The sequence below is a fragment of the Neltuma alba genome, unplaced genomic scaffold (assembly GCF_004799145.2).
Source record: "Neltuma alba isolate B1F8T4 unplaced genomic scaffold, ASM479914v2 tig00012410_pilon, whole genome shotgun sequence".
NCBI classification, from domain to species: Eukaryota; Viridiplantae; Streptophyta; class Magnoliopsida; order Fabales; family Fabaceae; genus Neltuma; species Neltuma alba.
Genome location: NW_021636902.1, coordinates 2,788 through 74,662, shown reverse-complemented (window position 1 = coordinate 74,662; position 71,875 = coordinate 2,788). Strand labels below are relative to the sequence as shown.

Here is a 71,875-nt window from a genome sequence, read left to right as displayed (position 1 = left end):
AATGGCATCCATTGATGCGATAATCACCAATACTAAGAGTAAAAATGCTTACATTAATGATGTTGGTGGACCTCTGGTGACGCCAAGAGCGTGGTCAATCTAGCAAGAATACAAGAGTGCAATAATGAAAATTTTCAGAGCATTTTGGGGTCAGACTCGGAGATATTACCCTTTTGCTAATATAAATAAGTCTGAAAGAAAAATGAATTAAGTAAATAAATAATTAAATGAAAATAAGAAAAAAAAAAAAAGCAACGGTCAGTAGTTTGTCTAAGAAAAACACAATTATTTTTGCCAACCTAAGAAATTCACAATTACGTGAAACTCTTTAGGTTATTAAGTTCTACTTTTTGAAAAAAAAAAACAAATAAAATTTATTAGTTATGTATAACAGTTCCTATTAAACAAAATACTCGCAACCTGCATAGAAATAATATAAAAGTTAATATAATTTTAAATCCCTGAAATTTGAAAGTTGAAACAAGTATTTGTTGTTTTTAATATTTACTTTGTTTATAAAAGTTAATCTCTCTTAGTTAAATATGTTTTCAAATTTTAAGAACAAAAAATAATGGTCTCAAAGTTTAGGAACTAAAATCAAAATAAATTCAAAATTTCAAACTTGAAGTTTGTGACAAGAACCTATATTAATATTTTTTTTTTGATAGGTAGGAAATTGAAAAAGACAATCAGACAAGTCAAAAAGGCAGAAACTAAGAGATATCCAAAGCCGCAATATATTCCAGTGCAGTTTCTCTGCTTAGGATTTGGAAGTCGACACTCCCCTCCAGCGCCTTCTTTGCAAGTGCATCCGCCATGGCGTTAGATTCTCGGTTAATGTTTTGCAGTTCCACTCGCCACTCTCGTTTGAGTAAGTTCTGTATTTCGGCAACTACACTCCAGTCCTCATGGAGAGGATTTTCTGCGCCTGTGATCGTTTGGATAGCCTCAGCTGAATCGCTTCGTAGTATAATATCTTTTTCTCCCAGGTCCCAGGCTCTCTTAAGGCCCCACAAACAGCCCCACAGTTCTGCGGTTAAGTTATCACCCTGTTCCAGCCTGTGAATAAAGCCTTCAAGAATTACGTAGTCTGTGTTCTTAATAATGCCTCCGCATGCAGCCTTTCGGTGAGTGTAAGAGAACGCCCCATCGACTTCTACTATGATCTTGTTGCTGCAGTTTACATCGCTTACTCGAGAAACGTGCCGTAGAGGGGTGTTTATGTTTGCTCCTTGAAGGGTTGTCATGGCGCTCTACATGCAGTTTATGATCGCCTCGGCTCTAGCGTGCAGCGAAGAGAAGTCCGTCACAGTACTTGAGTGAACGTAATCGTTCCTTGCTTTCCAGAGGAGCCAGCAAATTACGGAGAAGATGCTGGCCCAGTGACCTTCAACGAAGCTCACGTTTTTCCTCCTGTTCAACCGGATCCAATTCTGTAGTTCATAAGAGAAGAAGCTATGTTGAAATTCTGGTTTAATTATCGCCGCCCAGAACTTCTTGACATCCAGACAGTTTCGAAGTGCATCCAGTTCATCTTCTGTTTCCTGCTTACACCTGTCACATAACCCCGTTTCGTGCAGTCCTCGTCTGAATTTCCTCTTGTTTGTTATGCAGCGCTCGTGCTGGAGGATCCAACTGAAAGTTTTACATCTCTCAGGAATTTTAAGTTTCCAGATGCCTCCCCAATGGTACCTAGGCACGTCTCTGTCAGTATTCAGTGCCATGTAGGTAGATTTAGTAGTAAAGGATCCACTTTTATTCCATTTCCATCGATATACGGTATTTCCCTGTCTATCTTGTGCTTCTTGAAGGCCTGTTCTCACATGTTCCCAGCTATTCTTAATGCCTCTCCAAGTGTTCGAACCTGCTTTCTTCAAATTGACGTGAGGTAGTATATCATTGCCGCAGCCGTATTTGTGGCGAATGACCTGGGCCCACAAGGAGTCTCGTTTGTGGATGAGCCCCCAACCGAGTTTCATCATGAAAGCACAGTTCTGCTGTTTTATATGTCGCATGCCAAGGCCTCCACGGTTTTTTTCCTTGCACACTCCCTTCCAAGCAATAAGGTGCATTCGTCTTTGCTCATATGATGACCCCCATAGGAAGTCACGGGCTCTTTTTTCTATAGCGGCACAAGTGTTGTCAAGTAGGCACGCTGTTTGCATCGCATACATATGCATGGCATTAATCACTGATTTGATTAAAGTGCCACGACCGGCAAGGGAGAGAGTATTAATTTTCCAGCTACTGAGACGGCTCTTGATTTTGTCAACAATATAGCTATACGTCTTTTTAGAAACTCTATCATGGTGGAGGGGAACTCCCAAGTACTTCCCAAGGTCTGTTGTTTGGGAGAAGCCAAGTTCAGTGCTTAGTTGGGCTGCTCTCAAGTGGTGGACATTTTTAGAGAATAAGACTTTGGTTTTGCTTTGATTGACTTTTTATCCTGAAGCCTCGCAGAAGCTAGTAAGGCACTTTTTGATCACTTCTACCTGTTCTAAATTGGCTTCTGCAAAAATGAGCAAATCATCAGCAAAAACAAATGAGATATGGGAGGGCCATGCTTACCGAGTTTAATGGGTTTCCATTGTCCCTTAGTCATTTCGTTTTGAATGATGTGTGCTAGTTTTTCCATGCAAAGGACAAAAAGGTAGGGCGAGAGCGGGTCGCCTTGCCGAAGTCCTCGAGTAGGATTGAAGTTATCAGCTTTATCTCCTTCCCACAGAATTTGCATAGACGGTGTGGAGATACAGGAATAAATGACTTTGCGCAAGGTCTCTGGCAGCTTTATGTCTTCGAGGCAGTTCATCACAAAATTCCATCAGATACGGTCGTAGGCTTTTTCCAAGTCGATCTTGATGGCCATGAATCCTCTTTTACCTGTCATGGTTCTCATTGAATGGATGACCTCTTGTGCAACAATAATATTATCAGAACTGGTTCGGCCAGGGACAAAGCTGCATTGATTTGGAGAAATGATGCTCGGTAGGAAGGGCTTCATCCTGTTGACAACCACTTTTGTAATAGTCTTATACACCATGTTGCAAAGGCTTATGGGGCGAAAGTCTCTAATAGTCTCCGGACAATCCTTTTTGGGGATAAGGACAATGTAGGTGTGGTTAATGGCCCCAATGGTTGTTGGGTTGATAAAAGCTTGCTTCACTAAATTTATCACCGAGGTGCCCACAGATTCCCATTGCTTTTTGGAAGAAGAGGGCGTTCAAACCATCAGGGCCCGGCAATTTGAGTGCCCCCATGCTGAAAATGGCTTCTTTAACTTCCTCTTCCCTAACTTCTTTCTGTAACCTCTCCATCTGTAGAGCATCAATCTCAGGAAAGGTAGTATGGTTGCTTCGAATATCTCCTTCCCCACCTTCCTCATGGAATAAGTTGACAAAGAAATCTGTCGCTATTCTTTTAATTAAAGTTGGATTATCATTCCATTCCCCGTTCTCTTGTTGGATTGCTTCAATCTTGTTACGGCGCCTTCGTCCATTAGCTCTTGAGTGGAAGTATTTTGTGTTTTTATCCCCAAGAGCATACCATTGACTTTTAGCTTTCTGAGCCCAGAGCAAGTCTTCTTGGAGAATAATTTCCTCTAGTTCAAGCCAGAGTTTACGCTGTAGTTGATCTAAGGCAGAGGATTCCCCGGACGAAAGTATGCTACGTGAGATGCCCTCTAGTCTTCCCATTAACAAGCTTTTTCTCCTGCCTAAGTGACCGTAAGTTGTTTTGCTCCATTCAAGGAGGTCTTTAGTAAACTTTTCAATGTTTAACTCCCAGTTCTCGTTGACGTCCCATTTCTCTTTAACTAGCCTGCTGAAATCATCATGAAGCACCCAAGGAGCGTTAAAGCGAAAAGGGCGATGGACAAAGTTTTTAGAGAGTGTACCTGGTCTTAGCTGAAGGAGGATGGGACGATGATCTGATTTATACCAAGGGAGGTTTTTAACGACAGCATCAATATACACGTCTTTTGCCTTGGAATTTGATAAAACTCTGTCAATTCTACTTTCACACCCATTTCCCCTCCAAGTGTAGAAAGGGCCTGAGCAACCCATGTCCAGTAACTGTAAGCTTTCGACCCAATTGCTAAAGTCTCTGTCAACAGAAGTAGTTCTTATAGCATTTGATCGGCGTTCGTTGGAGAACAGAGTAGCATTAAAGTCTCCTCCTATGAACCAAGGCCAGTTGTTTCCTGGGTTGAGTGCTTGAAGTTTATTCCAGAGAGAGCGTCGAATCGTGATGTTTGGAGAAGCATAGACGGCGGTGATGAAAATCTTGTCTCCATTGTTTTCAACCACCGTGTGAATGTATTGACTGTTCACTTCAAGAACCGAGAGAGACCAGCTATTGTTTGACCAAGATATCCAAATTCCACCTCGAAAACCAGCAGCATCCACAATTTCACAGTGTTGGAAACCCAGTTTCTTGCTGATCTGTTTTGCCTTATCACCACTTGATTTCGTCTCGAACAGTGCACAAAGCTCAATTTTATATTTTTTCTTAAGTTCTCTTATGAGTCCTGGGAGTACCTTGGGCCCTGTGCCCCTGCAATTCCAGAAAAGGAAGTTCATGGGTCACTCGAGTTTGGGGTGTTCATGCTTATAGACCCCATATCATTCAAACTGTGTGTCCTCTTCTCGCTGAGACCATCCGAACTCTGGTTCATTCTGACCTGCACCATGGACATATCTATGTCAGGAGGCTGGTTTACGTCTACCTTCGAGTGGTGTGCCGTGTTCATTAGAACTTCATTCTGCGGTGAATCCCGTCCGTTGGCTACGCTAGGCAGATTGGGATAGTCAGTGTTAGGTCCATTCTCACTGAGGTCCATTAATGCCTCAAACGGATTTTTAGCCTGCTAGAAGTCAAATCTGATAATTGGTGGCCTCGGTGACGTGTTTGTAGCTGTCTGCATGCCAGGTGGCATCTTTTCTTTTGCTTTTTCCAGGCCTCTCTTTTTGGATATATCTATATGCTCCACCGGGACCCATCTCATATTTCGTTGATTCTCTTTTCCCATCTTTTTGGATTTGCCGTGATTTTCTTGCTGGATTCTTGCGGTATCTTTAGTATTTCGGTCCTCCTGTCGAATAGCCTCACGAGAATCATGGTTCTGATCTGATCACGTATTATGATGCTTAAAATTCTCTTGAGCATTTACTCCGGGCCCTGTTTCATCGGGTTTTCTAAATCTTCTTCCTCTTGGCCGTTGCACCAAGTTCCAAGCTCCAAGGCCTTCCGCCGCCGGCAAGTTGTATCTGTCAGAATTCTCACCGGATTTCTGGTCGTCCTGAGGGCGTTTGGGGATGCCGCTTTCGAAGATATTGTGTTGGGTTATTGGAGGTGATATGTTCATCTCGTTCGGCTCTTTGTTTAGGTCAACGTTTGCTGCCCCTGTTTTTATACCAGTTGCTGCGTTCTCAGTCCCAGGATGATCTGTTGTTGCTTCAGGGGTGGTACTCCTATCCGGACATGCATTCCTGTGATGCCCATATTTCGCGCAGTGGAAGCAGACGAGCTGGAGACCTTCGTACGCGATAACTCGTCGTCGGCCAAAGACATTGATGGCTGACTTTAGTTTCTTCTTAAGGTCTATCTCAATGCAGATTCGTGCGAAGCGGCCTCTTTCACTTGTATGCGTGATCATATCCACCTTTAGAGTTCTCCCGATCAGCTTTCCAATCAGTCGCAAGCTTTCTACGTTGAAGAATTCCAAGGGGAGGAGAGGTATACGGATCCACACGGCGATTTTCTTCTGCACCTTTGCTTCCCAAGGGTCAAAATTTGGCCGCCACCGTTGTACAGCGAGGTAGTGATCGGCAAACATCCAGGGTCCTTCCTGATATATCATATTCATGTCATCCTCATCGTCAAATGAGACAACGAAGAACCCATTGTCGAGGTCTCGGGTCGTGAAGGGATGCTCTGTTTTCCATATTCGTGCAAGATTTGTTTTCATTAGCCATAAAGGTGGGTTCTTACCGAGGAGCTTGATAATGAGTGACTTTCTCCACGGTGCACACCACCGTTCATAGTCTTCTCAGGGAACCTTTAACGTCGGGCAGTCTTCATCATCATCGACAACCTGTCCCTGGTCCTGGTCGGCATCAGCGTTTATGAAGTAGCTCTTGATGTTGTCGAGATATTCGTTCCATGCATCGTCGAAGACCCTACTTCCTTTCCTGTCGCTCGACACAGCCACGTTCTCCGTTCCCATCAGTTTATCTTTAAACGATTCAAGCTTTTCGTGACTCTCGGTTGCGTCAGTCCCTTCTTTTTCCTCGTTGTTCACTTTCTTGTACTTTTTCCGGCGTCGAGTGGCTGAGTCGCCTTCCTCCGGCATTCCTCCACCCCCACCGCTCTCAGAGAGATTTCCCGTTCCCATTAAAAATAAAGATGTTTCAAGTCGGATATAGAACCTATATTACAATTACGCAAATTAAATATGAGATGTTTAAGTTTACTCTGAATCATTTTAATATATGAATATTCAATTCAGTAAAATTGACCGGAAAATATGTGTTTTATAAAATCAAAAATATTTATTAAACTAAATACATATTTTTTTCGGTCGAAATTGAAAAGAATCCATTAAAACTGAATCATCATCAAACATGACATTTCAGTTTTCACTTTGTTTAACCAAAAACAAACTGCAATTTTGTTTCTTCTGGAATCTTTTCGATAGAGAGATTTTTTTTTTTTTGCTTGAAATTAAATGAAGCTAGCATAACAACAGAATAATTAAATCTAGGTTTTGTATTAGCTGAAAAAAAAGATTCTGTTGGGAGGAAAAAGAATCTCCTATACATACATACATATGTGTGTGTGATAAAATTGTATCATACATTCAAAAAAAAAAAAATGACATGGTGCCACTATATGAGAACAAACCCCTTTCATCCTCCTCCGCCTCGAAGCACCAAGGTGGAGGATGATCAAAGATGTTATGACAAATATGTAATGGGCGTAATTTTGCAAAAGCACGTATCTGCACATCTAACAACTCCTATGCGTGGAATTGAAGGTAACAATTTCTACCCATAAGCATCCTGGCTTCCTCCATGATTTGTGCATTTTGAACCAACTTGGAAAAGCCCAAAGGATAAATTATTCAACATTGGCTGTTTCAGGTTACCTTAGTCACCCGTAAATCTTGAGAATGGCAATGAATTGTTCCAGAGAAGTTATTCACTCACTCATTCTAACCTAGCTTGTCTGCACTGGCATGGCTTCAAATTTTGGCTACATTTAGGTGTTATGGGATTCATGATTTCAAGCTGTCTCTGAACTCTGAGGTCTCGTACTTGTTTGGCAGTGCAACCCTTTGTCCTTCTCTTTTCATGGAAAAGCTTCATATATAATTTGTCAAAGGTAATCAATCACTGTATTTTCCGGCTCTTCAGTTTCTAGAACTGATTTTTCTTTCTCATTACTCAAAAACTGTCAGCGTACAGCATCAGCACCTGTAAAATTACAGAATGTCAAGACCAAGTATAAAATCTGGGGCTCTCTGAGCTGTCGTTATTTGCTGATTTTTTTCCCCCCCTTGCTGGCGAAGCATTCATGGTGTGATTGTAAGAATGAGGACAGTTTATCATGTTGCCCCACTGTAAAAATATATTTGCTGTATTTTGTCTATTTTTCACTTTTTTACTGAGAGAAGATTCACAGTTATGTATACATCTCAAAATTGGAATTACCTGAATGGCTGCCGAGGCAATTCTATATAACCTGACATCAGTACTATCATCCTGAAGGATGGCTCCGTAAAACCATGTTAAAAGTGATTGAAAAAAATTATGCATAATGGTCAAATGAATAGATAAGGGGGCTAGAATTTTTTTTCTTTTTTGGACGGAAGGGTAGCAAGAATTACCCTTGTAGCTTGAATTCTTGCAACGTATGCATTCATAAAAGGATCCATGGCGCCACTTGCTGAACAAGTTTGAGCCAGAGACTCAACAACACCTAGCCCAATCGGAGAATCTTGACATTCAACGACCCAACTAGTCACCTATTTGATAACCAATAAATTAGGAAGTTATGACACCTAAAATTACACTGAAACTGAAGAAGCAAAGATCAATGAATTGACAAGAAAAGGAAAAATGTCATACAATAACTATTTGTTACTTCAATGAAATAATGTGGTAGAGAAACGATGAGTCAATTTTATCTAAATTCAAATATCTAAAAGCCAGAAAATTTTGCAACCTCATAATATTTGAAACTAACAACAGCTGAACAGCAAGGAAACCATAACTTCCACTAAGACATGAAGGGTTCAACATCAACAAGATAACCCCCAAGGTATAAGCCTTTGCCTTTTTTTTTTTTTTTAATCCTTTTTCCCTTTATTAGCACTGCTAAAAAGTTCATGAAGAAATCTGTATGAAGAGCATCATGAAAGTAATTTGTGTAATTAACAACCTTATTCTCCATGATATATATATATATATGTATATGTATATATGCAACAGCCATACTTAATTGGAAATGGAAGTTTTACAACTTTCCAAACAAAACTACCTTTACAATGCTTTGGTCAAAAGGTGACCATAGAGCTTCCAAATTCTTGAATACTCGGCGAGTGCATTACGTACCTCATCAATGAAGTTCCTCTTGGGACTCCGAATGATCAATTTTCACAGAGCGCTCATGGTTTCATAACAACAACTCTCCATTTTTGAGCAATCCTTAATAGTTATTTCCCTGTAAGACGGCATCTCAAGCTGGTAATTACTCGAGCAGAAACATTTAAGGTTGGGAAGACTTAAAAGGGTCAGCCACTTCAGTTCTGGGAATACAATCTTCTTGGCCTTGCTGGACTCTCCTTCCTTCTCTGTTGTGACTATCTCCTCTATCATCTCACATTCATAAACTGATAGTTCTTGCAGTTGCAGAAGGGTCCTGGCTGTGGAAGGAGGGAACACACTTCTTAAACCATCACAACACCCGATGTTTAGCTTTCTAAGATTATGAAAACCTAAGACTACTTCACCATGGTTTTTCCACATGTGCATTAGTTTGGGTAGAGAGCACAAATGCATTTCTTGCAGATTATATTCATACAATGTCATAGCATTAGCATGCTCTTTATCTTCATTTGCTTCTACTCCTTCTGATTCAAATATCTCCACCAGTGAACAACATTCTCGGACCTTGAGCTGTTTCAAATGCTGCAGTCTATGCAGCATGTTGGATGGAACACAGTTCAACAGCTTCTCGCAACCTTCAACGACCAGCTCTGTTACTCTTGTTATGTAGCCAAGTAGGATTTTATCTTGCTCAATCCAATTGATTGTCTTTGATCTTTGAAATGCTGCCTGAAATGGAAAGATCTTGTCATGTTGATGAGAAAACCTAAGATTCTTCAATTTAAAGAGCATTCTCTAATGTTTTTCCTCACTTACAGATTGCTAAGGTTACTTTTGCCCTGTAAAAGTTTATAAACAGAATAGCTGTATCTTGATTATAAAAATAGTGTAACTTGTACAGATTTCCTGTGAATCTCATTGAAACTAGTATTATTCCCTTTGCAAATGCACAAGGAGTAAAAAGCGTCACATTTTATTGAACAATAAAACAAAAATAATCGTTATACTTCATAAAGTAGAATATGCTGCATTGTAAAATTACTTTTTCCCCGCAGAAGTTTATAAGCAGGATAGTTATATGTTGTTTATAAAAATGTGTAAATTGTTCAGACTTACCTTCAATTTTACTAAAATTATGCTCCACTATTGTCAAAACTAATGTAAACACCACATAAATTTTACTAGAAATAGGCCTACTTATATATTTTTCCCTTGGAATAAAGAGCAATTCATGTGAACTTTCCCTAAATTTTGTTGAAATTGCACAATTTCATTCATTTTCAAAGTATATACAGATAAATATTTAAAAAAATAATAAAAAGAATTGAGGTCTGTATAATGTCCATACAATTCATAGGCTTGTATGATTTTTTTTAAAACTTTCTGGAGGGGTTTGTATCTGGTTTGAAAACAGAACAAATATCCTTGTAATTTTATCAAAATTCAAGGATGCTCATGAAATTTACATTTTATTTTCAAGTAAAAGCGGTGGATATTTTTAAAATAGGTCTCCAAGAAATTTCAACAAAATTTAGGAGATGTCCATGCAAATCAAGTATCAAAGAGAAATAAGACATTCCATGGAAGCTGGAACTTGGAATTTGGAATTAAAGAGTTGGAGAAATCATACACATGGTTACCTTCAAATCTCCTGAATGAGCTTGGTAGATTGTCATATTAAGGTCTCCCATGATGTCTACATACTCATAGGAACCTTTGTATATATTAGAAAGCTTTGGTATACTTACAGCTCCATAGGAAAAGGTCGTCATCTTTGGGCATTTTTCAATTACCATTTCTTCGCAGAAGGGAAGTTCAAAGTCTACACTTTCTGAGGAAAAACATTTGAGACTGGGGAGATGACGAAGCTCCAACTTGTTCAGCAACGGAAACAATATCTCAGCTTTATTTGCTCCTTCAGATTCTTCTTCAGCTTCCTTCATTACTATCTCCTCCATCATTTGACAACTGTATGCACGAAGGTGTTGTAGCTGGACAAGACTTTTGGCCATAGAAGGTGACAGTATACCCTTCAAATTGCCACAGTATTCAACCTTCAATATTCTCAGATTCTGGAAGTCCAAAATCTCTTCATGATTTTTCCATATGCGAATCAACTTAGGAAGAAAAAGCAAGTTCATGACTTCTAGCTCATAGTGTATCATGCTATGCCTCTTCTTTTTGTTTATTCCTTCTGATTCAAACACTTCAATCAGTGAACCACAGCCCTTTACTATGAGGTTCTTCAGATTCTGAAACAAGTGCATCACATTGGATGGGACTAGAGTCAGTAAACTTTGAAAGCTTTCAACAGTCATCTCTGTTTCTTTCATAAAGTAGCTAAGCATGCCTTGTTCCTGCTTGAGCCAGCCAAGATTCTCTGATGTTTGAAAAGCTAACTGCAAAACCCACATCCACGTGTTAACAAAAATTGTTTTTTTTTTTAATCTCAATAAAAATGATAATTGAAGAAAACTGAAGAGTTCTGAAGAAATTCTTGCGGGGACATGAGCTACTACGAAGTAACCAATACAAGAATAAAATTTAAGCAATTAAAGCGCTTGAATCTGGCAATGTTATGCTTAAGGATATGTAGCTTTCAAGTGCTTAAGTTATCGCTTTTGGCTGGAACAAACCTGTGAGTAGCCATAACCCCATAAGAATTGCTCTCCCGTTGCTTCCTTTAGAATTTTAATTAGATGATGGAAAAAAAAACATAACAAATACAAATTTTATAGATGAGAAAGGACGAAAAGAACTGGGCTTACAATTCCTTTGGAAAGTTGAGCAGTGGTGTTCAGATCTCCCATCCATATGACTTTGGTAAGGTTTCCAACTTTCATGGTAATACCTTTTAGCTTTGGAGTGTTTGGAAATCCATATGAGAATACCTCCATCCTATGGCAATTTCCAAAACACACTTCTTGCAGTAACGGGAAATCCAAGTCATAGGAACCATGGCAGAAGGCTTCAAGTTTGGACAGGCATTCAAGTTTCAGACGCTTCAATCTAGGGAACACAATCTTGAAAAAGTTTGCATGAATTTCTTCCTTTGATACTATTTCCTTTATGTTCTCACAATCACATATCTCTAGCTCTTGCAGATGCACAAGACTTGCTGAAGATGATGTAGAGAACAAACAGCTAATTTTTTTGCATTCTTTTACCCCTAGGTATGTTAGATGTGAAAACCAAAAGCGGTTTATAGAAGGAGCATTCCTTATCATTCTCTGTTCATCATAAGCAACCTACAAAACGAAGATTTTGTTGCAATATTTCATCTTTCATTCAACTACGACAAAAATCAACTATCATATTTACTTAACGTTAAAATAACTTTTGGATTATTTGTTAAATGTAATAATTAACTATCTAAACTTTCCTACTATCACGGCGTCTCACGGCAAAATAGCTTTGATTTTAATATAGTCGAGGATTGATAAATAATATAAGACATATATCGGTGCAATTGCTAAGTGCATATTTTATAGTTAAACTGGAATATATTTTGAATTATATTTGATTAAATGTATAAATATTTTATACCTATCTAATTAATTTTATATACATTTCCCCTGTACACACTCAATTATAGGATAAAAAGTATTCGTGCTGCAAAATCTACTTATGTCCAATTTTTATTTTGCAGCCAAAATTATCAAATAAAGAAAAGATGGAAAGAAGAAAATCAGAAGAGGAAAAGAAGGAATGGAAGAAACAAAACAAAATCAGTCCCCATTTAAAAATTTTCTTAGCAAGATTAGGACATTTTAAGAGCAACAATCACTGCTATTGCGAAGACACAGAGTGAAGTTTAGACATCCCATGTTGATCAAAAAGAAAATAAAAGTTTTGTCATCCCATCAGGTGAATTCAATCCCCATCGATTGGATCAACGTTTATTCCTTCTCTTGTTTAGTTTCTATAAATTTTGATTTTCACTTAATTACTATCTTGTGTTATAACTAAATTTAATTGGATTGGTAAAACTCAACCTCCCTGTGGGTTCAACATCTAAATACTCCAGCTAATGTACTACTACAATCCCACATGCTTATGGGACCGATCACCTATTTATAGATAAATGTATATTTAACCATTCAAAGTAAAATCATACAGTGAAATAAACAAGAAATAAATGAACATTTAGCTATTCTACCTGATCTTCTTGATGATGGCCGTTGCCTCTGTATTTCTTTAAATATGGCTGCTCAGGAATACAAGGTTGGCAGCAGAAGCTCACAAGATTTGGCAGACGGCTTAAAGTAAGAGACTGTACTTGATCAAATGAAGTCAGGTCTGTTGTCCACTCTCCATTCTTGATGATAACTTCTAACACGCTGCAGTTAATAATGGTGATTCTCTTCAGGGATGGAAACTCCAAGACAAATGAATCTTTGGAGATGGATGTTGCATGATTTGGTAATGCATTCTCAAAAACTTCAGGAGAGTTTGCAGAAGAAGATACAACTGAGCCATCTTCGCTTTTGACCAGTTGCTCCACCATCCTACAGTTTGATACCTTCACATCTTGCAATTTCACAAGAAGCCTTGCTATGGAATGAGAGAACAGATATCTTAAATTGTGACAAGCTTCTAAACTTAGCAGCGTGAGGTTGTTGAAGCCTGTGATTTCCACTGGACTTGTCAACGTGGGCATCAGTTTTACTATACAGTTTGCACTAGCCTTGGAACGCTGGTTTTGTTCAAGCTGGAATATAGCATCTAATGAATCCCAGCCTTTGACTTGAAGCTGTTCCAGATTTGGCATGTAGGACCTCATTTCTTCTCTAGTATATATTTCCTTGACATGAGAAGATATATGGTCTCTCGTCAAATTAGCCTGAAGAGAAATTTAGTAACGTCAAACGGGAGACTAATCTAAGAAAATGGTAAAAAGAAGAGTGTGTCTATAGATATATATTTCATGTCTCAGCCCCCCCGTCCCAATCAATATAGGGTATTTGTTAGGGAGATAAATATGGAAAATAAACTGTCAGACTTGTTTAGTAGGTTACGAGATAACAATTCCTTGAGCTTTGAATGAATAGCCGCAGACTTTATTGATAAGAACAGAAACAGAAAGACAAGTATACACATTTGATTAATCAAATGATACCTGGTTGCTGATCTTTCCTGCTCGGAAATTTGATTTGGCCATTGAGTTGGAAATCTCAATGCTTGATTGGGTGCATCCAAGGCAACAAGGGAGAAACCTAGGAGTGCTGAAACCAATATCCTGGAGGGTAGAATCTGAAAAGGAGTTGCTGAGATTCTCTTCCTTTGCTAGGTCTTGAATTGGCAATGAAGATGTCTTCAGCTGGGGACATCCTTCAATGCATAAATATCTCAGAGATGGCCAGGCTAGCTCATAGCAATCTGGACAAATACTCACAAGGTTTGGGAGATGCTTAAGTGTCAAAGAATCTAACTTGGCAAACAGAAGAGTTTCCACTTCCTCTTGTTCTCCTCCATCATCATCCCCAACAACTTTCTCCATCAACTGGCAGCTGTGTATCACCAACTTCTGAAGCTTTGTGAGTGTTCTGGCAACGGTGGGAATGAAGATGCTTCTTAAAGCATCACATTTCTTGACTTTGAGTGATCTCAAGTTCTGAAAGCCTTGAATATAACTTGGAACATTACTCCAAATATTTCTTAGCTTGCTAAGCCAAGATATCTCTATTTCTTTGAGCTGAGAAAATAGCATAGGACCTGGCTGGCCTTCGATTTCCGACTGTTTCAAGTCAAAGACAGTATCTAACAAAGAGCACTCAAGTAATAAGATTTTCTCCAATTTTGGGAACTGGGGCATCCATTTGGATTCAAATAGTGTACCGCCAATGTGAACGGATGCGTCAGCTCCTAATACTGAGTTGGACCCTAGCAGATGTTGACCATCTTCAAGCTTCTGTTCTTGAACCTGTGCAAATCCATTGCATGGCTCATTTACATCACCAATTTTATGAGATATGACTTCACTTAGAAACTTAATGTGATAAGATCAAACAAATCAACTTAACTCGCTAACTCATAAGCTAGGTGGGTTAGCTTATTTGAACATTGTTTCTTCTTTTTTTTTTGTACAAAAATTTCATGCAGGGGTTCGAGCTCAACCAAGCCAAGGGCAATATATTTGAACAGCTCCTTTTAGGTGATATCAATGTTGAGTAAGGCAAACCTATATTATACTTTCAAACATAAACCCAAGCACCCTCGTTCTAGGATGTTTTCCCAAACGCCGCAACGGGAATCAGACACCCTCCCCTGTGGGTGAGGGTGTGTGGTTCTTACCGCTAAACCCATGAACAACGGGTGAATATTTTTTTTTGTTTTTTTTAAGAACCTCAAGTATAAATAATATCTCCCAAGTTAATGCACCAAATATTGGAAACATAATCCTAAATTAAATTTAAAAAATATCTTAAATTCCGTGATTTTTTATTTCGAATTCTTGATTTTTTTTATGATAAAACTATTTCTACGTGACAATATTTATAACTTCTTGAAGTTTAAAACAGTAAAATGATATAAGACATTTGAATGCTTCCTTTTTGTTATGACAATATATTAGAAAATTAAATGTTTGAATCATTTTTGTTAATCTTTAATTTTTCTGATAAGTTAAACCAATTAATGTACTTAATCTATCAGATAAGTCAAGTTTGGATTTTACAACTCATCAGATTAAAGTAAGTTAAATGAGTCATCCCATTTTAACCCGTAATCCATGATAGGTTCACTTATTTAACTCATCTAACTTGTTTTAATGGCTTTAGGCTCAGCACATTGTACTTTATATTATTTAACTCACCTATATACATATGCTTCCTAATCATGCAACCAAAGAAAACTAAGTTATTACACAAAAGAATTTGTCATTACTGTTAATGTCATCCAATTAGAATGTGTGGATTTAAAAAAAGGAAGCAATTTATTGATATAGTAATTAATGTGAATCATAAATTTAATATATGAGAATCATAATCTTATATCTATATTAATTAGTATTTGTAATCATTTAGGAAGGATAAAAGTAATCAACATGACATATTTCTGCAAAACCAATGACGAAGTCTTTTCATGAACCATACAAACTGGCGTGCATATACAAGATGTGAAATATCATACGTGGAAGATAGGCAACAAAGTGGTAATTACTAGGAAGAAGCAAACCTGGGATTCTAAGAGATGAAGCTCGTTGTTATGATCCGGTATAGCGAACCCAACAAGGCTTGGGAGTTCTTGTAGCTTCAGTTCCACTAGATTTGTGAACTTGATCACTGAATTCCCATCATGGATTTGTTTGGAGAACATACATTCAATCCCATAGCATTCAGTCACCTGCAAGCGTTCGAGCATCCCAACACTTGACTTCTGAGATGGTGAAAAGATATACTTCAACTTGTTGCAGAATTCTACTTTGAGATCACTCAAACTGCCAAAGCATTGGCAACTAGAGGTGAAAGTCTTGGCATGGCATATCTCCCTTAAATTGTCCAAATTGTGCATAGACAATGATTGAACCAGTGGGAAGACACAACTTGAAGCATAGACAGTTTCATCTGTTAAATACTTCAGTTCGTTGCAGAATTCAATGCTGAGATTTTTTAAGTGCGGAAAACCTTCTTCATCCAACTCACAGATCAAGTTTTCTAATTGTTTTACATTCACAAGGTTGAGAATTTCAGATTTCTTAAGCAATTGTTGAATTGCCACATTCTCTTTAATGTCCTTATGGTACACACTGTTTAGTTTAAGGATGTTAGGATGTAGATATCCTCGACGACCAAAGCCATGAGAAAGAGTAGTTGGGTCTCTCACATAGATCCAGAACTTAACCAAGCTTTTTAACTCGAAATCTTTAGGAAAATTATGAATTCCTGTTATTGAAATCTCAAGAACTTTTAGCTGATGACAAAGAGATTTGAGGTCTGCAAGAATGGAATTCTTTTCCTCCCAATGGAAATTCCTGACTCTAAGATAAAGTTCTTCTAAGTTAGATAAGCTAGCTAGGACCCCGGAAGACATCTAATCAAGATCATTGCAATCTGTCAAATCCAACAGTCTTAGAAGGCTTAGTTTGCCTATTTCTGCTGGCAATTCTTTGATATTTGAGCGGGCAAAGCTTAACACTTCCAGTTTCCTTAGCTCCTTACAGATTACCGATATGTCTCCAACCTGACAATCTTCCAACCGTAAGGTGCAGAGGCTGTTGAGTGATCGGAATGGAGATGACATTGATGGAACGCACAGATTGCTTATGCCTAAAACCGTTAGCTTGCCCATGTTATGGAAGAAATTTTCGGAAATGGGTTCTCTTCTCTTTAAATAAAGTTGCAAAAGTCTAAGGTTTGGACACTGCAAACGCTTAGGATGCATCTTAATCTCATCAAACACAAGTGAGATTGCACTATGATGCCATATAAACTCCTTTGACCCCGTCTGTCCGGCATCATATTTCACTGCAAATCCATGCTCTTCTTTGGATCCAATTGTTATGACAGTATCACGAACGACATCATGCATTTTCACACACTCTTCCTCATTGCTGTCCAGCAACAAAAACCGCTTCTTTAGAGTATCAACCAAGGTATGCACTCGATTCCTTGCTTTACACAAAGCACCCAGATCCTTGAACAAACCCAAGCCCACTCCATATCTTAGAAGAACTTCAATAGGAATGTCAAAGTCTTCTGGGAATAAGCAACAAAGCAAAAGGAGAAATTTAGCTTCTTCGTTGCCTAGAAAGTCATAGCTTAATTCAATACATGAATATATAGAATATTCTTGCATCTCTGAGAAGGAAGTTAGTGAAGACTTTCTCAGCTGATCAAGTGCATCCTCCCATGCATGCTTCTCCCTGTTCCCTAGTGCTTTTGCTATTGTGACAATAGCAATTGGCAAACCCCTACATTCATTTGCAACCTCTTTTGCTATGTCATGAATCTCAGCTTTGTCCACAACATGACCGCCTACTGTATCCCTGAAGAGATCCCATGCTTCTTCTTTAGAGAGAACGGGCATAGTGAAGTTCCTCTGACTTATCATCCTGTGGCACACATCTTCATTTCTTGATGTGAATAAAATTTTGCACCCCCTGTGACACTGCCCATTTGAAGGAAGCCCTATCAACTCGAAATCCAGCTCTGTCCATACATCATCCAGCACTACGAGGACCTTATTGATCTTGTTAAGCCTCTCAAGCAGTTGGCCTGCCCTTCCTTGTAGAGTTTCCTTATCAAATTTCAAGCCTAAGGTGTCACCAATTTGACCTTGAATCTTTCTATAGTCAGGAACTTGGGACACGATAGCCATTGAAATTTCATCAAACACCTTATCTGCTTCTAAAATTTTGATGAGCTCTTTCACTAATGTGGTTTTCCCCACACCACCCATCCCACAAACGCTTATCCTGTTGAACTCATCACCCTTCAATTTATCTACAACCTCGGTAATAATTGATTCTCTTGAGGCAAAGCTCTTAATTCCTTCTGTGAAAGTGGATCCTAGTGATGGTAAAGGTGCAGGGTAGGATATGAAGTCAAATTTTTGCTCCTTCAGGGAAACAAGATCTTGCGCCATTTTTCTTGCTTTCTTGCTCAGTAAATAACGAAACACCAAATTTGGACACAACCCTTTGACGCATTTCTTGCTCTTGTTGACCAACTCACGATCGTCCACTTCATTTAATTTGTTTTCTACCATGTTGTCCACTTGGTAGAGCCAGTGTTCAACATTTGGAGCAATGCGACGTCCATTCCTCCTGTCTACGTCCACCATTCCTTCAATAGCACGCTTCCTTTCTTCCAAGTTGTTGAGTTCATTCTTCATTTTATTGATATTTTTGTCATAGTGAATCAGATGTTTGAATTGCGACGTGATTGGATCCATTAACATCTCCCCCAGTTTTGACACAATTCCTGTCCCGATTGCCACAAGAAACTCCATTTTGGTTTAGCTTGAGCTTACGTATGCTTGTCACTCTATTCTATGAAGCCAAGCCCAACCCCCCACCCCAAAAAAAAAAAAAAGTTAGCAAAATCAATTCGAGGGTCGTTGCTCCCTCCATTCCTTTTTATAAGTAATATTGAACTCAATTACATGATCAAAAAGTTAGTTAAAATTGGTTAAACACAATAAATATATAAAAATTGAAAGTTCTTTCTCCAAAATATCCTTATTTATAAAAGAAGAAAGTATGAGAAAGAAATTAAGAAGATTATTATAAAAAAAAATTATAAAAGAAAAAGAATGTGTGATAAAAATAGATATAATATGAAAAATGAGATAATTAATATATTGAGTATTAAAATAAATAATTAATAAAAAATAAAGAATTTGCAATTTAAAATAACTTGTGAATGTTGTTGAGAAATTCTTACGTACAGTGAGAGTAACACGTCGTCTGTGATCTTCCTAATTAAACGAAACCAATTGAGATAAATTCAGACTCACATCACACATGGCCTTACTGGTCAGAGAAATAAAAAGTTATGGATCCCACAAAAGTTTATATATAACAGTTTCTCTCTCCGTCAATTTGACGTCTGCCTCTTCCTCCCATTTTCACTTCCAACGGCAACAATGCTCCTCTTTTCTCTTCCATCAAAAGCCTTACGCGCTGTTTGGTTAGAGGTTTTTCAAGAGAAAGGGAGAGGACGAAAGGTAAGAGGATGGATTAAACATGTTTGGTTCAAAAAATGAAAGGGAGGGGAGAGAAAATTTGTTTTTTTTTTTATTGCTACCCTCCCCTCCAAATTTGGAGTTCTTTGAGGGGAGAAAAATTTTATATGTCATCCTGATTAAATTATTCTTACCCATTATTTAATATTACAAGTTTGCCCTTTTTCCCTAAAACCACTTTTTTCATCTCCTCCTCTCTCTCAGATCCGCTCTATTCTCAATCTTTTGATGGAAAGTATTCTTTTATACTTGGAAGAAGAACAAACCATGACGAAGGGATATAAAAATAATATTTTGAGAAGTAGCTTGTGCGTCCGATGCTAACAATGAATATGTACAAATATTTTGCATACAGCGACAACAATCCATTTTATTTTTTTTATTTTTATCGTACTTTTTAGAAGTATAAAATTTTAACAAGCATATTGAAATTAATGAAACGATATGTTATAATTAATAAAAATTACTATTTAAAATGGATATAATTTTGAGAAAATCGCAAAAAAAAAATCATGAAATTTGAAAAATTATAAATAGGGACCCGTAACAATATTATTATAGGTTTTGATAATAATTTTTATCAATAAGTCCTTGTCTACAATTTTTCAAATTCCACAATCTTTGTTTGTGATTTTTCCTATAATTTTTTGTGTCACGTGTAGGTATGGTGATTAATTTTTTGAAATTCATAAATTAGAAAATAATAATTCTGATTTAAATATTATAATAGCATAAGAAAAAATTTTAAATAAAAAGATAAGAGTATATTTGTCACTTTATAATTAATTCTCATTCCTCTCTGTTTTTGAACCAAACAAAAAATTCCTTTTCCATCCCTTTCTTTTGAACCAAACAAAATCATAACCCTTTTTTTTCCCTCTAATTAACCTCCCCTCTCCTTCTTTCTGTTGAACCAAACAAAACCTTAAAGCCGCCAAATCCCTCGGCTATTTGAAAACCGCCCAACGTGCATCCCCACAATATGTTAGTTATTATTAAAAATATTTATTTATAACATTTATGTTAACTAAGTTAATGTTACAAAATACATTAGTTGTCATAGGAAAAATTACAAAAAAAAGACTTTGGAATTGTACAAACACAGATAGGGATTTTTGACAACTTCACTATAGTTTTTGACAATAATAATATGCCATGAAGTTGTCAAAACCCAAAGTGAAGTTGTCAATGGTCCCTATATGCGTTTTTGTAATTCCAAAGTCTTTTTTTGTAATTTCCCCTTAGTTATATATTAAAATATTTATTTATATCTAATATACGTTTAAATAAAATTCAGCGGTATTCTAGAATTTTAGGGGTTTCTTAATATATTTGTACGTCAATTAGATTTGTTTACCTTAAACATATAAGTAATATATATACACACACATATGTATATGTAAATAAATTGAAAAAATGGACCCAATGGATATATGCATATTGTATAAAAAAAATCACATATAACAAAATCTGATCAAATAAACCTAATTCATATAAGTGAATTGATGTAAGTTTTGTTTTAAAAAAAATACTACTTTAGCTTTAAATATAGGAGATAGATAAGATATTCATTTTAATCTTAAGTATAAGACTTAGTTTATTTTACCTCTCAAATTTATAATTTTTTTTAAAGTGTCTTCATTAATTATGCATAGTAAGGAGATTTTCATGACTGGTGGTATGGTTATAATGCATATGATTTTTAAAAATATTTAAATTTTTAATATTTATAAATTAATTATCTATATTTTATATCAAATATTAGTGTAAAAATAGTTGTGTGTGACAATTCAATTAAATGTGACTTAAAATTTAAAAGAATTTGCAAAATTGTAATAACAATCAAAGTTTAACAAGTACTCATTCCCTTCCGTTTTATAAGAAATTATTACTCAAATTACGTTGTTTAAAATGTTAATTAAAATTAGTTGAGGACAATAAATAAGTAAAAAGTGTAACTTTTTTGTTAAAAATACTCTCATTTATTAATTTATATCAAAGAAAGATAATGTGTGAGAGAAAGAATGTGTGAAAATTAAATATAATGATATAAGTCATATAAGTAATTAAATAGGAGTAAAATGAAAAATCAAGACACAAAATTTGAGAGAACCTCTGAATGTTTTTTTATAAAGAGAAACATTACATACTTCACGATTATAGGGAATGGAGGAAGTAATAAAATAGTTTTTCCACTAAAAAAAAATTAATATATATATAACTATGTATGTGTCATTTTATAACATTAACTCAGTTAGTATAAATGTTATAAATAAGTATTTTTAATATATTATGGGGAAGGACATGTTGGTGGAGTGGGATTAAACTGATCAACGTTTTTTGGGGTGGTTTTCAAATTTCAACAGCTGACGGATTTAGTGGTTTGATGGGAGAGGGAAAAGGGACATCGTTGGAAGTGAAAATAGGAGGAAGAAAGAGACATTAAATGGACGTGCCCCCGGTACATGCAAGAATTTCTCAATATTACTTATATTTAGAAATAAAAAGGAGATTTAGTTGTTGCTTATAAAAAAAAAAAATAGAGGGAATATAAGGTTTCAAGCCATTTATTAGGATTTGGCTTACTATGGATTAAGGTTATTGTAGACTAACGGTTACAATATTTCTCTCTAGCTCTACGGAAGGATTGATGCTCTAATTGTATGCATAACTTTTTTGAAAAAAAATCAAAGGTCATCATGGAAAAATTCATGGACAAAACTTCTCTCATGAATCATTTAGGGTTTATTTGGTTTCCTATTTTCAAAATAACTTTTGGTTTTGAGCAAAAATTAAAAAAATACTTGAAAATATGTTTCAATTATATGTTAGGAAAAACAAAAAAGTTAAAATTTATTTTGAAAACAAAAATAAAATAAAATATTTGTATGTTTTGTTATTGTTTTTCTACAAAATCGGATAAAAGATAGATAACAATATGATTAAGATACATCCAACATCTTGAAATACTTTTTTAGGTGCATCCCAACACCCTAAAATATTTTGTGGTGTATCCAGCACTCTAAAATATTTTTTGAGAGGAGGTTGATATTTTCTAATCTCACTCACATAAGTTTGTCCAATCTCAAGTAAGTAACAAACAATTCCTCATACTAAATACTCTTTTAATGAGTTTTCTTAATCTCAATCTCAATCTCAATCCTTACCTTTTCATAGCAAACGGGACCATAAAGTAAACTCTTTTTGGTAAGGGGAAACTTGAATGATATGCTTTTTCAACCTCATCATTCATAAAGAACCTGGCCTTAGCTTCATGCCTTTATGCTCATCAGCCTTGTGTTTCATAGATTTATTTCCTCAATATCCACCAAGTCTCCAGTAAATTTTCCCGTATCATTCATCAAAGCAATGTCATATGGCATGTCGCATGATATCCAACAATAATTTTAAAAAAAAAAAAACTACATACATCTTTATTACTTCAAGGAAGGATTCAGTAAAACAGGTTTATTAAAATGGCCTAACTTTAAGTGAAAAGTTTATTGGCTCCAACTAAATTTAATCAAATGAACTTGCATGCCGGACCCTAAACCGAAAGATCACACGCCTATATATAATATAATAGATATAGCAATCTTGAATTAACAGAAGCGTTCATATATAAAAGCTTACCACTGTATGTACTGGAACTGAAGATCTGGGACAGACGCAGCAAAAAGAAACGCCTTAAACTGATTCCAACAACAACCTAGGAGAACCGAAAAAGGCTGGTTAGAAATTATTTGATGATGTTCTTTTAAACTTCAGACAAAGTTGGAAGCTTAGTTAACATATTTTTAATGGGGTCTTAATTAAATAGCCATATCTTCTTCCTTCCTCGTTGCTGCTCATAGTCAATCTTTTTGTCGTATTAGCTACACGTGGCAAAAAAAAACTCTCAGAAATGAATATATATGTACATACACATTGTATCACCTGCTTTGCTTCGAAGAAAGTCTGTTTGTGGGGTTCCTTTCAATTTGGCTGAGCTTTCAACTGACTTTCCATATCGACTATAATAATTCTGAGGATTATTTTGGTATTATGCGAGTAGTTATTGACCTAGCTATAGCTTTCTTCTCTCCTACAGATCCCGTATGCATCAATTGTAAGATTCAGGAAGGCTATTAAATCAACAGCAACATGGTAAAAGAAAAGAAATAGTTGATAGATTCCTGCATATGTACATTTAGTACGTAGACATGTCATGCATCCTCACCCACAGATCTCTGTGAAGAAACATGCACGCCCCCCATTAATCACGCAGATATTGCTTTCAGATCCAAAGAAGATAAGCTCAAATCAATCTCAGTGCAAAGATGGCCACAGACAGATGTTATGTATAAATTTTCCGCGTAATCCTTCTTCTCTTTCTGTCCTTATAATTTATTGGCTAGAAAAGATAGTCAAACTTCGTGAGAAACAAGCTGGAAGAATACAAGGTTGCTTGCTTACTTGGTCTAGGAAATATATATAAATAGATATATATGTTGCAATATAGTATACGGCAAAGAAGGAATAATTAGTCAAAGCAATCACACATTTGAAGGGGCCCCATTGATGTTGAAAGCTTGATCACCTCTCCTGGGTGGAATTTCTTAAATAAAAGCGACCTGAAGTGCTATGCCACGAACTGACGAGGAAAGTAACAGAATCAGTTTCAGTGGTCATCGCAGTAGTGAAATCTAAAATTATTCAGATACATTTTTAAATTTAAAAGTTTCAACTAATGATTTTTAAATGACATGTTTAAGAGATTATATTTATTTTGGATTATGTACTTATTAAATAAAAAATATTTTTTAAAAAACAAAGAGATTAAATATTAAATCTCGTTTATCCATATTAAATTTGAATGGTTAAGATTTGATGAGCATTATAGTGCTCATCACTATGATGAGTATTGAAACTAGTTTTAAAATTAAGACAGATGGAGGAGAGAGTTTTTGACGTATTAAATATGATAACCTTGTAAATTGGAAGCCGCAGGGTCCTTAATTAATTGATGTCCTTAAGTATTTTTAGGAAACAAACATATTAGGTATAAGAGCTAATTAACTAATTTGAGTAAATTAAAAAAACTAGTTAAATTAGTTATTTGTAATAAATAGGTGTTGTCTTTTTCAAAATATCTTTGCTTATCAAGTGTATTAGCTAATACTACCATTATTATAAAGATTACCTTAGAAAAAATAAATATGATAGACAAAATTGAGTAAGCTTTTATATTTAGAATCAAAATAAAAGTCAAATAAACTTTTATATTAAGGACTGGATATAGTATTAAACAAATAAGGAAACAATGTCCGTTGTCGTATAATTCTGGAATAACTTTACCATTAGACAAAACAAGGGACATTCATTCAAAAAAAACTAGAGCACGGGGGATGGAGTTATAGAAAGACAGAAAGAAAGAGAGGTCGAAATAGAGATAGGGTTTAATCATCAAGAGGGGAAACCTAAGGGTTTGTTTGGTTCAAAATTTTAATAAACGAAACGGAAAAGGAGATCAGGGATGCGAAAATACAATTCGAAAATCCTTCTTTTAAATGAACCATGTTATAAAAATGAGAGAGTTAGAGAGTAGAAAGAGGATAGCAAGAGAAGAATTGAGAGAGAAAACAACGAGTATTTCTCATATACATATATAGGTACAAATGCCTTGTATGTGGCTTCTATTTATAAGCCCCCAACCATAAAAGTCTAATTCAAGAGTTACAAAAAAATGAATAAGGGAATAATGACAATAAACATGAAAAACTCCTCTAAAGTCATTCATTGGGAGGTTATAGGTTTAAGACATTCAAAGATCAAGAATCCTATGAAGAATCCTAAGAGTTGAGGGTTATAGACATCCACATATATACAATATTTATAACACTCCCCCTTGGATGTCCATAGCAAATATTGTGCCTCATTAAAACCTTACTAGGAAAAACCCAGTGGGACAAAAACCTAGTGAAGGAAAAAGAGTACACAATATATATATTAAGGCTGCCTCATTAAAAATCTCAACCAGGAAAACCCTGTGGGACAAAACCTTGGTTAAGGAAAAGAGTACAACATGATCTTTGCTCCCCCTGTCAACAGCATAACTATATCATTTTATCATAATAAAATATACTAGTTTCTCAAGTCGTCCAATGCTTTTTCAAGCATATCTTCTTTTTAGTCGAACTATGCATAGTATATCATCATCAGCTTATATTGAAATGTATTCCTCTAACATATCTTCTAGATATGTGGAATTATCAATATATTTTCACTTGCACTAAGAAAACTGCAAAGAAAGGTTATTCTAAAAAAGCACCATAATATATCTTGCATCAGCATGATTAATTTAATTTGAACAAAATGATACCATATAATAGTTTTATAGAACTATATATCCAATCTTAATTTCGTTATTTACATGCATACCTGCAGAAACTTATTTTTACCAATAAAATCATAACACGTAATATTGACAATATATGTAAATATTATTATAGAATAAATATATGGGGCTTCTAGTCTATTTAGTTGAATATATTTTGCAGACAAAATTATCATAACAAAATCAATCATTTTGCAATAATTGATGCATTCAATAACTTGATTTATGGGTCAAGTAAGATACAAAATTATTTATTTTCTAATACATTTTTTTTAAGCCAGATATGTATACTCAGATTATCTTATTCAACATAATATTTTAAATATTGGATGATTTTCTTCTATATAAATGCTTCTGGCATTTTAAATTCCTCAAGAATTCTCATGTAAACCTCATTATTTAGTGAACCACATGCATAGGCTATAACGATATCTAACAGACGCATATTTTGTTTTTGATATACTGCTAGACTAGTAATATATGCAAAATTATTGCATCCACCATAAAATACTATGCCTAATCATAATCACTAGACCTTTATGAAATTCTTTATTTTCACAAAAATATTCATATGTCACATAATAACTTTGTATTTGATGTGTTTGGACTGCAGGTCCATAATTTTCACATATTAAAATAATAATTATATTTCCATTGCATCTTTTCTCTTTTCCTTTTGCTTTTGGCCAAATTTCTATTTTCATATAAGATCCTCTTTAAAATCACGTGATATTGTTATAAAAAACGTTGTCGACAATTTTATCTTTTTGGTTCCATTTTTCCCCTTGTGACATAACTTATTGAGATCTCTTCATTACTTTTCAGGTACCTGAACCTCTTCTGGGGCTTTTTTTTCAACTAGTTATGTCTCAGTACTCTTCTAGAGCACATGCCTCCTTAATATAACTTTTAAATTTCATGCTCCTTTTTGTTCAATATAATTATATTGGAACCAATTCATCTCTCATGCTTCAGGCATGTCTCACTTTTATTTATACTAATTGGAGCATTTTCAGCTGGAATATGAGATTTAGTAATACTCACTTAGGTCAGTAATAGCATCTGGCACATATTTTGTAATATCTTATGGATGCATTCTTTGATGAACTTCTGGTTCATACTATCATATATCTGAGGATCTATACTTGATAATAATAATGCATTCTATATGTTATCTTTTCCAGCTACTCAATTTCTCCCCCTCATGTTGGAAAAAATTTGTCAAATGACAATCAATTAATCATGCAGTATGAGTCTCCTCAATTCATTTGCTTCTTTTAGAAACATCCCTTTTGTTTCTTTTAGATACAAACAAGAAGAAGGAGGTTCTTACCCAACATTCATTCCAATTTTTTATATCCATCTATATGTATATTGTGGTGGATCAATAGACATAAGCATTGCATATTCAAACTTTTGAGATGGAAAGTATTTGGCTCTTGACCAAAAGCCAATTTCATTGGGAGAATTTTATTGGCTTGATTTGCATAAATGTTGCAACATATCAAACTAAACAAGCCAACTCTGAGATGAAGATCTTGTTCTCAAAAGTGTTGATCTAGCCATTCATGGAGGCTAATAATTCTACCAGATCGTTCTGTTAAGTAGACTTTTCAATTATTTTTCTAACAAATGCATGTTGATCACTGAAATTCTGGGATATAAATTCACAATCTTTTTCAATAGAAATTTTCTGGATCTCATAGTCTGGAACTTGTGCACTCAACGTAATGATTACTCATATAATTTTGCAAATTTCAGGTTGCAAATTAATAATAATACATGTAACCATCTTATAGATGCATCTATCAAATTTATTAAATACTTGTATGGTTTACATGCTATTGGTATGGGCCCATATATCTGAATTTGATATATTTCCAGAAATGTAGAGATCCATTTTACATCATAACTAGTGATATCAATGCAATCAATTTCTCATTGAGAATAAGCAACATATGAATTCTTGGATCATATAATATGTTGGCTATTCATGAAGAATCTTCTGGTTCTTCAATGAATGTCGATACATAATCATCAATAATTTGTTACATCATATATATTACTTATGATAATCAAACAAGCCACCCCAACTATACATTAATTGGGTGAGTAAACTTCTGGTTTACTGTAACAAGTTTCAAGTAGAACTCTATCTAACATCAACTCACACTTGTATTTCAACAGTCTCCCCCTCAAGTGTGAGTCATAAAAACATGTTTTCCTTATTCATGTATTTCAAAAACAGTGACTAGCATATAATAGGCTAATAACCTCTATCACTTGGAAGTCCAAGTACTTTCTAATTCATATATAATTATGGATTTTAATTCGATTAGGCTATTACTTTTCCGACTCTTTCGAAACCGAAGTTCTAATGTAGATAAATGGATCATTTTTTTTACCATTAATTCTTTATCTGCCCATAAAGGAAAATATGTATTAGTTCTTCAGGAACTATATTCATATTTTTACACATAATTCTTCAGGAACTAAGTAATTTAAGAAGAATAAGGAGACAAATTCATCTTAATAATATCGTAATACATAATAATAAATAGTTATAAGTATCATAAGTTTAACTTGTAATATATATAGAATTTACACATACTGCAAAGATGATTTTGTCTAACCAATCGAAATTAATATCAACTATAAATTTTCTCATAAAGTTAAATAAATTTCCATTTTCTCAATTCAAATGTGACATAAATATATGATTTTTTCTCTCAAATGTCACAGTAAAAACTAATTTAATTGTAGATATACAATTTTCTTTTATACTTTTTCAAAATGTATGAACTTAAAGAATTAAATAATGTTTGAATTAATCCAATAATCATAATTTTTTTAAACTATAATTATCATTTGCACATGCTTAATTTATTCTCATAAACAAACTCATATAATTAAAAAGAACACAAATATAGAATATCTTTTAAAATAAACTTTCTGAGAATAAAGTGTAAAATTGAACTTATTGTCAAAACTTCTTAACATTAATATATATTATTTATTTAATTTGTAATACTCAAAATATATCTTTTGAAAAATTACTTACACATTGTATGAATACTTAGCTTTTCTTTCTCAACTGATTTCTTGTTTAGTTAAATTCAAAACAATTTCAAATGCTCACAATAAAATTTATTGTCAATAAATCACAATAAATCATTCAAACTAAGATCATACAAATAGCATATAAATAAACAAAATATGAACAATATATCATCTCTTTAATTTGCGCACAAATAGCACAATAAAGTACCAATATCATAATATGGCCATTTTTTTTTTGGCTATTCTGTTGATATGAAAAATAAATTATATTCACAATTCATATTCATAAATATGCAAGTAAATTGGCACAATAAATTAACATTTCAAAGTGACCAATAACTACTCTTAATGTTTATCAATATCTTAATATCAAATACTTATAATAATATATTTCTACCAATCAATCACAAGAAATTTAAAATAATATTATATAACCTTTTGGATATAGCCTCCTGGGCTAATGATTATATTTTTCAACTTTGAACATATTTCTCTATAAGACATTACCTTGGGTATTATAACTACATTTTCATACTTTTCATAATATCTCTTGATCTTTTGATTTCATAACCAATTTTAACATTTACTTTCAATAAATTGGTACATATATTTGTCTATATGACTTCTGGTCATATTATGATATTTACTCATAATTGTTTTTGACTATAGAGGTATCAATATCTCCTCAATTATGGTTTAATAGCTAAAACCAAATATTATTGCCCTTTAATTATTAATTCCAACGGTACAATGTGGGCATGCTCTTTATCACTCTCATAGACATGTTCCTTACTTTCAGTAGCACATAATCAATTTATTCGAATATTAGTCTTCAGGACTATAGTAAAAATCTTTCAAATAAAGCTCTTTTATGCCATTTGATGTTTGAACTATTAGCCTTCAGGGCTTTGATACTTGTCACAATGTAGCCTTCAGGGCTTCAATACTTGTCACCATGTAGCTTTCAGGGCTTTGATATTTGTCACTATCAAATCGTCAAAGTGCTATAGATTTTTCTTGTCATTCCATTTAAAAGCATCCATATTGTTGTTTCACAAAAGAACAATTGCAAAAGTGATATGACTTCTGGTCATCTAATCACATATGGCTTCTAGCCATTTAATAAAATGAAATTAAATAATATTGTAATGAAATAAATTAAATAAATTAAAATTCATAATCAAATATAAATAACATTATATAATCACATATATATATATAATACTGCGATAGATATAAAATGACATAATATAAACCAAACAGATATACGTAAACAAACAATAGAACAAGAAGTATGGAAAAATAAATAAAATAAATAACACAATATCACAATGGGGAGATAATAAAATTAAAATGTATAAAAAGAATAAATTAATAAATAACATAAAAGAACAACATAATATATAGCAAATATATAGAAAATTAAAATTAGACGTGATAATAAGATAAAAAGAATAATTGGGTAAGGAGAAGTTAGTAGAAAATATTATCATATACTATAAGAATATATTAATTTACAAAAGGCTCATACCTCAAATCTTCAGAGCAAACTCGTGCTGATAACGTGTTATAAAAATGAGAGAGTTAGAGAGTAGAAAGAGGATAGCAAGAGAAGAATTGAGAGAGAAAACAAGGAGTATTTCTCATATACATATATAGGTACAAATGCCTTGTATGTGGCTTCTATTTATAGGCCCCCAACCATAAAAGTCTAATTCAAGAGTTACAAAAAATGAATAAGGGAATAATGACAATAAACATGAAAAACTCCTCTAAAGTCATTCATTGGGGGTTATAGGTTTAAGACATTCAAAGATCAAGAATCCTATGAAGAATCCTAAGAGTTGAGGGTTATAGACATCCACATATATACAATATTTATAACAAACCATAAGCAGTTCGGATTTTTAAAAAAATTATTTTTTGTAAAAATAATAGTTAAAATATTATCTTAGATTCTACATTTATTAGAATAACTGTTTTTAAAAATAAAAATAAAAAAGAAATTGGCATTGTTTGGTTTCTTATTTTGAAAACAGTTTTTTATTTTGAAAAATAAAAAACAAAAAAAACTTGTTTGGTAATTTTTTTTAATTAAGTCTTTTTAAAAATAAAAGAACAGAAATTTGTTTTTAAAAACTAAAAGACCAAAGCAATGTTTTGTTGTTTTTTGTTTTTGTTTTTGTATTTCTAATTTATTTTGGTTTGAAAAAATTGGGAACCTTTTCTTCTCTCTTGAATAGTTACTCCTCCGGTCTTTAATATAAGACCCAATTGTTGAGTTAGTTTTAGTCCTAAATATAAGACTCATTTCTCATATTTATCAATGTTCTCTAAATCACCCCTATAGACATTCTCTCAATCATAATCAAGTAGAAGAGGAAGAGGAGTATTAAGAAAGATGATTATGGTATTTTAGGAAAAACATGTCACATTTCTTATAATTAACTAATTTACCTAACTTCCTTAATCTAATCAAATTAGTTAAATAGGTCTTATATTAAGGAGCGGATGAGTATTTATTATGAGGCTTCACTCTCCGATCTTAGTATATTTATTTTTAAATGTAATTTTTTAGCAAAACTATCCAAACAGATTTTTTTTCTTTTTTTTTCCAAATTTTATTTTAAAAAATAATTAGAAAAACTAATCTGACAATCCTTATACTTTCATACAATTTTGAATTAGGTCCTTTTAGTTTTTTTATTTTTATTAAATCCTTATTATTTACTCTGTTAATTATATCAGTCCTTCCGTTCCCAAATCCGTTAGTTTGGCATCTGAGCAGACTTTCTTCTTGAGTCAGTTACCACCACCTCCCTCAGCTTTTATCTCCGTCTCTCCTCCTCTCAGTCTCCTTCGAAGTAAACGCCATTGTCTAAGAAACAGAGGGAAATGCAAAGGGGAAGAAACTTGTAAGAGTTTAATTTTTCATCCACAGAAAGTGGCGAAAAAAATTTGATCCACAGAAAAAATCCTTTAGGATAAAGCAATTATAATTGTCTAAGAACTTTTTGGGGGGAAAAAATAAATAACTTCACCATCAGATTGTCATATCGGAGCACACCTATATGAATCAGTAGTAGCTTGTCAAAGGATGGCAACAGAACGGGTCAAGGTACATTAATGTCAGTGTAAGCCAAAAAGCTATCATTTCAAAATTCAATAGTAGATGGCAAAGAATACCAATTAGAATCTCCTACTCCTCCCTCTCTCAAGGTTCCAGTTCCAGATATGCCTCATGCTGATGTTCCAGATGACACCTTGCCCATCGCACCTCTATTTCTTGCCCCTCTGCTTCCTTTTCTTCTTCTTCTTCTAATTCTTATGTGATGTTGCAGAAGAAGAGGCGGAAAACTAATGGCGAAAAGTAGAACATGATCGGTGAGAGAAGACGATCGCGTTTACTTCGAAGGAGACTGAGAGGAGGGGAGAGTGAAATAGAAGCTGAGGGAGGCAGCAACAACTGACGGCCTGCTCAGATGCCAAACTAACGGATTTGGATTTGGGAACAGAAGGACTGATATAATTAACAGAATAAATAATAAGGATTTAATTAAAAAAAAACTATAAAGACCTAATTTAAAATTAGATAAAACTATAATGAATATCACGTTAGTTTTTCCAAAATAATTTTATAAAATTGCTATTAGAAAAAAAAATAAAAAACAGAAACAAACAAACCCATTATACCTGGACCGACAGTCCACAGGAAACTGGATGAGCACCCAAATCGGTTTCAATCTACAGGATGTGTTTGACTATATATTTAATAGTTCTAAATGTCCCTAATCAGCATATATATATATATATATATATATTTTGTGGAAATGAGTTCCATCATTTTTCGTGGAAGTGACTTCCATTGAAGCCCATTTCTTCAGAGATAGCAAACAGAGCCGCAGTCCAAACTGATCCCAACACGCAACAGCAACCAAAATGTTACACATGTAGAAATTCATTTCCCATGTTCTTCGTGGAAAATCAAGAGAAACACAGCACCAGAGAGAGAGAGAAATATTGTGAAGGGAGCTGATAATTACTACCTTCATGCCTTAATATAAGATTTTATTTAATTTTTATTTTAATCCTAAATATAAAATCTCATTCCACTTTGTCTTTTATACTTATCTGTTTTTTTCAAAATAGTACTTGTAATAATAATAGTTCAAGCCAGTAAACTTTATCAGTAAAGATATTTTTAAAAAACAATACCTATTTATTACAAATAACTAACTTAATTTATTTTTTTAATCTACTCAAATTAGTCACCTAACTTTTATATTTAGGAGTGGAGGAAGTATAATCTAGATTTTCTGCTCTTCTTTTTCTTAAGTTCTCATGCCTTTGAATAAACTGTGCTTGTGGGGTTCCCTCAAATGATCCATGCGGAAAAATTCTTTGGAAAAAGGAAAAAGGTGAGAGGGAGAAAGTTAAGTTATTCTACTGTCTATTGGTGAATTACAAAATGACATTATTGAAAAGAGATATCTTTGTTTACTCTTATTTTTAATATAAAAGTTACTTCTCCGATTCTTAATATAAGACCTATTTAACTAATTTGATTAGATTAAGAAAGTTAGGTAAGTTAGTTAATTATAAGAAATATAATATGTTTTTTCTAAAACACTATAATTATCTTTTTAATATCCTTCCTCCCTCTTCTACTTGATTATAGTTGAGAGAGTATCCATAGAGGTAATTTAGAAAAAAATTAATAAATACGAGAGATACGTCTTATGTTTAGGGCCAAAATCAACTCAACAATTAAGTCCTATATTAAGGACCGGAGGAGTACTTAATTAATTTAGATAGATTAAGAAAGTTAGTTAGATTAGTTATTTGTAACAAATATGAGTTTATTTTTTTAAAAGTATCCTTTTAATCATAACTAATCTTGGATAGAAACCCACTTGATATATGCAATCAATAAGGATATTTTAAAAAATAAATTATAAATTTGAGAGATAAAGTTGATTAAAATTTTATATTTAAGACTAAATCTAGTTCTTATATTAAGGATGTTATATTAAACATCTATTGAAAATGGCAATAGAACTAACGAAAAAAGGAGAGAAAAATGAGAGGATCCGGATCCAAAAGAGGATTTGGATCCTTTCTCTTTTTCTTCTCCTTATTTCATCAGTCATCTCTATAGTTAGATTAAAAAACATAAATGGTTGAAATGTGAATGAAGGAAAGTAACATGGGGAGACTATTCAATTTTAGCCATTCATGCCCAAGTCTTCTGGTTGACGTATCCCATAAATTGGTGCCTAAACTAAATGTGTTTTTTGTGCTGTGAAGGAAATATGTAATTATTTAAAAATCTCATAGTTTTATTCAAAAATTACAAGGATATTTTAAAAAAATTATTTTGTAGAACAAAAGTACAAATATGAAACAGGAAATGGACTGTTTTTGCTCTTGAGGGTGCTAAATGTCCTCTAAATGAGCCTAATCTTTTACTTTGTCCAATCTTTAATATAAGATATAATTAATTAATTTAAAAAGATTAAAAATTTTATTAAATTATTTAATTATAGCATATGTTACATTATCTCTCTAAATGGATCATTTGATTATATATTAATTTATAAATGAGGTAAATTAATTTAAAAAATAATAAATATAAATAGTTAAAGTAATTTGGTAGCTTCTTTTTAAAAAAAAATTAGTAAATTAGGTTTTATATTAAAAATTAAATATAGTATAAATTGCCCAAACATATACACTCACACAAATTGAAATATATAATCAATCACATATTGATAAACAAAGAACTAATACTCCTTCCAATTCTAAATATAAAAGTTAGATAATTAATTTATAAATATTAAAAAAAATTAGTTAAATTAGTTATTTATAAAGTATATATGTTATCCCTAAAGTACTCTTTTAATAATTTGTATTGGAAACTACTCCCATGAAAGGGAAAAAAAAACTTCATTAATATACGCAATCAATAGAGAGGGCTTAGAGGAAAAAAAGTTATAAATTCTGACTTCCCAAACTCAACAAAAATGGCAGACAGTTTTGCTGAGTTAGATCAAACAAGAGGATACCGTAAGGATGTATAAGTAATTCTGACAAATTAAAAAAGAAGAGGCATTTACATGTGTGTGTGTACGTATTTCTTTCTTACCCGATGGAGCCAAAGTTGTGATCTTTGAAGCTGCGTTGAAAGTTTATCCTCTTTTCGATCTCCTTCTCTGCGTCGCTCTGAAATCAATTCCAGTATGGCTTTAGATCAGATCTCAGAAGGGGAACAAACTCAAATCATATATGTTTATCTATAAATCTACCCACTAATCCTCTCTGTCCCCTATTAAAAAAAGAAGGGTAAGTCAAACAAGGTGGGAACTATATGAACGCTGCCTCACTCTTCGTAGGAAATAAGATAGAAAGTATGGTTGCTTATTGGGTTGGTAAATGAAATACTACCTCCGGTCTTTAATATAATAACCTTATTTGATTTTTATTTTGGTCCTAAATATAAAACCCAAATATATTTTATCTCTCATATTTATACATTTTTTTCCAAGATAATCTTTTTAACAATGGTAGTTTTAGTCAAGACACTTGTTTAGCAAGGATATTTTAGAAAAAACAACTTCTATTTATAACAAATAACTATTACCTCCGATCCTTAATATAAGATCCTATTTGACTTTTATTTTGGTCCTAAATATAAGATCCCAATCCACTTTGTCTCTCATATTTATATATTTTTTTCAAAGTATCCCTTCTAATAATGATAGTTCTAGTCAATACACTTGATTAGCAAGGATATTTTAGGAAAAATAACACCTATTTAGGATAAATAATTAACTCAACTTACTTTCTTAATTTCCTCAAATTAGTCAACTGGCTCTTATAATTAAGACCAGAGGTAGTAACTTAATTTATTTTCTTAATCTCCTCAAATTAGTCAACTAGCTTTTATAATTAAGACCGGAAGTAGTATTAACTAAAGTCTTTAATATAACAGTTAAGTAACTAATTTGAAAAGATTCAAAAAATTAATTAAATTGATTATTTATAATAAATGTGCGTTACTTTTCTTAAACTAATGCATGCTTTAATTATGTGCATTATTATTACATTTTGACAGAAATCCCTACAGGAATATTTTTAAAAAATAATTATAAATTTAAAAAATAAATTAGAGTCGGTAATCATTTTTCTTTATTAAGATGATCTCATACATCTTAATGACTTAATCTATATTGCTATGGTCAATACGTGCCATAGTGTTTAGAGCTGTCTATGTTCATTTCAAAAACTGAGGAGATTTTGCCTATTTTTCTGTGTCTATATTTTGGTTTTGCAATCTTTTTTCCCCTTGTTATTGCTGCATTGAATGTGCCATTTCTGGGTTTAACTTTGATTTTAAAGGCAATTGTTTTTTTTAAAATCATCTTTTGGAATAAATGAGTATATATTATTTAAAATATGGTAGCTTCCTACAATGTAAAATTAACTGGGTTGATGTTTTGGAATTTATCTGCACGTAGTATACATTCCAAGAAAAAAGTGGCCTGTAGAGATTTGAGGTTTTGGTTTGTAGACGGAGAGAATTAATGTCCAAACAGAGGATTTGACTTATCTGGATTCCAGAATAACCCCTCATAATCATTAATTTCTATCAATGCAAAGGATTTCAACCCTTTTCAAAATAGTATCTCACAAGACAGTTCATACAAAACATAATATATGTATATGAAACTTAGTTATAAAATCACCCACCAACCTCATACCAATGTATGTAACAGATAGAAATTTAGTTATCTAGTCTCCTAGTTGACAGTCAAATACAACCAAAGTTCAATCTCGAAAACGTCACAATAGGGTTTATATCTACAAAAGAAATTAAAATGTTATCTCTATAGTATTAGAGTAAGCTACTCACAAAATCCTAACCTTTAACTCTTCCTTTAAAAATTAAATTTTTTTACTTAGGATTCTAGCCTAAAAGACCTTTTTCTAAGGTTTGGAATGAGAATACACACACACACACACATATATATGATTTAGACTCGATTCCTAAATTTTTCTTGCTTAAATATATCCTTTAATTATTAGATTATGTTATTAGAATTATCAAATTCATAACATAAATAGAAAAACCCCAATTTATAACTTATGTTTACAAGTTAGGTTATTCTCACTACAGAAGTTAAACCTTTAATCTGACTGTTGAATTTAATTTCCTATCTATCATGATACTATCCTCCAAATTATGGCTCAATCTAACGGTGGACGAACTTAAAAATACTAATTTATTCAGGACTCTATGTACTAAATCTAAAAAAACAAGTTGAAAACATACCTAATAACTTGTAACTCGGAGATCAAAATGACGAGCCAACCGTTCAAATTGACGATTTGGATGAATAGACTGACCAAATATTAATCCGATCCAACGGTTAATGAACTTAAAACTAGCACTTTTCTGAAGCTATGTCAGATATGTGTGAAAATTATTTACTCACTCCAAGCTTCACCCACTGCCTTCTATATATAGGCTCCTCAAGCTCCTTCACTCTAGTGACTAGTTGACGTGAGACTTCTATACCATTGCTATTTTATTCATCTTTCTATCATTTAGTTAATGTGAGACTTTTTAATATTGTTATTTTACTCATTTTCTCATACACACACATGCATAAAAATCAGAATTATTTTAATTGCATATATATATTTAACCTCTATCTATTCTATAAAAATTTGTTTAAATATTAGATATATGAAAATTAGGATGTTACCCCAACCATCCAGACATAAACAAGGGAGATTCAAAACATATTTCACAAAACAAGAAGATACAAAGAAGGTAGATATTAATATCTCCTATTAAAAAATATAATATTTATTTAACTAATTTAGATAGATTAACAAAATAAGACAAATTGGTTATTTGTGAACAGAAATGTATGTATTGATTTTTCTAAAATATCTTTTTAAATCATTTATATTGAAATTACCTATTGAATCTTGATATAAACCTATTTAATATGTGCAATTAACAAAAATGGTTTGAAAAAAAAATGATGAATATGAAAGACAAAATAAATTAAAATCTTATATTTAAGATCAAACTCAACTCAAAATAAATTTTATACTCCTCCGGTTCTTAATATAAGACTTATTTAACTAATTTGATTGAATTCAGAAAGTTAGATAAGTTAGTTAATTATAAGAAATATGACATGTTTTTCCTAAAATACCATAATCATCTGTCTTAATATCTTTCTTCCCTCATTTATTTGATTATGGTTAAGGGAGTATCCACAGAGATAATTTTGAAAAATTGATAAATATGAGAAATAAATCTTATATTTAGAATCAAAATTAACTTAATAATTAGATTCTATATTAAAAACCAGAGAAGTATTAAACACCAGAGGTAGTAGAATATAAGAAAAACTTAATTAGGATTTTGCAGAGACAAGGTAGGAAGACGTCATCATTATAAAAGGAATTGCTTTATTAAGTTGAAGTAAACACCATTTTTGGAGGAAATAAACACCAGTATATTCTGGAATGAGATCTCTTCCCCCCCCCCCTCATTTTCTCGTTTTCTTCTTCTAATCACATCTAGCTAAGTGTAAATTAAAAATCGAATAGTTGAGATTTAATATCTTATAAAATTATTATAAACTACCTGAAAAATAAACAATAACTTTTTTTCATAAAATATTGAATCTAAATCATTTATTTCTAATTTAAAATGATAGGGACGAAATTTTAAAAAAAAAAATGAAGAGAAGATTCAAATGTTCTTGGTTATTCTATTCTGTATCATCTGCTTTGATTCCATCAGTGATCGGGAAGCTCTTCTTTTATTTGTGGTTGACTTCAATTATTATTGGTTTTTTATTTTCTTTTCATAAATAATTAAGGATAAAATTAAAAAAATGCACTAATATTAACATAAGTCTAAATTAAAACTTATAAAATAGGCCACACTCTTTTTCAAATTTAAAGCTTATATATAAATCAGACACTTTTATGAAAGATAGGCAGTTTTTTGTGGGTAAATTATAACTAAAATCTTTTTTTTCTTCCTGAAAATTATAACTAATATTCTCTATCAGTAGTAGAGGTTAATTTTCTTGAAAGTATTAAAACCAAAGCAAGGTAAAGTGTAAATTTGATAAGATTCTATTTGAAATTATCCAAATATTAAATGCATTTTTACTAGTTTTATCCCTAATTAATTGTATTATTTTTTTCCTATACAGTTCTTTCATTTTCTTACATATTTATCATTTTAGTTAATATTAATAGATTTATTAAATCACACCATTCAATTAATTACTCCATTTAATTATTGGAAGATAATCCATTAGCAAAAGTTGGAGCCATGTGGACCCTTAATCATGGGAAACAATTTTATTGGGCCCATAATTATTTGAAGTAATTAATTAATTAATGAAACCCCTTGCGAAGTTTACAGCTGGCCTTTCCATGAGGTAATTAATTTAATTACAAGTAGCATTTGAATAATCATACCTTATCCAATTAAGGAATCTTTCCTGTTTTTTCTTTTTCTTTTCCCCACCTAATTCAACTCATTTAAATAAATTTATCACGTGAGATGCATATATAATGCAGCCTGATCTTCTTTGTATATTTATTATTAAGAAAATGTAATTAATATAAAAAAAATATTGACTGTATTGCCAACTATGTCCCTATAGCTTAATGATTTTTTTTTTGTTAAGAAAAACAACTACCAAAATTATGGGTTCAAAATGTTAGTTAAAATTTAGTTAAAAATAATAAATATATAAGGTATATACATATTTTTCCAACCATACCCTTATTTGTAAAGAAAACACTGGTATGTGAGAGATAATGAATGGAAATTTATCGGAGACAGATAATGAGTAATATATATTCAATGAATGTAAGAGTAAAAAGATTAGTTTAAAATATTAGTTAGAGAAAATCTATTTCTTATATTTAGGGAGACCACTTTGAGAAAAATCATTTCTTATAAAAAAAAAAGATACTCCTCCGGTCCTTAATATAAGACCTATTTAACTAATTTGATTAGATTAAGGAAGTTAGATAAGTTAGTTAATTATAAGAAAAGTGACATTTTTCCTAAAATACCATAATCATCTTTCTTAATACCCTCTCTCCCTCTTCTACTTGATTATGGTTGAGGGAGTATCCATAGGGATAATTTAGAGAAAAATGATAAATATGAGAAATAGGTATTATATTTAGGACCAAAACCAACTCAATAATTGGGTCCTATATTAAGGACGAGAGGAGTATTATAAAAAGAACCATTACATCTGCCGTAAATATTGAATAGAGAAATTACTAAACTCATGGGTTACAAACATGAACAAAAACAGAAGAAAAAATATCTAATATATCCCGCCCTACAAAATCCCGCTTAAGTAAGCCTGTATGTGAAAAATTGAAGAACTTTTTTTTTCAGTACAGCAGATATTTAGAACCCTTTGTCTTTGTACGCAAATCCCTCATGTTTGAATTTCTATTAAAAGAAGTATTTAAATTTAGTGCCTGACAGTACTTTGAACATGATTGTCTTCTATTTAGTACCTAATAGTTTATCAAATATGATTACTTCCTATTTAATATCTAACAGTATTTTAAATAAAATTGTTTTTAATAAAAAAATTTTATATCTGGAAAAAAAATGCTATAATTAAAAAAACTTCTAAAGGGCCATTATTGGAAACCCCGGGATACGTCGGAGTAGAGGATAGTGACTTTACTTGATGAGTGAAGGTTAGGTTCGTGTTCGTGAGGGAAAGGGAACCAGTAATGTTACTCCCTCTGTTTCTTATTATAAGAGACATTTGATGCTTATGGCATGTTCCTATATATAAGAGACACTTACAAGTTGTCTCTACTTTTTTGTGTTGATTTACTATTTTACCCATATTTATTATCTCCAACTGACACTCTCTCCCTCTCACTTCTCTTTCTTTTAATAATTTAATTGTTCTCTTTCATGCTCTCTCTCCTTATTAATGAGGGCATTTTTGGAAAAAAATTATACTTTTTACACATTAATTATTCTTAACTAATTTTAACTGTTTTTTTGATCAACGTACTTTGGTTATTTGTCTCTTATAATAAGAAACGGAGGGAGTACATTTCAGTCAAATCATATCAATAATTGCTTCTAAAAGGCCTTATTTTCCATCCCTATAGAGGTGACAAAAGAGTAAGTTTAAGCCAGAAATATCCAGGTGAAAAAAGAAAGGGTAATAAATTGAATCTGTGAGCTGAAACCAGGCAGCTTAATTGAAAAACACCCAAACTAGAGGATAAAAATATGCCCCAATTTTTCCTCCTTACCATAACCAAATGTGCAAAGACCAGAAAAACTTAGAGTATTTGTATAGAATCAAAATCATGATTTTAAAAATACTTTTACGGTGTACGAAATAAATATATGGAGGAATTTATCTCGTTTTGCGAAAAAATACTTATAAGAAGTACTTTTGAATGCTTCCAAACACTCTTTTAAATGATTACATGTTTCTTCCTACATAATATCATTAGATGGATAAGCTTGGTGCAATTGATTTCGCGAGCACATGCCATACTCATTCAAAAACTGAGCATGAAATAATTATCTTAATTTAGACATTCTAGATTGATTTTGAATAATCCAAATTTAATTTAAATAATTTTTAATAGAATATAATTTAAAATAAAAATAATTTTATAATCGATACTTCTAAAAGAGTAAATTTATTATTAAAAAATTTTAAATCTAAATCATTCCAATCGTATTTTGAATATGAGTTTTACTATAGTAATAAAAAGCTTTGAATGGTGCTGTGATGAGCACCAAAAGAGAGGGCTGCACCAATTTTCATATTGAGAGTAAAAATTCTAATATTAATGATGTTGTTGGACCTTTGGTGACGCCAAAAGCTTGGTCAGTACGGCGAGGATACAAGAGTGCAACAATGAAAACTTTCAGAGCATTTGGGGTCAAAGCGGACATATAACCCTTTTACTAATACAAATAAGTTTGAAAGAAAAATGAATAAAATAAATAAATAATTTAATGAAAATAAGAAAAATATAAAAAAATAAAAGCAACAGTCGGCAGTTTGCCTAAGAAAAAACACAATTATTTTTGCCAACCTAAGAAATTCAAAATTACGTGAAACTCTTTAGGTTATTAATTTCTTTTTTTTTAAAAAACAAAATTTATTACTTATATATAACAGTTCCTGTTAAACAAAATACTCAACCTGCATATAAATAATAATACAAAGATTAATATAATTTTTAGTCCTCAAATTTAAAACAAGTATTTTTTGTTTTTAAAATTTACTTTGTCTATAAAGGTTAATCTCTCTTAGTTAAATATATTTTTAAATTTTAAGAACCAAAAAATAATGGTTTTAAATTTTAGGAGCTAAAATCAAAATAAATTCAAATTTCAAAAATTGAAACTTATAACAAGAACCTATATTATAATTATGCAAATTAAATGTGAAATGTTTAAGTTTACTCTGAATCATTTTAATATATGAATATTCAATTCAGTAAAATTGACCGGAAAATAGGAGTGTTTTGTAAAATCAAAATATTTAATTAAACTAAATACATACTTTTTTCGGTCGAAATGGAAAAGAATCATCATCAAACACGACATTTCAGTTTTCACTCTGTTTAACCAAAAACAAACTGCAATTTTGTTTCTTCTGAAATCTTTTCGATAGAAAGATTTTTTTCCCCCCTTGAAATTAAATGAAACTAGCATAATAACAGAATAATTAAATTTAGGCTTTGTATTAGCTGAAAGAAAAGATTCTGTTGGGAGGAAAATGAATCTCCGTGAGAAGGAATCATTGGAATAGCGTGAGTTTTTTGCCGGCCATCCGCGGCGTCCCTCTCTTCCATTGAAGGCTTTGTTAAGGTCGTGGAATATTAGCAGAATCAACATCTTCTGTTTGAAATTTTTCTGAAAACGGCATCCACCGAATCAGTGATTCCTCCAATGTTAATCAGGTAAACCCTGCCTCTACATTTACTTCATGGACTTCGTATTCCTGCTGTCGTTAGGTTTTATGTCTTAGTTGTTGATTTCGGCGGTCAATTTCACTACTGCAGCGGTGGGTGGTAAATTATAAATGAAACTGATCCAGGCTTCATTTATGGGCAGTCCCATTTCCATCATAAAAAGTTTAAAGCTGTTATATTTATGCTCAAGCAAGGCGAGTTTATTGAGAAGGGTAGAAAATTTAGTTGCCAGTTTTTTAACTTCCCCTTTTTTGGAATATGAGAAATTTCATATGGGAACAAAATGCTTGAGTTGGTCACATTGCCCAGAAATGGTTATTTAGGTCAAGGAACTGGCATTTGATTGCTGCTGATTAAAGGTATTGTTACTGGCTTTCTGGGCTTATGGAAGGCAAAAGAGAGGCTTTTTTAACCCTGTAAAGAAAAATCTCAAGCTATAAATGTAATAGCCAGCAAATATTTTTGGCTTTGGAATTCCCTGATTCCTGGTAATTAGTTTGTTTCGTTGGTATTCTTGCCTTTTTAGTTTGCTTCTTTTAAAATACTGGCAAGTAGTCAAATTCAATTGGAGATCCTTAGAAAGTCATGCTGGTTGATTGAGGAAAGTCAAACTTAGTTGCTTGGTCCTGATAATTGAAAAAAATTAACTAGTCTTCTCCTTGCATGTATTTTTCTTTCAGCATAAATGAAACTGCTCCATCCCTTGTTCAATAGCTACATGAAGGTTGTTACTGAATCATCATCAATGTATATTTTGCATGTCAAATTTTTATTTGGTCTCTCAATAATTATTGTAAAAGTATGACTATAGACGATCTCATTTTCTTTACATCTTGTCAGGTTTTCCTCATCATAAGGTTTAATTAAGCATGATATGTCAGTTTTCTTGCGATTTTCAAGAGCTAGTTTTTGATGCTTAAATGGAAAAGAAAAGATTAGACGATCATGAACCAGGTTCAATTCCTTCACCAAGAGCAGTGGACAGATTTGGGTTTGTAAAACAGGATGCTAATACCTCTTCTGATGGTTTAGTCAAGAGTAGGTCAGCAAATGAGTATGAGAGGTATTTTGTTCCCACAAGCTTTTTCCATTTTCAGACAATGAATAAAATTCATAGTGTATACAAAGTCCTTACCTTTACTATTATCTATATTTATCAGAGTTAGGGAGGAAAGAAGGGTAAGAAAATGGAGGAAGATGATTGGGGTCGGTGGGAGTGACTGGAAGCATTATGTAAGAAAAAAACCTCATGTTGTCAAAAGGCGTATAAGGAAAGGAATTCCTGATTGTTTAAGGGGCCTTGTTTGGCAGTTGATATCAGGAAGTCGAGACCTATTACTGATGAATCCTGGAGTGTACGAGGTAATCATTTTTCTTTATTAAGATGATCTCAGACATCTTAATGACTTAATCTATATTGCTATGGTCAATACGTGCCATAGTGTTGAGCTGTCTATGTTCATTTCAAAAAGTGAGGAGATTTTGCCTATTTTTCTGTGTCTATATTTTGGTTTTGCAATCTTTTTCCCCTTGTTATTGCTGCATTGAATGTGCCATTTCTGGGGTTTAACTTTGATTTTAAAGGCAATTTTTTTTTTTAAATCATCGTTTGGAATAAGTGAGTATATATTAAAATATAGTAGCTTCCTACAATGTAAAATTAACTGGGTTGATGTTTTGGAATTTTATCTGCACGTAATATGCATATCAAGAAAAAGTGGCCTGTAGAGATTTGAGGTTTTGGTTTGTAGACGGAGAGAATTAATGTCGAAACAGAGTATTTGACTTATCTAGGCTACTCGAGATGGAATATCTACCTAATGGTAGAAACCGAATCAGGACTTGCGTTCAGAAAGTTAAGAGGAGATCTAGAAAGAAGCATGTGCTAGCAGGGAGGACTATAGTTCATTTGTCATTCCTTCATATTTAGAAGGAAATGGATGTTCCTGGAGATGTTAGAACTCTTAGCAGCTGTTGTGTAAAATTTAAGATGGATGAGTTATGTAAAGAAGAAACACTAAGCTAGGACATGTGATTATTGTTGGTCATGCTCAGCATCTGCTGTGCAAACCTTTATATCTGCAAGGTTATCCAGGGGGGAAAAAATCAAAAGAATGTGGTTATACTTTTGCTCTTACTTCTATAAAGCAAGAACTCTCTCACTCACAAGCACTTTCGTGCACAAGCTTGTGTAATGCGCATGAACAAGGTTATTTATTGACGTTATGTGGATATTATTTCTATCCCTGTCTTTTTACTCGTTCATTGAAGAAATTGAAGCGTTTAGCTCTCCTATGTGACTAAAATCTTTAACTTGTTTCTGAGCCTGCAATCTGCAAGTCTCTGTTTAATCCCATTTTTGTGCTATCTTGAAATTAACATTACAAATAAAAATTTTAAACCTTCCTCTGGATAGAATGAGCTTGTGCAGTTTCTTGACAATCATAACCACTGAAGTCAATTGTTTTAAAATTCGCATTCTCATATGCCATATGAAGAGAATTAATTATTGTGTAAATGACTATTTAGTTCTGCAAGTATAATTGGTTAATGATTATAAGTGATCAATGCGTGCAAAGCATTTATCCTTTTTTTATACAGTCATGCAAACACTTGAGCTTGCATTTACAAGATATTATGTCCTTTACAGCAACTAGTGATATATGAAACATCGGCCTCTGAGCTAGATATAATTAGAGATATTTCTCGCACCTTCCCCTCACATGTGTTCTTCCAACAAAGGCATGGACCTGGGCAGCGGTCACTCTACAATGTTTTAAAGGCTTACTCAGTCTTTGACAGAGACGTCGGATATGTTCAGGTTCAACTCATGATCTCATCACTTTTTTTGGTTGCTCGTAGCATAACAATATATTACTAACCTTTTGAAAAATCCAGGGAATGGGGTTCTTAGCTGGTCTATTACTTTTGTATATGAGTGAGGAGGATGCATTTTGGCTGTTGGTGGCATTGCTGAAAGGAGCTGTTCATGCTCCAATGGAGGGCTTGTATCTGGTAACTATGTCTTTGTATGAACTCATTCACCAATCACGTAATACCTGCAGAATTGTCTTATCATTTCAAAACAAAATGTGTAGTGCATCAAACTCTACTTCCATGTTGACCACAGTCTCTCTCCCTCTCTTGTTTCATGTGTGCGTCTACTTTCTACTTAATTCCTTTTTCCCTTAGTTTATCACTTGATCTATTTAATTCCGTGGTCCAAATTGTAGAACATCTCCATCTTGCATTACTTAAAAGCTTAATATTAATCCCAGATAGCATATTTCACATAGTTTAAAGTGTTCTCCTCGCCATGAATGTGGCACAATATAAGCTAATCTCCTCTTATGTTCATATCCAAAACATTCTCTCTTTTTCTAGTCAGTTCATAGTATCGGATTCAGGGGTAGAGAAAATTTAGGTCTTCCCTGTTCATTGTACCAAAGGAACTTTTCTGGAGGTTGTGTGGTTTGCTGACCCAAAGCGCAGTAGTTCCCAGATAGCATATTTCACATAGTTAATGTAGCACAATATAAGCTAATCTCCTCTTATGTTCGAATTCAAAACATTCTCTCTTTTTCTAGTCAGTTCATAGTATCGGATTCAGGGGAAGACAAAATTTGGGTCTTCCCTGTTCATTGTACCAAAGGAACTTTTCTGGAGGTTGTGTGGTTTTCTGACCCAAAGAGCAGTAGCTTTTTTAACTTCGTGCTAGACCTAGTATCCTGACCTTGGGGTAAGCGAGCTCTGAACAGTCAATCTCTGGCAATGACAAAAGGAAAATGCTTCATTTTTACAAATGTGCTGATTTTTGCACTACCCTACACACTGATGCATGAGGTGAGGGTCTGTGGCAACCATAGCAACAGTCCGGTCAGATCATAGTAGGGATTGGGGAAGATCATCTTTACACCTTGACTGGTCATTCACTCAAACAACCTGGTCTTTGTGGTTTATTTTGCTTCGTCCCCTGCTTCTTTAGTGTGTTTTCTCCCACTTTTTTGATGATTTAATGTTTTATAGTGTGTTTTTGGGCCTTTTGTATTACCTGTGCATCAACCGAGCCACTGTCTGCTCTACCCGAGGTCTGTTTGAATATGAATCTCTTTAAGCTGCGTTTGGTCCAAAAACATGGCAATATATTCTCCTGTCATTATTGCATCTTCCATTATCATTCTTGAAGGATTGTTGGGGGATCATATATAGATGATTGCCAACTCATATGTCGTATGATTGCTAACGCAGACTGGGCAGTGTTATCCTTTAGCAAGCGTTCAGTTTGAGTATCGTATATCCTTCAGTCCCAATCTTATCTGTTGCATAGTCTTTTCTATCATGAGTGTAGTACAATCCCAGCTTATCTCCTTGCTATGTAAGGAGAAAATACTTTGGAAAGTGTAAGTACTCTTATGTTTATAACCCGAAATACTATGCTGCATGAAATACTAGCAATTTGAGTTACAGTATGTAATGGGGCCTTCTATCTACTATATATTCTAATACTGTCATATCATATGTGTAATATGAGGGAGAAGAAAAGCAATTTTGTTTTGTTCTTCTTCCAGAGTATCCCATTGTTATTTTCTTTTAAAAGGTAAACTGCATTAACCCTTTCACTACCCTGTTTGGAAGTCTGAACTGATTTTAGTTTTAAAGCTACCAAAACAAGCTGTCTGATTTGGACAGCTTGAACTTACCAGCAAAGGAATTTAATGTTATGATCGAGTGTCCGAATATTAGGTTATAGCTAATGGTTGGCAATTGCAACTAAGGAATGTGGTCTTATCTTTTTTAATGTTGATTATCAACATGTAGAGTCCTAAAATTTTCTAACAAAGTTCACACATTACACTCCTTAGCCTTGTGTTTTTATGCCACATCCCTGAAATTTAGGTCTGAATATGAGAGTTAGGGAGTTTAATTAAATAGTTAAACTCAGCGGTTGTTTGGCATCCCCTGAAAAAAATATTTCTATGTTTCACATATTTATTTTGTACAACATAAAATCACTTAAAATAAATTAAACTAAAAGTAAATGTTTTTATCTAATCAAAAGGTGATACAAAAGGAAAAAAATTAATTTGAAAATAGTGGTAGACATTACATACCTGAAAAAGCTTCTAAAATCAGTCTATATTCATGTTGAGCATATCTTTAAGGCCTGTCTCTGCTAGAAGGCAGGAAAAGAATATTCTTTAAGCTTAGAATGATTTTCATTTAAAGTTTTTGTTGGTTTTTTAATTTGATGTGGTATAATATATGATCGGTCTACATTTTATCTTCTAGTATGCTTTAGTACTAAATATCAGTATCTGCTACTCAACTACATCTAGTTGTCAGAACCTGTTTCTATATTGATCTCGTTTTGATCATACAATCCTCCTGACATTGATTGTGCACCCTCCTTTTTTTCTGGTATAGATATTCCTATTTGGAAATTGTTGGATACATTGCAGATTGTTTGTTTTTATAATGTATTCTTCAATGAGATGAACTTTCTTTTCATGTGGTTCTTTTCGTTTTAATGCAGGCAGGATTGCCTCTGGTACAACAGTATCTCTTTCAGCTTGAACACTTGGTGAGGGAGCACCTGCCTAAGTTGGGAGAACATTTTGCCAACGAAATGATAAATCCTAGCATGTATGCAAGCCAGTGGTTCATAACTGTGTTTTCATACTCCTTTCCGTTCCATTTGGCTCTTAGAATCTGGGATGTCTTTTTGAACGAGGTTAGCAACAACTGCTCTTAATAGATATTGGTTTGTAATTATGTGTGTGTGTGTGTGTATATATATATATATGAAGAAGATGATGATGATGATAATGACATTTTTGTCTTTCAGGGCGTTGTTATTGTTTTCAAAGTTGGCTTGGCCTTACTAAAGTATTGCCATGATGACTTGGTGAGTGTCATATAACCTTATGAATTCTGTTCGCTCACTGCAAAAGCCAGTCAGCATTTTTTCTGCTAATACTTTGGTTCAATTACCAGATAAAATTGCCTTTCGAGAAACTGATACATGCCTTGCGGAATTTCCCTGAGGATGCAATGGATCCTGACACATTATTACCATTGGCCTATTCCTTCAAGGTTCTCTTCTTTTTTCTGCTTTATCTTTTGTGCACTCATTGACATCCAAATTTAAAATTTCTCCCCTTTGCTGGGATCTTCAGCACAATATGTATTACATGATAAATTATTGCGTTTCTGAACTCCCACAAGGTTTTTATTTGTAGAAGTTATCTTGCTATGCAACACTCTGTTGGCTTGGTAATAGGTGGATGTGATAGATCAAACAATGATCTTCACCTTGTTGTTCAAAGCTCCAGAGATGGCCACGTTCTAATTTATTTGGCACTTATTAAGAATGAATTTAGCAGTTAGAAAATAAAGTGCATAAATAGAGAATTTAAATGGCTTTTTTGGCATTCGTTGTTTTAGTAATGAATTCAAAAAGTTCTAGGAGTTTGTTATGTACTGTTTATCACTGCCTCTGATCTTAAATATAAGATGAACTATAGACTGGATCTTATATTAAGAACTAAAGATAGTGCTTTATTTCATCCGTTCTTGGATTTGTAATTTCTTGACTTCCAACATATTATGCTATAGATTTTGTTCTTTGTTCATATGTCCAAGTTCTGATGGTTTCCAGGTATCCAAGCGTTTAGAGGAACTGAGACAACAGTATGAGAAGCAGCATGGCAAGTCTGTTCAACTTCAACCTCGAGAATCTCGACAGCTTGTTGAAAACTGACAACATGATAAAAAGGAGAGAATTTCAAACATTTGAGAGAAATTGAAGCAGTAGCACAAAGCAGAGATGGACTGGTATTCACTTCAACCTGCAGAAGTAGTTGGAAAGCATTCTGCCCAATGAAGGTTTTTCTGGTGTTGTATATTTGTCTGGTGTTGACCCCATGTTGTGTTCTATGTATAGTGACTTGGATAGTGAGGCGTCGAAGTTATGAAGCTTTGATGTGTATGGAACTCAATCTTTGTCTTTGTTGTTGTTGTTTTTTTTTTTTTAAAATATTTTTTAATTTAGAGCTGATACGAGTCTCTGTACTCATTTCCCAATCGTGCAAGTATGAAATTGTTACAGAACTTTGTTTCAATTTTTTAGTGACAGTGTTGAGTGATATGGCATTTCGGGATTTGGTCTTGAAGTCTTTCGTTATTCTACTCACGACAACATCTTTGTTTTTATTTACGGATAACGACAGAGAGAGAATATGCATCAAAAGAAGCAGCAGATAAACAAGCATGCATAATGACAATACTGACTTGCTAGATTCTTCCCGCTCTTCTGCCTCAGATGCTTCGCTTTGATTCCAATCTTACCCTTCCACCTCTCATGCATGGAGTGTAGGCGGATGATCTTTTTTATTTTAATTCAAGTTATTTTGTACTTTAGACTAATATCTATCAGGTCGGGAATAAATGTGTTTTTTGGGATTCAAACTTATATTTTTTTTTTTCTTATCACAATAAGACTTTATAATCTCAACTAATAATTGGTTGGTCTTCTCTCCATGCCTTCATGGTACAGAGACATAAAATGTATTTAATCATGCTTTTTTTTTTTGTTAAAAAAAAAATACCATTCAACATCAAAAATAAAAAAATCACATTAGAACCTGGCTAATATGGATTCGCGCCATTGAGGTTAACTTTTCTGAATTACTCTTAAATATGAGTCATATATGGTATGGGCACATTAAATATGCTAACAAAAGAAAATGTTAATGTTAGGCTGAAGAGAAATGATCTTAAATCTTGATTAAATCATGGTAATATATAATTATCATGTTGATGCTAATAACAATAATAATCAAGGTCCTGTTTGTTTTAAGTTTAAAAGATAAGTGATTTTTAGATAGTTTATAGATTCTATAAGGAGTGATTTATTGCGTAGAGATTTTATGAAAAACGGTAATTATTTTGCATTTGGCTACAATCATAAAAATTTATTATTACTTTGTGGTTTTCAGATTTTGTGATATATTCATACATTATTTATTTATTTTCAAATTCTATTACATATTTGCATATCTCCACATTTTCATGATATTCCCTCTTATCTACCTTTGTTTTCTTTTTTTTTTTATTGACCAAACTCTCATCTACCTCGTTAATTAGAAATATATAACTTTTCAGATTCTGAACTTTTTTCAAAAGGTTAATCAAAATCATAAAATCTAACACAAGTAGTTTTTTTTCCAAAAACAAGTGATTTTTTTATGAAATAAACTTGAACAAATGGCATCGCTTTTGTTGTTCCGTGTTAAGCTTTGCTAAATGTAGTAACTTCTTTCTAACAATTTATATTTGACTTGAAAAAGTTGATTAGATTTTCATTAAATAGTTTCATCATCAAACACAATTTTTATAATGCTTTTTTAAAAAATAAAATTTCGTTAAAAAACCAGTCATATGCAGCATCGGATTATTTTACGTTGGAGGAATAGCCTAAGGCATAAGGAGAATTCGATCATAATCGATATTTAATAAACAAAATTCATTCAATTTAATTAATGTATATAATTAAGTAGAAAAATCATGAGTAAATAAACATGATCAATTAATCTGCTCCACATATTGTGTGGTCAAGAAAGAATGAAAAGCCTCATTTTTAGAATACAAAGCCATTTGTCATTAAAAGAGAGTCTCTTTGAATTGAATTCTTCCAATCCAAATCACCAAAATGAGCAAAATACGCCTTCAAGAACCACAATCTCCCCATATATATATGGGTGCTCTGGGAAGTTAATCTGCAACACGATCTACTTCTACTTATTCTTCATCTTCAATACATTCTCAGTTTAATTATTTTACAGCTTCAAAAAGAAGAAAATGGACTCCCAGAACAACATAAGCTACAATGCTGGACAAGCCAAGGGCCAAGCTGAGGTATCTCTCTCTCTCTCTATATATATATATATATATGTATATATATAACACAAATGTTAATGGCATTGTAGCCAAATGGCATGAATGCTCTCCCGTAAGTGGAGACTGAATTCAATCTCGTTTATAACCTCAGACCGTTACTGCTTGGATTTGTAAAACAAATAGTTTTAAATCTGATGGGTTTTGAGAAGTTTTTTATTTGATGTAAGTATATATGTAGACATGATTCTGTGGGTAATATTATTGCAGGAGAAGGCTAGCGGCATGATGGACAAGGCTAGCAATGCTGCTCAGTCTGCCAAAGAATCCATGCAAGAGGTTCTATATTAATTCATCATCACACACACACACACACATATATATGTGAAATGAAATTATATTTACCCAGAGAAATTAAATGTGTGTATGTATACATATAGTTTAAAGTGAATTTTTGTATTGTATTGTAGGCTGGTCAGCAGATGCAGGCTAAGGCACAAGGAGCTGCTGATGCAGTGAAGGATGCAACAGGGATGAACAAGTGAAGAAGATGATCATTTATATATATATATATGATCATTAATCATTATTATTATATTTTTTGTAATTTGGTTTCTCTCTAGGCATTAATAGATCCATGCCATGATGATTCAGCAGCAGATTTATATATCTAGCTATAGCTGTTGATTCGCAGGGGATGGTTAAAGTCTGATCCCTTCAATTCATGATGTAATAATTTTTGTCATAAGTCTAGTGAAATCAAATTTTGTTCTTGAGAATTGTTTCACATTTTGAATTTCCTACTTTTGGAGCTAACTAAAATGTAAGGTACTATATACTTACATATATATATATTTATATATATCATTTCTTAACGATTTGAGTTAGATTTCTTTAGTGATCATTTAATTAATGTGAGACTAAAATTTTGAATGCATTATATCAATAGAAAAGAGGTTGCAAAAAAAAATATCAATAGAAAAAAGAGTATGCTTTCAAGATCATGTTCCTAAGAAAAGGGGATTTATATTTAGTGGGTTAAGATTATCAATTTGCACATGTTAAAAGTGAGATATATTCACTGAAATTGTAAACTTACTAGCTTTTGAGCAAAAAAGAAGAGGGGAAAAAAAAAGATGCTGGGGAATCAATTTAATTTCCAATAATTTGTTATTACCAATATTGGCATTTACATGATAAGAAGAGATTGGTACAAACCTCATGAAAGACCTCGAGTATAAGACTATGGTACTCTTGTGAATTCATTGAAACATAATAATTTAACAGACTCCGAAGTTCTTTAGCATCTTGAAGTCGATTCGCCATTATCATCTCCACCATGGACTCTCTGAAATCCTCTCTTGGATCATAAGAACTCTTCTCCATCGCCATCATCACCACGAACTTGGTCCCGGCAGCAGCTTCTTCTCTTCGCTTCTTCTGCAGATCATTCTGATCATGAAGACGATGATGATGCTGTTGCAGATGACTATTATTATGATGATGATGGTGAAGCCTCATGTTCCTCTCTCTCTGATCTCTTATCATCTGATCAAGCCTTTCTTGAACCATGGCGTGGGCTAAGCTTGAAACAGAAGGGAACCTATCAGAAGCTGATGAAGAACTGCTTTCTGCTTCTAGTTCTGAGGAAGAAGAAACACTGAGTCTGCAATTACAGCTGCAACACAAGGCCTTGCAGACTCGTTGCTGTCTCAACGGTTTCATTATTATTCTGAAGAAAGAATATAATCAAGCAGATTAAGAGAGGGATGAAAGCTTTGGGATTTTGAAATAACTAAGGGGAAATTAAACTTATGTATTATTATCTGTATCTGATCACCATAAGTGGGTCGCAAAAGTGAATCATTGTGTTCCCATGTTCACAGAATTTTAAAGTGGTTCTAAAGAACTTGCTTGGTGGGCAGATGGGAAACATTTTTGTGATAGTTAATTCGGAAATATGATTGTGTTTAATGAACTCAAACTAACCATGATTTCAAGTTCTCTTTGTGGGATAACTGTTAGGTGGCATGCATGGCTTTATAGCGTAAAGTATGATTAATTTGGGAACAAAGAGACTATGTGTCGTATATAGGCTATATGTATCTGATCAAGCACACCATGCTTAATTTTGGAAAGTGTGGCATATATTATTAGGAAATTAGGAACATTATGAAGTCTAGTTATAGCACGATAATTACTAAATGAGTTAATAATTTAAGTGGTTAAACATAAAGTAAATGTTTCGTACTCAACATATTTTGTGCTTGAATACTTGAACTCAAAATATTTAATTTTGGAAAAAGAAAACCCTCCAATATTCTCTCAAACCTTTTTTATGCAAAAGTTTAGTATGGGTAATTTCATACATCATATGAAATTTTAAAAACAATGAATTGCACTGTTTATATATATATCTAGTTTAGTTTAGAGTTTTTATAATACACACACATATAAGAATGGGAAATTAAAAACACAATCATATTTTATTATTACAATCAACCGATATCTAGCAAATTTGTCTAGTGCATTCTGATTTTGATATCATTTTAATCTCATAAAGATTCATTTATATACTATACATATAAAAAAATCTTATAAAGCCATGCTATTCAGAAGCAACCAATAATATGATTAATTTTTCAAACTCCATATATAAAGCATAGGCTTTTATTGTAACTTCAATATAATATACAATACACTCAATCATTTGTGGGATGCATTTTACTAATTTATTCTGTTTTAGAACACTTTGCTTAATTGTGGGGAAAAGGAACACAAAAAGTATTCCATTACCATAAAGCGCATTTTTCTTTGAACATGAAAAATAAATAATTATGGCAAAAAAGATGTCTAAATTCCTGGTAATCAGTTTAAGCCATTATTTCAACAAATCAAACGATGACTAGATTAAGTGAATGCGATGGTTTGGAATTTGAAGCATTACTTTTTATTTTTTATGTTATCGCTATCTATTATTGTTAGTCAGCTTTTTGCTTCAAGTCTAGTTATAGCACAATTATAAGTAGGTATAAAACAATTATAATAATAGTTATGAAAATTAAAATATTAAACATACATTAGTCTAATAATTAAATAAGTTAATATTTTAAGTAATTAAAAATAAAATGTGTACATGTTTCATAACATATTGTTCCGTATATTTATTAGTGTTAATACTGAGTTCTTAACACACTTGAATCAAATACTTAACTCGAAATATTCTCAAATTTTCAGGAAAAAAAATCAAAAGAAGAAAAGGAAAGAAAGCCCTCCAGTATTACCTCTAATCCTTTTCATAGAGAAATTGAGAAGTTATCTAGACTTATGAAGCGCGCCAATAATTTAATTAATTAATATTATAATCAAATTGGTATATGGTCAATTTATTAGTTTGGTCATTTCTGTTATGAAATTCATAGAGATTCATTTGACTAACTTGGGTGCATTTGAACTAATTTATTTTGATGTTAGCATTGGCACACTTTGCTTAATTTAAGGAAAAGGAAAGTCCCCCCCCCCCCAAAGATATAAACGAATATGACCCATTATTCTTCCCTTTTGAACTCGAAAAACAATTATGGAAAAAAAAAGATGTCTAGATTCCTGGCAGTTTGTTTCAGCTACCATTATTCCATCAAATTAAGAATGACTAGATGAACTGAACGTGGAATATAAGTTTGAATCAATAATGTTTTGTATTACTATTTTCTGTCCTAATTATAAGACCCTGTTTGCAGATAATTAGGATTGGAGGTAGTATTATCATTAGTCATTGATAATACTAAATTAATTAATCAGATTTAGCTTTGTTAGGTGATAGCTAGAGGTTAGTTAAGGCGAATGATGGAGAAAATCAGACAAAGATTACAAAGACAGCTAATTAAGAATCTCTTTACAAGATTTCGTCATCTGCATGCTAATTACAAAAAGAGGATTAAGCACACAAAACAAGACAGTGATCGAGTGATTAGCATGTGATTAACATTGATTACATATGTATGTCTCCTCACTTCACTGGTAAGTGTACTGATGAGAAATATGAACCTCGTCTTTTCAGTACAAGCAACTTGTTTAAGCGCATGACTAAAAGCACATGTTGATCCATTAATTAATATAATCATCATTAGTTTATTAAAGATTAAGCCTGTGTATGTGTCCTTTCACACTAAACAGCTATATATTTAATAACAATAGGCAATCACTAGACAGACTGTATTTGCACACCTAGCACATATTGATTTAAATTTAAAGTGGTTGGGGTTAATTTTTTTTTTTTTAAGGAAAAACGATCTTGCTTCAATAAGATCGAGGTTTTGAATTATAGAAATAATATATATTAGGAGAGCTTTTGCAATTAAGCATGATGAGATTCAAGTATAATTATAGCCCGATAATATTGAATGTTAAATGATTACGATTAAAAAAAATAATGATTCTATTATATAATAATGACAAGCTTGTATGTTGTTATTATTTGTTAAGCGAAAGTTGGTATTAGCTTAGTTATTCTACTCATTCATATGGAGGTATCTGTTTAACTTGCCACAGTTGGCTAAGTTGTTCTTGTCATCATTTGCTAAACAAGAATTATTATTCGTTAAAAGGCTGAGTAAGCCACCCATAACCCAATACACCCGCCTGTAACTCAAGTTATGAATATCTTGCGTTGCTTATATTAACAACATTCAACTAGTGTTATTGATCTTAATCGTGGTGAAGCATTTGGATCTCAACCAACAATCGAGCAAGCAAATGATAGTGGTGGTGGAATAATATGTTATTTCTCGAGATTGAACTTGAAATTGATATCACATTGCAAAAATTCTTAGCCACTGCAGACATAGCGTATAATGTAGATAAAATTTTTGAGGTGGATGCTTCAAGCTGATTTAATTGATTTTTGTAATCCAATATTTAAGATTTTGGCATGGTAGAAAGGGAATGTTTCCAAGTGTAAAGTTCTAAATTTAGTGGCACCTGATTTGTTGACTACGCATATCTTTGTAGTATCTTCAAAATTGGCTTTTAGTATCAGGATTTGAGTACTAGATACTTTCAGGAGCTTCTTATCTTGAAAGATGGATATATAAGGCATTCATATGTGCCCAAAATTGGCTATTTATGAGGACACCAAACTCAAGGACCTTGATGTTATTAATTTTGCGAAGAGTAGTGCAAGTGTTGTTGCACGTATTTTAATAACATTTTCAATTTGTATTGTCTCATTTTTTTATTAGATATTAATAAATTGGATTTCTCTTAATCTGTTTTGTAGAGGAAGAGTCAGCAACAGCAGCAGTTACATCCTCAAGCGAATATGAAGAAGATGATGATAATGATTCAGTGGTAGTTTTAATCATTTCGTTAATTCTTTTGATTTTTGAATTTGTAGTTGTGATGTTTGAAGTTGGAACGTCAAAATGATGGTATTTGATTGTTTGGAGTCTGTCCACGCTCGAGCTTTGGGTTTAAATTCTTTAAAATTTTAAAAATTTTAAATAAAATAGGACTGGAGAGAAAAATTAATAAAAGAAAAAAATAATAAGGAAAGAATATGAAAAAAAATAACATAACACAATATCTTTTTTCACTATTACACATAACTATACTCTTAGGAGAGGTAATCCTTTTTTTTTTCTTTGCTATGTATAAATATTTTTTTATTGAAAGTAATTCTATTTGAAACACTTTCAAACATTAAATATGAGTATCTCTCCCATCAAAGATTTGAACTTTAGTTCTTCATGTTATGAAGGACTAGCCTATTTTGTTAGACTCAACCCTCATCAATATGGGAGATAATCATATTCAAAGTATTATCAAATACTAAATGTGGGATCTCTTCTAGAAAAAATTCAAACATTAGTTTGCTATATGTTACGAGGGATTAATCCATTCCACTACAACAAACCCATTCCATTGGTTGATACACGAGCTTATATTATTGTTTCACTGTGTATGTAAATTTAAAAAAAAAAACCAGATAATCGAATAGGAATTGGGCTAGACCCAAAAATAGTAGGTATTGGGCTTATGTTGCTTTGTCATGGATCAGTAGCCCAATGGGAATTTTGTTTTTGCCAACATAGCCCAATGGGTAATAAGATTTTTTGACCGAACAATGGGTAATAAGATTGGTACCATTTTTTTGGACTACAATGGTAAATGTTTTTAAATGAAGTACAAAATGAGAATTTTGGGGTAAACAATCCAATTGCTATATGAATAATATATAAATTTATTATTAAAAGCTAATAGGACCCGCATGAAAAATAATTTCGCATGCCCAGCGTAAAGAATTTTTTAATCTAAATAAAATAAAAACCCCAGAAAGGATAATATATTGTTATTATACGTGAGAGTTATTGTGCTATACTAAAATGTAAATGGTCATACTGACCAAAATTTGATTCCATTTCCATTCACTCCCCTACCCTAATATTTAATACTACTAATAAATTATTATTTATTTTTCGAATATGTACATTAGTCCCTTTGATCAAGTTATTCTAGCACACGTGCAGACATATGAAAATTTTCATTTTAGTCAAATTTCTTCATTTTTTTTTAAAAATCTCTCAGGAACTTTTGATATACAAAAGAAGAAGAGAAACTTGCAGTTTTAAAATTGATTTTACAGAATACGCCAAAATTTTCAAATATTTTAAATTTGAATTTAAACCCCAGAAGAATTCTGATTTGAATGTTTAATTTACAAAAGTTATATATCTATCATTAATTTCATATAAATATTGTTCATTTTCAATTTTAACCAGAAAGATTTTAAGGAACTGGCGATCCATTTTCATCCTAACCCCGATTTTTAATAAGCGAAATTAGAATGCTAATTTTCATTTAGAGTGATGAATTAATAGTAAATAAAGTAACATAAGCACCACTTTTTGAAAAATCGTAATTAAGTACGTAGAGACTTAGCCATGATTTATTTATTTGAAACCGAATTAAAATAACATGATTAAGCTGTGATATTTCAAAAGATGCGGCTAATTTTTAAATTTAGCCCACATTATCTGAAAACTGTGGTTAGGTATATAAGAACTCAACCCCAATGTTTAAAAGGTTTAATCTGCAGAAATAATTAAGTTGGCATAGAAAGTAATGACTGCTGTTGGCCTAAACATCACAGAATCATTATTTAACCATGGTTCTACAAAAAGAATTGCTAAAAATATTTGGTCTTAATTAATTACTCACTCCTAATCTTAATATAAAATATCTTCTAGGAAGTTTTATATATATATATAATTCTAAATATAAGACACTTTGCAAAAAACAAAAAAAAAAAATCAATAGCATTGAATTCTTCTTTCCCACATATGCTCTTATTAAATGTATTGTAAAGAGAGATTATAAAAGAAATAAATTAAAGATAATTAAGATGGATTGATTTTAATTAGGAGGTAAACTTAGAAAGTACAATAATAATATTTTGCCATTGTATGATATAAATTATTCTTAACTATTTTTTTAAATCATTGTGAAGTAGTTCCAGATGACATAAAATGGCGAGCACGTTACAGAACTCACCTACTATTATATAAACCAACCAGCCACAATTAACCCTTGAATTACTGCGTAATATAGAAATTTTGCATGAGAAATTGCGCGCAGTTTAACAAGAACACAGAATAATGTATAGTTCTAAATTGTTTTGTTTAATTTCACATACATATTGAATTATTGTAACTAATCACTGGGTTAGGTATGATTTTTACAAATTAACCAGTGATAACGTCAAGGCGTCAGTGGTTTTTAGAAAACAAATGGAAGAATTATAAGAAGTTGTTTAATTAATTAATTTGCCTCCCTTTATGATGTACGTGTGGATGAAGGATTCAAGAAAACGATGGACCAAGCACTGAAGGAGGAATAGAGACTGACAAGTCATCACCTTGTCATGATCTTATCCTTTAATTGTGGATAAGCTCTTCAAATTGCATTAAATCAGATAAAGGAAAAATTCACTAATTAACCCTTATGCTTTACTCACATTTTGAAGTTGATCCTTATGGCTTAAAAGTTTGTATTGCAAGCTAGTCCCTAAATCTCAAATGCACTGAGTAGTTTGCCATTGTTGTGAGGTTGTTATAGATAATGAAAGCATCATTTTATTGGCTTGGCTTAGTGGGGTGGAAAAGAAATGAAAAGAGACTCCAGATGACCAACTTTCATGTTTGGTAGATTTTAATTTCAATAGATTTTCCTACATTATTCATTGTGAAACTGAGTTAGAAATTTTTTCCATCCAACTATAGATATAAAAATTAGTTGAGGATTAAATCTGGTACTAAATACTCCTCCGGTCCATAATATAAGACTCATTTAACTAATTTGATTAGATTAAGGAAGTTAGGTAAGTTAGTTAATTATAAGAAATGTGACGCGTTTTTCCTAAAACACCATAATCATCTTTCTTAATACCCCATCTCCCTTTTCTACTTGATTATGGTTGAGGAAGTATCCATAGGAGTAATTTAGAGAAAATTGATAATTATGATAAATTGGTCTTATATTTAAGACCAAAACAACTCAACAATTGAGTCCTATATTAAGGACTGGAGGAGTATAAGATTTCAATCTATTGTGTTTCTCATAGTTGTTATTTTTCTTTAAATTAATTTACCTAACTTGTAAAGTAATACATTTAATAGTATAATATTACTTAGGGTATTTTAAAAAGATCAAATTATATTTATTATAATTAACCTATTTGTTTAACTTTTTTTATTTACTCAAATTAGTTAAGTTGGATAGGATGTTTTAAAAGACTATTTTGTCCTTAATTTTCATGTAGTTAAAGGCGTGGGACAAGTTAATAATCCTTTCACATCAAATCGTTTCCAATCTTCTTCTTTTTCTGTTGTATCAAATATCACTAAGAAAATTTTTTCCTTTGCATTCCGTAGCATTCCAATACTTTAAATACTTTATTTGTAAGGCATATCTCTCTTTAAATGCTTTATCCCTTTTGCGCAAAGCACTTGCAATGACGTCCATCTTTTCTACAAGCAGAGATATTTAGACATTATTTTTATCCTTTGAATGTAGTAGCCTTTTTTAGCTCCTTGCATCTCTCACTTAATTCAAGAAACTGGTCAGCCTCATTTTGAGAAATTATCTAAAGATGCCTTATTTTGAGAGAAACATTGATCAACCTCATTTACAGTTTCAACTAATTTTTGAGGACCTAAATCCCTCGTACCGTTCTTCTCTCTTCTATTTCCTTCATATCAAACACAGGATAAAATGGCCATCGATCAACCATTATTGCTGAGAAATATTCCAGCGGTTCACGATCTTCTAGTTTAATTCTTAGGTCAATATCAATGACTCATTATTTGACTTGAGTGGTATTTTTTTATAAGGGAAAACCATATTGGAGATACCTATACTTTCTCTCAATTTTTAATTTGGTACCTATGTGTTTTTTTCCCTTTAATTAAACATTTAATTTTATCTTTTTAGCAACATTAGCTCTTATAACTTTATTTTATTGATATTTTTAGTCTTTACATAAGGATTAATGATATTAATAGAGCAAAATTAAGATTTAGTTAAGAACAAAAACACATAGGTACCAAATTGAAAATTGAGAGAAAGTATATGTACCTCTAATATGGTTTTCTTTTTTTATAATTATAAAGTAGGCACTAACAATCTAACAGTTATTAAACTCATATCATGAGAGAAAAACGTTCATGCTATTGGATGAAGACTATGAAGGACTTAGAGAGGTAATTGATGGGGTTTTGCCGCCATGGATGACTTGAGAGAGAATTGAGAGGAGTGCACTGATGACAATGTGTCATGTTTTTATTCTTTCATGCAATTCAACAACAAACAAGTAATCTATTTTAGAGTTCAAAGGCGTACCATAACAAAATATATTAAAAAAATGTGTAGATATACTTTTAAGAGTTCAATAGTGTATGTTTATTCTAGATTTTGTTTGAGGCCACGTAATTGTTTCATTGAAGAACCATCCACCGATTCAAGGAGACACTGGTGGTAAAATAAACTCATGACGCATTAACCCATTGATTTCATTAAAAAGGTTAACAATTAATAATTAACACACGCATAATATAATATAATGCAAGTTGAATAAATAAAGCATATGTAAATGGGCAAAGATATTTTATGTATATTTAAATATTTATAAATACGAGGCCTAACATAGTTGGCATTTAGTTGGATTTCTTAAACATCTAGTTAGAAGTTTGATCCTTGCTAGTTTATGTGGTAAGAATGTTGTGGCCAGCACTAAATCTATTCAAAAAATCTATGATAAGGGAAGATTAGTTATTGCTACTAACAGTATATATCCTCAACCAAAATATTTGATAGTTTTAATTTTTAAGAAATATTGAATATTCCTTTTTCACATATACAAATTGATATGATTAGGAAGGAAGCATGCATTTAGAATGATTGATTGACACTAAAGTTAACAATATTTTTTATTATTTTGTATCAATATTTAATATTATCTGTTGCTTCCATGGGCCATAGATCTGAAACTCATTGCCTAATCCATCATGTGTAAAATAGTTTCTAATCTGTAATTATCTTACTAAGGGTATCCCCCACCCCCCAAAAGAAATTTTTTTTGTTACAACTTTTTACCAGAATTATCAAAGAACAAAATTTTCTTTGTTTTTTTTTTTTTCCAAAAGTTCTGTTTGATATAAAACATTGAAAATAAGAGATATGGGTTGAAATTATAATTGAGAAAAATCATTAAAAAGATTTTTAACATAAGTAATTACTTATTACATGGAATTAGACAAATCTATAAAAGTGAGATTGGGAAATACCATCTCCTGTCATGGTATTTCTCAATCCTATATATATGAGTTTGTCCAATTATATGTAACAAACAATCTCTTATACCAAACACTCTTTTAATACATTCTCTCAATCTCAATCATAATTCTTATTTCTCATTTTTAATGTTTCGTGTCAGATCGGATCAAAGCTTTTAAAAAATGATACCCAGGACTGGTTAATTAATATTTTAAGTGCTTGTTTAATTTTATGACATAAGTATTTGAAAAAAATTTCCTGGAACACCTACCAAACATCATGCCAACACAGTAGTACAGTACTGAGCTCGAGATGATCCAACTCTCTGAATTGCGATAATCTCTCATCTTCACCCTGGAACACGTGGATCATTAGGCCAGCTGAATAATTATTAATTTAATTATTAGTGCTATTTAATTAACACATTGTTTTGGTCAATATGTTTTGGGCAACCAAAAAAAAAAATTCGAACAATGTGTATCCGTCTGGTCAAGAAGATTAACAATGACGGTCGCATTTTCACTGCCTAAACCCAAAAAAAAAAAAAAAAAAAAAAGACCCATTTTTCTGGGTTGGTTTGGATTATTATCTTTCGCTATCGGACAAAGTTTCATCCTTTCATATACACACACACACACGCATATATTCTCACTGAGAAAACTGTCGCTGTGATCATCTCTGCTAGGTCTGATCAACAATGGCACCGTCTTTTTTACCAAACGGTGGTCTCGCCGCCGGTGGGTCCACCACTCCTTCTGTCACCAGTCGTCTCACCTCCGTCTACAGTGATGTTCAAACCAGTCGTATTGACTACGATCTTCCTCTTCCCGCCGTTCTCAGAAATCCTTTTAAGGTTGTTGATGGTCCCCGAAGCTCCGCCGCTGGACACCCAGGTTTGTCTCTTCTCCTTTGCCTTTCGTTTGGGTTTAAATTCTGTGATGGTCGATCAATTGCTATACGCTCTGTTTTAATTTTAATTTGTGACTGGTCGAGTTCTCTCAGTTAGTTGAATTGAAATGTGGATTATGTCGGATGGTTGATGGTGGAGTTTAAGATTTTTCTTTCATGCGGGTTTTTACTAATTGGTCAGGTTAATTAGTTTTGGAACTTGATTGATGTTGAATTTTGCAGAGGAAATTGCGAAACTGTTTCCAAACTTGTTTGGGCAGCCTTCAGCAATGTTGGTGCCCGGCGATTCTGATACAGTGCTGCCAGATAAGAAGTTGAAAATTGGTGTGGTATTGTCAGGGGGTCAAGCTCCTGGTGGTCATAATGTGATTTCTGGAATTTTCGGTGAGGATCATTTTATTTGAATTGAATGGGATGTCTCGGTATCTTTTGGCTCGACCTGTGTCGTGGAACTTAATTTGTATAATGCTTTTTTATTTATTTTTTAAGATTACCTGCAACAGCGCGCAAAAGGAAGCACGTTATATGGTTTCAGGGGTGGTCCTGCTGGCATCATGAAGTGCAAATACGTTGAACTGAACTCTGACTATATTTATCCATACAGAAATCAGGTCTATCTTCCTCACCTCTTTTCAATTTCACGAGTTTCTGGCACTTAATGCGTCAAACCTGTCATAAATTTTGTAAAAAATCTTGAAAATAGTTGTCATGTTTAAGTTTCATAGTTTGTACATCAGAGTTGGTTAGTCGAACCATTATAACTAAAGCTTTAGTGCATGATATCACTATTGATCTTCTTATGATGAATAATTACGTCTTGCATCAATATCTGCATGCACAGGGTGGCTTTGACATGATTTGCAGTGGTAGAGACAAGATTGAAACTCCAGAGCAGGTACAGCCAGATATAGCATATATGTATATGTATGATTATATGACTAGTTTTTCTACGACCTACATCATTAGTGTGAAGAGTAATTTAATTTACTTGTTCAGTTTAAACAAGCTGAAGACACAGTACAGAAGCTGGACTTAGACGGGCTTCTTGTTATTGGTGGGGATGACTCAAACACAAATGCATGCCTTCTTGCCGAAAACTTCAGGTTGTCTTGATGAAGGTTCATTTTTTGACATGATCTATATTATAATAAGCTTGTTAAAGCATTGATGATTTTTTCTTGTTTAATTTGCAAATCACCTTCTGGGTTTTTTTACCCATCATTATAATATCAAGTTGGCTTTGGAACTTGCATATGAGGAGAGAAACATTTTCTATTCAAAAATATATTGTCATCCCATTTTGTTTGACGGCTGTTTGTTTATGTTGGTGAATGCAGGAATAAAAATATGAAAACACTAGTGATTGGATGCCCTAAAACCATTGATGGTGATTTGAAATGCAAAGAAGTTCCTACGAGTTTTGGATTTGATACTGCATGCAAGGTGAGTGTAGCTGCGCAACCACTTCTTACTGCCAATTTTTAAATACAAAATTCAGTTTAGATTTTCAAGACTCCATAATCAATTTTCACAGTTTCTATGGGTGGCAGAAATCTGTTTTCTGAGATAAAATGAGGTGAGGGTTAGCACTGGGGTCGAAAATCAGAAGCAGCCTCATGGGTGCTTTTACCTTCCAATAGCAGAGCGTAATTTACGTGAGTTTTGTTATTATGAATTCGATGTGAGAAGGAAGATTAGTACAAATGAACACTAAAAACCTTCTAAACAAACATGGAGAAAAGATAGAGAACAAAAGAGAATTCATGAGCTCAAAATACTGCTCCTATCCCTATGAATTAATTTGAGAAACTATCCTAGAGCATGAGAAACAGCCCTTGAGAAAGCATGATACCCATAAAGCCTCTTCTCAGGCATTTATGTGATAAGGGTCTCACCCCCTTTCCAGAAACTATTACATGATTATTTATTTCAAACATCACCGATGCTATATTTTGATCCCTTCTTAAATACATGTTGCATAACTACATGACCAAGCTTTGTTTATGTTGTTATGTGGATTGAATGCAGATATATTCGGAAATGATTGGAAATGTTATGGTAGATGCACGATCAAGTGGAAAATATTACCATTGTAAGTATACTCAATAGAGATGTATATATAATATTTGGCAATTCCAGACTCATGACCATATAGAGTTCCATTGATTGTTCTTGCTGGTCTGCACTTCCTAGCTTCCTGTTCCTTGCAAATTGGACTACTTTACCTTTCAAACATCTTGCACTTTTTTCCTAACATCAGAAGATCTGAGTCGTAAGTTCATATCACTTGCGACTCTGTGGCATGTCACAGTTGCCATCTTTTCTATCACAAATTACTTGCAATATGGATATTTTCCTTCCCCCGTTTTGTTTGTGTCAAAGAATAACTTTAACATGATTATATGAAAATATTCCTCTTTAGTTTCAAACAATGATGCCCCTGTTCATGCACCTCTCTTGCCTTTTTTTTTCCCCAACATTATCATGTGACTTATTATGTTTCTGGCTCCCTTGGAAAAATAGATGTATCATGCTCTAATGTTGTATAAGGGTAACTTAGAGGGCTCTTTATTCAGTCATTGAGATAATCTATGGCCTCAAGATTAGTTTTGATATAAATTGGTTCCAGCATCCACGGAGTGCAGTACTTTTCTTAGTATAATGTGATATGATCTGAAAAAAGGAGGGTTTACATCATATGATTCATGTTTAAACATTAACTTTAGGTGGCAGTTTCCCCACCCTTAAATCCCCCCCCCCCCTCTCTATATATTAGATGAACTCCAAGCCATGGATAACAGATTTGAACTTCTTGCTGCAGTCGTGCGGCTTATGGGACGTGCAGCTTCACACATTACACTGGAATGTGCTTTACAAACTCATCCCAACATTACTATTATTGGAGAAGAGGTCTTTTATAAACTCAGTTAACTCATTTAGTGCCTGCATTCTAGAGTTTGAATATCATATTGAGATGTTTTATTGTTGATCTTGTGATTCAATTCTACTCTGTACTGCCCAATGATATTAAAGAATTACATCATCCTCCCATGAAATCAAAAGATGTGCTATTCTAACTCTCTCAGGATTAAGAGAAAGGAAAGTAATTTACTATAGATTTTGTGTAGTTGTGGAGGTATTTGAGAAGCCATATGTCATTTCAAATCAAAATGACACTAAGCTTGGTAAAAAATTTTAACCAAAAGCACAAAAATGTGAAGGAGTCGTGATGCAAAACAATTATGCCTGCCACCTTAATAATTACTTCGTCCTATATGTGGAAAATGGCATAGCAGAATGAGGTGCTTAGGAAATAGCATGTGAGATGAACCAACTCATCGTCTCAAGCAAACTCATATATGACTGCCAGCACTCTCCAGCTCCCCTCCCAACTCTCGTGTAGAGAAAATGCTTCCTTTTACCGTTTCTTATTCTGAGTTTCAATGACATGCATTATTTTGAAAACCTGCTTGCATCAATTCAGTCAGTCCAACCCTGAACTGGCCACGTTAGTGATTAGCTAGTACTCAATAATTTTCTTTAATGTTAAATTGAGTTAAGAGAAGCCAATTCCCTCCCCCCCTCCCCAAAAAAAAAAAAAGGCTGGTGCCAGTTTGAGACAACCATGCTATCCATCCTTTGAGCTTCCATATGTTCAATTCAGAGAAAAATATGGCAAAGGGCCTGGGATGGGGGAATTAAACCTGGTTTACAGATTGGCTCACATTACCTCAACCCAGAGGTCAGTTCTTCTGCCAGGTTCATGTAATCAAAATTATTTATTTGATACCAATGCTTATAAAATACACTATAAAATAATCCATGAAGTGAAAAATAAGTTTGTGGAAATATTTGTGTGTAATTATGTTGTTCTTATTTTTTATATATTATACATCATAATATGTAATAATATATTGAAATAGAGTATATACTTCGCATACTATCAAAAGAAAAGTAAAAAAAAAAGAATATGTACTTTGTTATTTGATTTAAATTTTAAAAATTTATTTGGTTTGATTTCTGGTTTGGATTTTGCCCCCTGAACTGATTGCAGTCCAGTGCAGTTTAAGCAACAATGATGCACAATTTGTGAAAGGCCTCTAATATCACTGAAGAATTGACCTGGAGCTGTCTTGTTACAGGTTGCTGTCAAGAAGCAGACCCTGAAAAATGTCACAGACTACATTGTAGATATTATTTGTAAACGTGCTGAAGCTAATTATAACTACGGGGTCGTCCTTATCCCTGAAGGTCTAATTGATTTCATCCCTGAGGTATCTATCACTCTGCGTAGAAGTGTTTAAATTCTGTCTCGTTCTGCCTTTTTTCACTTGTGATGTAAGATTCTCATATGATAGACATTTTTATGTTATTGTGCCATTTGCAGGTCCAGCAGCTTATTGCTGAACTAAATGAAATCCTCGCCAATGGTACTGTGGATGAAGGTGGGCTATGGAAGAAGAAACTTGCTGATCAGTCATTAAAGCTTTTTGAATTCTTACCTCGATCCATTCAAGAACAATTGATGCTTGAAAGAGATCCACATGGAAATGTTCAGGTCCCACACACTTTTCTTTCTGGTATTCTCTGTTCCCATTTTGCACTTGACTAGATATTGAAGTTCGTGCTGCCCTTTTCCCACTTAGGTTGCCAAGATAGAAACAGAGAAAATGCTTATTCAGATGGTTGATGCTGAGTTGGAGAAGAGAAAGAAAGAAGGTTCATATAAAAGGGAGTTCAAAGGGCAGTCTCACTTTTTTGGGTATTTTATCTAATCACTCATTATCTTCACTTTCATGTTCCGAATCACGTTCTGAATATAAAGAACTTCTCAGTGCATACTCTCTTACTTTCCTTTTAATCGGTTTGATAATTTCTTTTGATCCTGCATTTTCTTGTCACCATCTTTTGACTTGATTTGTTAGAATTTGTAGTTACCCTCACTTGCTTTAAATGTGCAGCTACGAAGGGAGATGCGGCTTGCCAACTAACTTTGATGCTATGTACTGCTATGCATTGGGCTATGGTGCTGGAGCCCTTCTTCATAGTGGGAAGACTGGATTAATATCATCAGTTTGTGCTTCTCCCCATGCCTTATTCATCATCTTTTGATTACCTGAATACATTCTTCGTTTCAGCTGGCGTTGATAATTGCACTTTAAAATTGTTTGTCTGGTGGCTTTAAAACTGTCTGCTAAACCCTTTTTCTGTTGTTATATTTTTATCAGGTTGGGAATTTGAGTGCTCCGGTGGAAGAATGGACTGTTGGTGGAACGGCACTTACCTCAATGATGGATGTTGAGAGGAGACGCGGTACATTTTGTTCCATCAGAGCTTCCAATCGCTATTCCCGGATTAAGCATAAATGAAATATCATTTTGTCCCCATGGTCCAACTCCTATGAATGTTAATCTGCAGTTTATAAATGTTTTGATATTTTTTGCAGGTAAATTTAAGCCTGTGATCAAGAAGGCAATGGTTGAACTTGAAGGTATTTAATCATCCAAACACTAGTTATTCAGTTTAAATCAAAGACTAAAGGATTCAGAATGGATAAATGGGTGAAAAATTGAACTATAGTGTTCACCGTCTTGAAATGAGAAGAACAAAAGGAATGAAAGGGAAAGAATTAAAGAAATACTTTTTCTACATAAGCCCTTGAGCGTGGTGCATAGGATGACTCTATTCCTTTTTTTTATCACCAACCATCATGGCATAACCGTAATCTCACAGCCCCTTGTGAATGTCAAGATTATCTATTTGTCTTTTGTTTTTGGTGAGTTTATTTTCATTTTAAACATGAATCTTGCAATACGTGCTAAAATGGTGATTTTCTTTTTCTCTATCATCTCCCCGCTAATCTTCAATATTAAAAGACTACATTTGATGCTGAATTATCCAGGGCCACCCTTTAAAAAGTTTGCTTCAGTTAGGGATGAGTGGGCCCTAAAGAATCGCTACATGTGTCCAGGTATGCTCTATTCTTATACTAGTAACGGATTGTTTAACCATGCCTTCATCTGAAAAAGATCTTGTTTTTTAACTTCGCTAATACTGTCATTCAAATTGATAAAAATTAACTGTGAAAAAAGTGGTGTAGCATGAAAGCTGCCTTTATGATGAACTGGAGCTTGTCTCCTCTCCATTGTGACTTCTGGTATTAACAAATAACAATATAACATTCGCTGCAGGTCCCATTCAATTCTCTGGTCCGGGAGCTACCGCAGTTAATCACACACTACTTTTGGAGCTTGGTGTAGAGTCTTAGGCATATTATGAAAGAAACCTTAGTTTATGTAGATAAACTCTTATCCAGCACTAGAATGGGAGAAGTTCCATGTTCATGCTGATCACGGCACTGTAATACTTCTTCAGTCCTAGGCCATTTCCTCGGCTATTGCATATGTTTTGAACTTTGTTAATAAAGACTAGATTTTGATGAGGTTCATAAATGTTTGCTTTTACGCGCGTTGGTTTGTGACCAAAAGAAAAGAAAAGAACAAAAACAAACAACAAATGTTATAAAGTCTATAAGAGAATATGATGGCTCTGCTTTAAAAAATTAGAAAGAATTGTAACGAGGACTTAAGAAAAAAATAATTATCAATAGGTCTTAATAACAAGTAAGTGGTTTTTATTTTTTATTTTGAAACTTGTCATTGCAGGACGTTTATTATTAGCTAATATTGGGATTTTTTAGTAATTAGAAATTTTTTCCTTATGCGATGCATGGATTAACATATATGATCAGATTTAAAATTACAATAAATTGACTATAGCTCAAGATTTACTTGTTATGGGGTACCATTTTTTTTTTTATTCATCCAAATAGAATTTGAATTAGAGATGTGGAATTTAGAAGGAATAGATAAAAATTTAAATTATTTATTTATTTCTCCATTTAAGCCTCGATTCACATACTATTTAATTATGATGCTTCACATTTATTGTAATATATTTCAATTCTAATGAAGATATTATTCAAATTCAAAATTAATTAATAATTTCTTCATTTGAGCCTCCAATTGAAATATCATTTATTTATAATATTTCCTATTTAATTCAATATATTCAAATTTCAATCAATATGTTATTCAAATCTCATTAATTGAATATATTCGGATTCAATAATATTATACCCGACTTATTTTGAAAGAATCGAGTATTAAAAGTTTTTAAGAATATAATTGATTAATTGATAGTTCATACTTGATAGTTGATAGTTGATTGATTGATTATGTTCTTTAGTTGGGATTTCAATATTAATTTTTCCTTAAAATTATAGCTAAATATTGTCCTGAATGACTCCTTGTAAATGAATCTTTTTAAGTTTACAAAAAGCAAAGTTAAGATTTTGATACATTTTGTAAATTTGTAAAAACTAGTTATAAATATGCTATTGGTTATGCGCATATCTTAAAACACCTTAATGCATGACATCTGTAAATTTAAAATCCTAGTTGTGAACATGTCATGGGGTGAATTGTGATGCCTAAAAAATCTTTGTGAATGGATTCTTTCAGTTTATATAAAGCAAAGTTTATTTTGCCTTTAAGATATGCTAGTAATAAAATTTGAAAGGTTAATGGTAAATTACTATGTAAGAGTTATAAATATTTAAAGGATAAAGTTGAATTTAGCACCTCAATATTACTACATATTTATAAAAAATATTGAGAAATACTAATTTATAACAAATAACTAATTTAACTTATTTCCTTAATCTATTCAAATAGTCAACTAACTCTTATATTTGTTAATTAATTCAAATTAGTAAACAAATTTATTTTAGTAATAAGTTAAGTTAGTTATTTATATATAAATTTAGTATGTTTCAATATTTTCAGGTGCGTCTATTACTCCTTACACCTTAATCTTATTTATAATTTAGAGTATTGGATGCACTATAAATATAATTATGATGTTGAAAATAATTGGGAAACAACATCAGATGGTGTTGAATGTACCAGAAAAATAATATTAATATTAGATGCATCATAAATAAAATTAGAATGCCAGATGAATTAAAAGATATTTTAGGAGAAAAAATCTTTTGGAAATATTGGCAGTGTTGGTGACAAGGACAATGGCTTTAGCTATGATATTAGTGACTTTTGGCTATGATTGCTTTGTTAATCAATTGGAAAATAGTTGAGAAAATCTGGACTCTATAATTACATCCATACATCTTTTCGGAAAAAAAAGTAATTGAAATGAAATTTGTTAGAGTTATGAGTGAAAGACGAAAACTTCAAATAAAAATGGAAGCATCATCATTCTTTGCTTGGAAAATTTATTCAAGGGATCACATCAAGAAATGAAAATTTGAAAATTCAACAAACAATGAGGCGTCGAAGTTTTTCAACAAATTAGCATTTTGTTTTTGCAAAAGAATTTGATAAGATGGATTGGTCCTACCCACTTCAGCCCATAGATTGAGAGATTACATGGCCCAAAAAAGTTCGTAGTGCCATGC

At 32.7% G+C, this 71,875-nt stretch overlaps 8 protein-coding genes across 9 annotated transcripts; 3 read left to right on the top strand and 5 right to left on the bottom strand.

The window, feature by feature from the left end:
• Positions 1-3,119: 3,119 nt before the first annotated feature.
• On the bottom strand, positions 3,120-4,577 carry LOC114726902 (uncharacterized). Its single transcript, XM_028913623.1, has one exon. It carries the CDS (start codon positions 4,575-4,577, stop codon positions 3,120-3,122), a length of 1,458 nt encoding a protein of 485 aa, XP_028769456.1.
• Positions 4,578-5,128: 551 nt separating this feature from the next.
• LOC114726901 (uncharacterized) lies at positions 5,129-5,965 on the bottom strand. Its single transcript, XM_028913621.1, has one exon. It carries the CDS (start codon positions 5,963-5,965, stop codon positions 5,129-5,131), a length of 837 nt encoding a protein of 278 aa, XP_028769454.1.
• A 2,689-nt stretch (positions 5,966-8,654) lies between these two features.
• Positions 8,655-16,637, bottom strand: LOC114726900 (uncharacterized). The gene is made up of 7 exons (XM_028913620.1): positions 15,783-16,637; positions 13,726-14,529; positions 12,766-13,449; positions 11,375-11,854; positions 11,243-11,287; positions 10,247-11,005; positions 8,655-9,335 (listed from the first exon to the last, which is right to left on the bottom strand). Exons 1-7 carry the CDS (start codon positions 16,635-16,637, stop codon positions 8,655-8,657), a joined length of 4,308 nt encoding a protein of 1,435 aa, XP_028769453.1.
• LOC114726899 (probable disease resistance protein At4g27220) lies at positions 16,638-18,557 on the bottom strand. The gene has a single exon (XM_028913619.1). It carries the CDS (start codon positions 18,555-18,557, stop codon positions 16,638-16,640), a length of 1,920 nt encoding a protein of 639 aa, XP_028769452.1.
• Positions 18,558-42,542: 23,985 nt separating this feature from the next.
• On the top strand, positions 42,543-49,703 carry LOC114726888 (ecotropic viral integration site 5 protein homolog). 2 transcript variants are annotated; one of them, XM_028913608.1, is made up of 10 exons: positions 42,544-42,753; positions 42,856-43,124; positions 43,606-43,828; positions 43,926-44,127; positions 45,416-45,586; positions 45,664-45,780; positions 48,299-48,496; positions 48,611-48,670; positions 48,760-48,858; positions 49,424-49,703. In XM_028913608.1, exons 3-10 carry the CDS (start codon positions 43,686-43,688, stop codon positions 49,523-49,525), a joined length of 1,092 nt encoding a protein of 363 aa, XP_028769441.1. In that variant the 5' UTR covers positions 42,544-42,753; positions 42,856-43,124; positions 43,606-43,685; the 3' UTR covers positions 49,526-49,703. The 2 variants fall into 2 exon arrangements, with proteins under 2 accessions (XP_028769440.1, XP_028769441.1); XM_028913607.1 differs by lacking the exon at positions 42,856-43,124 and having other exon boundaries at positions 42,543-42,753.
• A 1,921-nt stretch (positions 49,704-51,624) lies between these two features.
• Positions 51,625-52,205, top strand: LOC114726897 (stress-induced protein KIN2-like). The gene is made up of 3 exons (XM_028913618.1): positions 51,625-51,681; positions 51,931-51,999; positions 52,131-52,205. The coding sequence occupies exons 1-3, from the start codon at positions 51,625-51,627 to the stop codon at positions 52,203-52,205; spliced, it is 201 nt and encodes a 66-aa protein (XP_028769451.1).
• A 628-nt stretch (positions 52,206-52,833) lies between these two features.
• LOC114726916 (probable transcription repressor OFP9) lies at positions 52,834-53,385 on the bottom strand. The gene has a single exon (XM_028913634.1). The coding sequence runs from the start codon at positions 53,383-53,385 to the stop codon at positions 52,834-52,836; it is 552 nt and encodes a 183-aa protein (XP_028769467.1).
• Positions 53,386-63,187: 9,802 nt separating this feature from the next.
• Positions 63,188-69,863, top strand: LOC114726921 (pyrophosphate--fructose 6-phosphate 1-phosphotransferase subunit beta). Its single transcript, XM_028913638.1, has 16 exons — positions 63,188-63,383; positions 63,622-63,783; positions 63,889-64,010; positions 64,241-64,294; positions 64,396-64,502; positions 64,737-64,842; positions 65,428-65,491; positions 66,221-66,309; positions 67,542-67,673; positions 67,787-67,957; positions 68,046-68,161; positions 68,361-68,472; positions 68,628-68,712; positions 68,846-68,890; positions 69,302-69,370; positions 69,591-69,863. The coding sequence occupies exons 1-16, from the start codon at positions 63,188-63,190 to the stop codon at positions 69,665-69,667; spliced, it is 1,707 nt and encodes a 568-aa protein (XP_028769471.1). The 3' UTR covers positions 69,668-69,863.
• The last annotated feature ends 2,012 nt before the right edge of the window (positions 69,864-71,875 follow it).

Bases quoted from the DNA above. Each gene is read 5' to 3' on its own strand.
- LOC114726902 (XM_028913623.1), bottom strand. From the start codon at position 4,577: ATGAACTTCCTTTTCTGGAATTGCAGGGGCACAGGGCCCAAGGTACTC.
- LOC114726901 (XM_028913621.1), bottom strand. From the start codon at position 5,965: ATGAAAACAAATCTTGCACGAATATGGAAAACAGAGCATCCCTTCACG.
- LOC114726900 (XM_028913620.1), bottom strand. From the start codon at position 16,637: ATGTCTTCCGGGGTCCTAGCTAGCTTATCTAACTTAGAAGAACTTTAT. The intron at 14,530-15,782 runs GTTTGCTTCTTC...GGATTTGCACAG, and splicing joins TTCATCTCTTAGAATCCCAG to GTTCAAGAACAGAAGCTTGA. The intron at 13,450-13,725 runs GTATCATTTGAT...ATTTCTCTTCAG, and splicing joins CAGGAAAGATCAGCAACCAG to GCTAATTTGACGAGAGACCA.
- LOC114726899 (XM_028913619.1), bottom strand. From the start codon at position 18,557: ATGGAGTTTCTTGTGGCAATCGGGACAGGAATTGTGTCAAAACTGGGG.
- LOC114726888 (XM_028913607.1), top strand. From the start codon at position 43,686: ATGGAAAAGAAAAGATTAGACGATCATGAACCAGGTTCAATTCCTTCA. The intron at 44,128-45,415 runs GTAATCATTTTT...TGTCCTTTACAG, and splicing joins TGAATCCTGGAGTGTACGAG to CAACTAGTGATATATGAAAC. The intron at 48,497-48,610 runs GTTAGCAACAAC...TTTGTCTTTCAG, and splicing joins GGGATGTCTTTTTGAACGAG to GGCGTTGTTATTGTTTTCAA.
- LOC114726897 (XM_028913618.1), top strand. From the start codon at position 51,625: ATGGACTCCCAGAACAACATAAGCTACAATGCTGGACAAGCCAAGGGC. The intron at 51,682-51,930 runs GTATCTCTCTCT...ATATTATTGCAG, and splicing joins AAGCCAAGGGCCAAGCTGAG to GAGAAGGCTAGCGGCATGAT. The intron at 52,000-52,130 runs GTTCTATATTAA...ATTGTATTGTAG, and splicing joins CCAAAGAATCCATGCAAGAG to GCTGGTCAGCAGATGCAGGC.
- LOC114726916 (XM_028913634.1), bottom strand. From the start codon at position 53,385: ATGAAACCGTTGAGACAGCAACGAGTCTGCAAGGCCTTGTGTTGCAGC.
- LOC114726921 (XM_028913638.1), top strand. From the start codon at position 63,188: ATGGCACCGTCTTTTTTACCAAACGGTGGTCTCGCCGCCGGTGGGTCC. The intron at 64,011-64,240 runs GTCTATCTTCCT...CTGCATGCACAG, and splicing joins TTTATCCATACAGAAATCAG to GGTGGCTTTGACATGATTTG. The intron at 64,843-65,427 runs GTGAGTGTAGCT...GATTGAATGCAG, and splicing joins GATTTGATACTGCATGCAAG to ATATATTCGGAAATGATTGG.